This window comes from Arvicanthis niloticus, chromosome 2 (assembly GCF_011762505.2).
Source record: "Arvicanthis niloticus isolate mArvNil1 chromosome 2, mArvNil1.pat.X, whole genome shotgun sequence".
NCBI lineage: Eukaryota > Metazoa > Chordata > Mammalia > Rodentia > Muridae > Arvicanthis > Arvicanthis niloticus.
In genome coordinates this window covers 15,032,699-15,104,419 of record NC_047659.1, presented here as the reverse complement: position 1 = coordinate 15,104,419, position 71,721 = coordinate 15,032,699, and the positions used below count along the sequence as shown (strand labels likewise).

At 37.1% G+C, this 71,721-nt stretch overlaps 6 protein-coding genes, 1 non-coding gene and 2 pseudogenes across 12 annotated transcripts in view; 4 read left to right on the top strand and 5 right to left on the bottom strand.

Moving 5' to 3' along the window:
• The first annotated feature begins 3,418 nt into the window (after positions 1-3,418).
• Positions 3,419-4,766, top strand: LOC117704675 (olfactory receptor 1J2-like). Its single transcript, XM_034496914.2, has one exon. The coding sequence runs from the start codon at positions 3,419-3,421 to the stop codon at positions 4,403-4,405; it is 987 nt and encodes a 328-aa protein (XP_034352805.1). The 3' UTR covers positions 4,406-4,766.
• A 7,657-nt stretch (positions 4,767-12,423) lies between these two features.
• LOC117702588 (olfactory receptor 1f45-like) lies at positions 12,424-17,101 on the bottom strand. Its single transcript, XM_034493685.2, has 2 exons — positions 16,934-17,101; positions 12,424-13,663 (listed from the first exon to the last, which is right to left on the bottom strand). Exon 2 carries the CDS (start codon positions 13,614-13,616, stop codon positions 12,672-12,674), a length of 945 nt encoding a protein of 314 aa, XP_034349576.1. The 5' UTR covers positions 13,617-13,663; positions 16,934-17,101; the 3' UTR covers positions 12,424-12,671.
• A 3,821-nt stretch (positions 17,102-20,922) lies between these two features.
• Positions 20,923-25,759, top strand: LOC117704545 (olfactory receptor 1L8). The gene is made up of 2 exons (XM_076928234.1): positions 20,923-21,068; positions 21,155-25,759. The coding sequence occupies exon 2, from the start codon at positions 21,654-21,656 to the stop codon at positions 22,608-22,610; it is 957 nt and encodes a 318-aa protein (XP_076784349.1). The 5' UTR covers positions 20,923-21,068; positions 21,155-21,653; the 3' UTR covers positions 22,611-25,759.
• Positions 25,760-28,797: 3,038 nt separating this feature from the next.
• On the bottom strand, positions 28,798-37,162 carry LOC117704095 (olfactory receptor 1N2). 2 transcript variants are annotated; one of them, XR_013108549.1, is made up of 2 exons: positions 36,920-37,162; positions 28,798-29,644 (listed from the first exon to the last, which is right to left on the bottom strand). XR_013108549.1 is itself a non-coding variant. In XM_076928629.1 (2 exons), the coding sequence occupies exon 2, from the start codon at positions 35,849-35,851 to the stop codon at positions 34,898-34,900; it is 954 nt and encodes a 317-aa protein (XP_076784744.1). In that variant the 5' UTR covers positions 35,852-36,095; positions 36,920-37,162; the 3' UTR covers positions 33,059-34,897. The 2 variants fall into 2 exon arrangements, 1 of the variants encoding a protein (XP_076784744.1); XM_076928629.1 differs by lacking the exon at positions 28,798-29,644 and adding an exon at positions 33,059-36,095.
• LOC117704507 (transcription factor BTF3 homolog 4 pseudogene) lies at positions 33,069-33,633 on the bottom strand (annotated as a pseudogene).
• A 5,395-nt stretch (positions 37,163-42,557) lies between the features above and the next one.
• Positions 42,558-42,702, bottom strand: LOC117704761 (small nucleolar RNA SNORA48). The gene has a single exon (XR_004606293.1). It is a non-coding gene; the product is annotated as a small nucleolar RNA SNORA48 (small nucleolar RNA).
• Positions 42,703-45,672: 2,970 nt separating this feature from the next.
• LOC117704289 (olfactory receptor 1N1-like) lies at positions 45,673-52,355 on the top strand. Of its 2 annotated transcripts, none has more exons than XM_076928628.1 (2): positions 45,673-45,725; positions 47,737-52,355. In XM_076928628.1, the coding sequence occupies exon 2, from the start codon at positions 47,750-47,752 to the stop codon at positions 48,680-48,682; it is 933 nt and encodes a 310-aa protein (XP_076784743.1). In that variant the 5' UTR covers positions 45,673-45,725; positions 47,737-47,749; the 3' UTR covers positions 48,683-52,355. The 2 variants fall into 2 exon arrangements, with proteins under 2 accessions (XP_076784743.1, XP_076784742.1); XM_076928627.1 differs by lacking the exon at positions 45,673-45,725 and adding an exon at positions 45,732-46,296.
• Positions 52,356-60,226: 7,871 nt separating this feature from the next.
• LOC117704066 (olfactory receptor 1J21-like) lies at positions 60,227-61,386 on the bottom strand (annotated as a pseudogene).
• Positions 61,387-68,227: 6,841 nt separating this feature from the next.
• LOC117703615 (olfactory receptor 1N1-like) overlaps positions 68,228-71,721 on the top strand; it is a 3,612-nt gene continuing 118 nt past the window's right edge. Inside the window, exons 1-3 of one of the 4 annotated variants that reach the window (XM_076928625.1) lie at positions 68,228-69,008; positions 69,727-69,909; positions 70,308-71,721. The exon at positions 70,308-71,721 is cut by the window's right edge and continues 118 nt beyond it. In XM_076928625.1, the coding sequence (XP_076784740.1) occupies positions 70,321-71,256 (936 nt within the window). In that variant the 5' untranslated portion in view covers positions 68,228-69,008; positions 69,727-69,909; positions 70,308-70,320 and the 3' untranslated portion in view covers positions 71,257-71,721. Of the gene's footprint in view, positions 69,009-69,066; positions 69,910-70,307 lie in introns of those variants that run through there. The other 3 variants (XM_076928624.1, XM_034495356.2, XM_076928626.1) reach the window with 3 other exon arrangements.

The following is a 71,721-nucleotide window of genomic DNA, read 5'->3' as shown; positions in this document are numbered from 1 at the left end:
CACCAACCATTCCACATGCAGCCTTTATTTCAGTCCATCTTAAAACTCCATCTATATTTTAGCATTCTATTCCAATGAAAACTCTTCTCACAATAAGAAAGAGCTTGGCTGAGATATTCAATTGTGTATCAAAGAAAGTTGACACTTTTACTTTGGAAAAGTAGGATACAAGGAATCATTTCATAGGATATGATAACAAGCATGTCTATTGCTAAGACAGAGTAGTGTGAACTCATAAATGAAATGCATAGCATGAGAAATGGGGACTAGTGACCTTGAACCAGCAATATGAAGGCACTAAAATGGCAAAGCATAAACATCTAAGTCAAAAGATATATACTTACCTTTCTGGAATGAATCCTACACTTTACCATCCAATCATCCACTGACAGACATCTGGGCCAGATCCATGTCCTTGGTGCTGTGGATAATGCAGCAAAAATACTGATGTGTAGGTAGGATATAGAGTACTTTGGGTGCATACTCAGGAATTTCATAGCTAGATATGATAATGAAACCTAATGTATTTTCTAATTAAAATCCTAAAATTAAAAATTAAAATATAGGTACTTTCAGAAGTGTACTCACACTAAACTAGCATGAGCAGTAAAGAAAATAGTATGAGATGATGAGACAACATATGATTTTTAAGAACAAAATAAATATCAACTGTGAATTAAAAGAATATAATCTAGGACACAGAGATGAAAGACAGTGAGGTAGCAAATTTGAGGAACAAAAGTATTAATTAAAGAAGGTTAAAGGCCAAGTATAAGAGCTTAAGAATAAGTAGTCTAAGGAGAAAGTTTAAAAAATGTTTGTGAGAATGTTTCTCAGAATTAAACAGAAGTACACATCTTCAGATTAGAACTTCATAAATTTATTCTTCACACACTTACTGAAAACATCTATAATTAAAAAAATAAGTAGGATTGACATGGAAACTATTCAAATAAATTAAAACACCAAGAGACAGATATCTGACTAAAAGCAAATTGCTTTTTAAAAATAATTTTTCCTTTTTCAAGATGATAATATTATTTCCTACTCCCATCTCCTCCCTTGGGACTCATGTGTCCCTTGCTCTCTTTCAAGTTTACAGCTTCTTTTTCTTTTTTAAGATTTATTTTATATGAGTACACTGAATCTGTCTTATGATATACCAGAAGACGGCATCAGATCCCATTACAGATGGTTGTGAGCCATCGTGTGGTTGCTGGGAATTGAACTCAGAACCTCTGGAAGAGCAGTCAGTGCTCTTAACTACTGAGCCATCTCCCTAGCCCTCTTCTTCTTTTTAAAATATAAATAAATGTGTAATATAAGTGTAAATATATATTCCTAAATACATAAATTCAACATGCTCAGTCAATATAATGTTACTTGTATATATGTTTTCAAGGCTGATCATTTGGCATTGGAAAACCAGTTGGTGTGCTCTTTCTGGGGGAAAACTGTTTCTCTTGATTTCAGTATTCTTTAATTGTTTTTAGTTTAAAATTTTTACTTTAAAAGTGATATCACATAAGAAACGATTTTAAAATGTGTTCTGTGAAGAATACCATAGAGATTTCTATTTGGATTTCAGTGAATCTGTAAATTGTTTCTTGCAAAATCATCAATTTAAGTAATGATTTTCACAATATTAACGCTGCCAACCCATGAATATGGGAGATCCCATCCCCTTGACGGTTTTCCTCAATCTCTTTCTTTGTGAATTTAAATTTTCATGGTAGACTCTGAGTATGTTTATTCATAGATATTTTAATTTTGAGGGTATTGTTAATAAGCAGTGTATCCATGAACTCTTTTTTAGTGTGTTTGTTATTGGTGCATAGAATGGCTACTGATTTTTGTAATCTGACTTTGAGTTCATTGCTGAAATGGTTGGCAATTTCTAGAAGTTGTCTGGTGGAATTTTTGAGATCTCTTATGTATAGTACTATCTGCACATAAGGATAACTTGACTTCTTTATTTCCTATTTATAACCACTTAGTTTTCTTCACTTGTCTTATTGCTTTAGCTGATGCTTCAAGCAATATGTTGAAAAGGAGTTGAGATAGTGGAAATGCTGTTTTCTTCCTGATTTTAATGGGATCGCTTCAAGTGTTTTTACTATTTAAGATGATGATGGTTGTCATCTGTAGCCTCATTGTGGTTTTGAAATACATAGCTGTTATTATGGAGGGCTATGGTCTTTCTAGTTTTATTTTCTTTAGGACTTTTCCCATGAAGGCATGTTAGATTTTGACAAAGGCCTTTTGCATATATGAGATGATCACATAATTTTGTTTTAAATCCAATTATAGGATGTACTACATTTACTGACTCATGTAAAACCATCCCTGCACCACTAGAATAAAGTCAACCTGATCACAGCAGATGAACATTTAAAAGTACTTTTAAAGTCATCAGATGTGAATTTATATAAGATGAAAATGTTCCTGAAATTCAAAGTTCAAGAAAATTTGCTACCATTACTATACAACTGAGCATTTCAAGACTATAAATAGAAAAAAGTCTTTGAAAACCATGCTTCAAAGAAATAAAAAAAGGGAAAAGAGTAATGCCTAAGCACTAGGAATAGTAGATGCTCTTCCAGAGGACCCAGGTTCAATTCCACATTGCAGATTACACCTGTATGTAACTCCAGTTGTAGGGGATCTGATAGCCTTATACATACATATGTGTAGGCAAAACATCAATGCATGTGAACTAAAATAATTTTTAAAAGAACTGAAATAATTATCAAAAGTTGAGAAAAGGAAAATAAAGAGATTCTAATAAGACTACTATTTAATCCAAAGGGGTTACTTGTAGTAGTAGGCCAGAAGATATCTTTAATTAATAATTTAACACAAATGCATGTATAAACTCACAACATATTGTTCAGATGCATAGTAGGGAGACCTTGGAAAGGTTGAGATTAAACATGGAGGTAGGCAAGCATATGGTAAGGACATCTTTAATTATATGTTCTTCCAGTTATATTAATTCTACCATTAATATTTAGCCACATTGAGATATATTAGTTCAACAAAATGTCTTCATTTGTACAGAACCACAGAAAGTCATCATGCTTGTGTTACTTATAGTTCTACTTAGAGTGAAAACCTGACTTTTAAAAAGATGTAAGAATTCCACATTCTGGAGATTATATTTTCATGAAAATATAGCTATTTGTGAGGACAAAAACATTGCAGGTACTTTTAACTCTCAAACCTGGTTAGGATGGTTGTCGGAACACTATTACAAAAAGAACAAAGTAAGTTCTTTAATGCTGAAGGTTAAAGACAGATCCCTGTTCCAATGACTGACTCACTTAAGATGAAGAGTCTGAGATGTGCTTGAGCCTTGTCATTGTTCTGTTTTCCAACTCTGATCTTTCCTCTCTACAGATGATGTGAACTGTAACTTATGGCCACTAAAAACAAGACAGAAGTGACTGAATTTGTGTTGTTGGGATTGTCCAGTAGGCCAGAGATGCAGCCAGTTATTTTTGTGGTTGTCCTTGTCATGTACCTGACAGCAGTTTTGGGAAATACTTTACTAGTACTAGCTGCTTGCTCAGACCCCAAGCTTCAGACCCCCATGTACTTCCTTCTCAGTCAGCTTTCCTTGATTGACATATCTCTAACAACCATCACTGTTCCTCAGATGCTGGTGCACACACTCTCTGTGGATCGAAGCATTTCCTATGACTGTTGCATGACACAACTATTTTTCTTTATGGCAGTGGGCAGCATGGAAGTCTACTTGCTGGCTTCCATGGCATATGACCGCTATGTTGTCATCTGTGACCCTTTAAGATACTCTGCCATTGTCAGCCATAATCTCTGTTTGAGAATAACACTGACCTCATGGATAGTAGTCAGCCTTAATAGTGTCCTGTACACTGTGTTGGTCATTCGTCTAACCTTCTGTGGAAACCAGGTCACTCATTTCTTCTGTGACATCACCCCTCTGCTGAAGCTCTCCTGTACTCGACCAGTGGCCAATGAAATGTTAATCTTCACTGAGGGTGTAGCTGTGGTGGGCAGTCCCTTCTTCTTCATTTGGGGTTCTTATGTTCGAATAGGTATCGCCATAGCCCACATGCACTCCTTTGCTGCGCTGAGGAAAGCTCTGTCCACATGCAGCTCCCACATTCTGGTTGTGCTGCTTCTTTTTGGCTCTTTGGCTAGAATGTACCTTAAGCCCTCATCCAGCTATGACTTAGACCAGGATCGCCAGATTGCTGTCTTCTACACTCTCGTCTCCCCTATGTTAAATCCACTAATCTACAGCCTTAGGAACCAAGATGTTAAAGGAGCACTATGGCGACTTTTTAGGAAACTCCATACTTCAGACTGGCTCTCAGAGAAACAAAGAATGAGAAGCAAATTCATGAGAACCAAGGGTTAATCTGAAACCACTTCAAAGAGCTGAGGTGTACTCTCAATGAAGGATATGAATCATATCCCTGTAGAATAATCTTTGCTGTCAGCTTTCACATGGTTGGATTAGGAACAAAATAACTTTATAAATAAATTACTCTGGGCCTTTTGCTCATTGGAATTGTCAAGATATTTTAAGATCACTAAACCATAATGCCTTTTGTGTATATCATATGAACCAGGTAATAAGCAAAGTCATAGCATGGCAGGTTGGATTACAGATATTTGATTATTTTAGGGATATTGGGTCATATACTGCCTGATAGACAGAAGTCAATGTGACTTTCAAGCTATGATTCATAATAATGGATTTTAAAGTCATCAGAAAATTAAACCCCTAAAACTTCTAGTATATTTATAATCTCCAATTTCAATAATCTCTCAACTCCTAAGAATAATTGCAATGCTTACTGTGCCTGAAATGTTCCATTTTTAATCTTACAGTTGTACCATCCAATGAGTCACTAACAGAGATTGAATAATGAGTTTCATCATAGCTCCTATACTAAGAGTAGTGGTCAGGTTTGGGTTTTATGGTCAGTAAAATTGCCATAAATAAAAAAAAATTAGTTGAAAAAATTTAATTGGTGCTGGCTGACAGTTCAGAGGTTGAGTCTGTTATTGTCATAGATGGAAGCATGGCAACATGAAGGCAGACATGGTACTGAAGAGACAGATAAGAGTTTACATCTGGATCCATATGCAGCAGGAAATGACTGTGACACTCTGACCAGGTCTGAATTTCTGAGACCTCACCACTTTCCGTATAGTGATACCTCCTACAAGAATGACACAGCTACTCCAAGGCCATACCTCCTAATAGAGCCATTTTTTATACTATTTTTTATTGGATATTTTATTTACATTTCAGATGCCATCTCCTTTCCCCATCCTCCCCCCCGAAAACTCCTATCCCATGCCCCCTTTTTCTTTTGGCTTTTATACACTTTTTAAAAAATGTTATGCAAAGGCTTTATAAGTTTGGTAATGCTCAATCAGAAGTGTAACCTAATACCCAGCCTAGATATATCAACTATCTTTGACTGGTGGAGATATATGAACAACCGCCTCCATATCCACCCTCTCTTTCTCTCTCTTTATCTGTCTCATGACCTAGCTTCTCCTCTCCTTCTTCTCCTCCTCTCCTTACTCCTACTCTTCCTCTTGATACCCCTCTCATCTTAGCTCCTCCAAATATCACTGTTAAAATGAAACTTTTCTCTCAAAATACAATTAGAGCATAATTATGCCAATTTATACCAGTGAGGTACAAGATAGTCCTAATACCCAGTCCATCATTTTGTTGACTGACCAGAACCTCTGTCATCTCTCCTAACTAAAACACTTAGTTCTGGACCTGGCTTTTTTCTTGTCTTTAGAATGAATGTCAGATGACGACCATCCACTCAAATCTTTTCTCTCAAAGTAAATAGCCAGGATTGGCTATGAGACTATAAGTTTTCAACCCTGTCAAAAATCCAGAGTGACTGAGTTAACTAAAATTATGGGAAGCACAAAACATAGCTTCTAAAACTTATCCAATTTATAGAGACCCCCGAACACCTGGACACTCGTTCTACTTCAAAACGTTGGAGCATCTGATCTTCAGACTTCTGGCCCAGGATCATCTGACAGACCTAGTGATGCAGAATTATTAAGGGCTGATTACTCTGTCTAGGCAGATATAATCAGTCGACTATTCTGCAGTGTGCCCTTTTCTGGACAGTAATTTGTCTGTAGATGGAAAGAGGCAATTCTTGCCTAGTGGCTGTCTCACCACAACTGGAGTAGCTCCAAAGATGCTCAATTTCTTCTTAGAATCCAATACAGGAAGCTGCCAGTAGCAGACAAGTCTCTAATAAAAATGAACATTAATACAGAAATGTTTGTAACATCAATTCTGTGGACTCCTGGTGTTTTGAAAACCAACTATGCATGTAAGGTAATCTGGACTGTTGTCTGTTAACTCCACTCAGCTATTTCTAAATAAAATATAGAAAACACCATAACAATAAACTTCAAGCCATAAATTTGCTATAGGCCCTTAACTCACAGGCTAACCGTCTCAAATCAGTTGAAAAAGTTAAAGAAGGACTGTGTCTAGGCCTTGTATTCCTAAATGTGTTATACAGGCAAAATGCCTATGAGAGTATCAATATTCATCTCCATTTTATGTCAGTAATAAGCTCGTACCAGGGTGGTGGGGGGAATGCGGTAAGGGGATAAAATTTGAAATGTAAATATTATATCCAATAAAAGAGGGAAAAAAAAAGAAAAGCGGTTAGAATCAACATCTTTAATAAAATATCAACCCTCTTAAAAAAACTATCTTGATACTAAAATTTGTTTTGAGAATTGTATATTGCAGAATGATCAGCCTTGGTGTATCTACTCAACAAGCAAGCTGGGCAGACCTGCTCAAACCTCTGAGGTCTGGGAATTCCATCTGGAGGCAGTGAAGACACAGCATCAGAGGCTTGTCAATTTTCTCTCCCCCCCCCCACGCCTCTTCTAATATCTCAATGCCCATAATCAGCTTGAAGAAGCTAATGAAGAGCCAGCGCCCCTATTACCTGGGCTTGGGGACTAAGGTGGTAAATGTTGGGCTGTCTCTCTAGGGAAAAGTAGTGGTTTTGTGGGAATAGAGAGGATTAGCTAGGCGTTAATTGCATAGCCATAACCTATTAGTAGAAATCTGTATAATTAGTATCAAGATGAAGATATAAATTCTTAAATGGCACCAATTTACTTTGATTACAAATTTTAAGGTTTTCATTGGCATGAGCTTCTTATTGATATAAGAGTGAGATGAATATTGTTACTCTCACAGGCATTGTACCAGTATAACACACTTAGGAATACAAGGCTTAGACCCAGTCCTTCTTTAACTTTTTAAACTGATTTGTGATAGTCAGCCTGTGAGTTAAGGGACTATAGCAAATTCATGACTTGGAGTTTATTATAAGGGTGTTTTCTATGTTTTATTTAGAAATAGCTGAGTGGAGTTAACAGGCAACAGTCCAGATTACCTTACATGGATAGTTGGTTTTCAAAACATCAGAAATCCTTAGAATTGACATGACAAACATTTCTGTATTAATATTCATTTTTATTAGAGACCTGTCGGCTCCTGACAGCTTCCTGTATTGGATTCTAAGAAGAAATTGAGCATCCTTGGAGTTACTCCAGTTGTGGTGAGACAGCCACTAGTCAAGAATTGCCTCTTTCCATCTACAGACAAATTACTGTCCAGAAAAGGACACACTTGCAGAATAGTCAACTGATCATATCTGCCTAGACAGAGTAATCAGCCCTTAATAATTCTGCAGCACTAAGGTCTGTCAGATGATCCTGGGCCAGAAGGCAGAAGAACAGATGCTCCAATGTTTTGAAGTAGAACGAGTGTCCAGGTGTTCAGAGGTCTCTATAAATTGGCTAAGTTTTAGAAGCTATGCTTTGTGCTTCCCACAATTATAGTTAACTCAGTCATTCTGGATTTCTGACGGGGTTGAAAACTTATAGCTATTTACCTTGAGAGAAAAGATTTGAGTGGATGGTCGTCAGCTGACATTCATCCTAAAGCCAAGGAAAAAGCCAGGTTCAGAACTAAGTGTTTTAGTTAGGATAGATGACAGAGGTGCTGGTTAGTCAACAAAAGGATGGACTGGGTATTAGGACTATCTTGTACCTCACTGGTACAAATTGGCATAATTATGCTCTAATTGTATTTTGAGAGAAAAGTTTCCTTTTAACAGGAAGGGTGATGTGTAGGAGGAGCTAAGGTGGGAGGAGTACTGAGAGGAAGAAAAGGAGTAAGAAAAGGAGAAGAAGAAGGAGAGGAGAAGCTAGGTTATGAAAGAGAGATAGAGTGGGGAGACAGGGAGGCAGATGTTCATGTATCTCCACCAGTCAAAGATAGTTGATATATCTAGGTTGGGTAGTGGGTTACACCTCTGATTGAACAATACCAAACTTATAAAGCCTATGATTAACATTCTTTTAAAAAATGTATAAATGCAAAAAGGAAAAGGGGGCATGGGATAGGGGTTTTCTAAGGGGGGGGGGCATGGGGAAAGGTGATGGCATCTGAAGTGTAAATGAAAGATCTAATAAATGAAAAAAAAAAAAAGAACATCCTCTCTCACTGAGGCCAGACATGGCAGCCCTCTGCTACATATGTACTGGGAGTCTTGGATCAATCTATGTATGCTCTTTGTTGGTGGTTCAGCTTCTGGGAACTCCCAGGGGTCTAGGTTAGCTGACATTGTTGGTTTTCCTATGTGGTTACCATCCCCTTTATTTTCTTTAAATCCTTCCTTCCCCTAATTCTTCTATAGGGGTCCCCAACCTCGTTCCAGGGTTTGGTTGTGAGTATCTGCATCTGTCTCAATCAGGTATTGGGTAGATCCTCTCAAAGGACAAGCATGCTAGGCTCCTCTCTACACTCAGTACAAATATCAGAAGACTGAAGGAGCTGAAAGGGTTTGTGCCCTCATGAGGAGAGCAACAATACCAACCAACCAGAGCTCCCCAGTGTCTAAACCACCAGCCTGGGAGCAAATAGGGAGGAACCCATGACTCCAGCTGTATATGTAGGGAAGGATGGTCTTGTCAGGCATAGGTGGGAGAGGACATCCCTAGTCCCATGAAGGCTGGCTACCGAGTGTGGGGGAATTCGAGGGTGGGGAGGTGGGAGTGGAGTGGAGTAGGTGGAGTCACATTCTCAGAGAAGCAGGAGGAGGGGGGATGGGATACAGGGTTCCTGGGCAGGAGGGGGAATGGGGTAAGGGAATATCATCTAAAATGTAAATACAATATTCAATAAAAATAATATTGTAAAAAAGATGAATAGTAAGACTAATAATAATAAAAAAGAAATACTGGAAAATACCCTTAAACAGGTGAATTGAGTCCATTGATGTTGAGAGATATTAATGATCAGTAATTGTTATTTTCTGTTATTTTGATGTTGGTGGTGTTAATGTGTGTGTGTGTGTGTGTGTGCGCTCTCCTTGTTAATGCTGGTGTGGAATTACTTATTTCTTGTCTTTTCTTGGATGTAGTTGTCTTCTTTGTGTTGGAGTTTTTCTTCTATTCTTTTCTGTTGGTCAAGATTTGTGGATTGATACTATTTAAATTTGGACTTGTCTTGAAATATATTGTTTTCTCCATCTATGGTGATTGAGAGTTTTGCTGGGTATAGTGGTCTAGATTGGTATCTGTGGTTTCTTTTAGAGGTTACAAGATATCTGTCCAGGCCCTTCTAGCTTTTAAAGTCTCTGTTGAGAAGTCACATATAATTCTGGCAGATTTGCCTTTGTATGTTATCTTTATCCCTTGCTGCTTTTGATATTCTTTCTTTATTCTGTAGATTTTGTATTTTGATTATCATGTGGCTGGAGGGTTTTCTTTTCTGGTACAGACTAGTTGGTGTTCTATGAGCTTCTTGTATGTCTATAGGTATCACTTTTATTAGGTTGGAAATTTTCTTCTATAATTTTGTTGAGAATACTTTCTGGTCATTTTTGCTGGGACTCTTCACCTTCTTCTAGTCCTATTATTTTTAGGTTAGGTCTTCATGGTATTACAGCTTCCCTGGATGTTTGTGTCAGGATTTTTTTAGCTTTAACATTTTCTTTGACTGATGTATCATTTTTATTGTATTGTCTACACCTAAAATACTCTTTTCTGTTCCATGTGTTCTCTTGATGGTGCTTGCATCTGTTGTTTCTGTTCTCTTTCCTAGGTTTTCCACCTCCAGTGTTCTCTCAGTTTGTGTTTTCTCTTTTGTTTGTATTTCCATTTTCAGTTTTTGAACAGTTTTATTTCATTCACCTCTTTAATTGCATTTTCCTGTATTTCTTTAAGGGATTTATTTGTTTCCTTTTAAAATGCCTCTACCTGTTTGGTGCTATTTTCCTGTATTTTAATTTCTTCTTTAAAGTTCTCTATCAGCTTTATAAGATTGGATTATAGGTAATTTTTTTGTGATTCAGTTGTGTTAAGATATCCAGAGCTTGCTGTCATAGGGTAGTTATGCTCTGAAGTTGTCTTTTTGCCTTGAATTTTTTGATTCTGTTTTTTGAGGGCCTTTAGTGTTCTGGATGGTTTTGGTACTTGGATGTTCCTGTTGTAGGTATTGGGAGGGGTTAACTTTGATGGTCCTGTTATTACAGGCCTCTGATGGGTATCCTTTGTATGCTTTCAGATCAGAATGTCTGTGTGGTTCGGGATTCAAAGTCTAGTGAAGGTGGGTGGAGAAGTGGGTGGAGAATGGAGGTTATTTGGGGAGAGCAGACTGCTCAAGGCAGTGGGGGTGCCTCAGAGAACTCAGCAAGTAGGTAAGATGGGTGGAGGAATGGCAACCTAACATGTATGGTTTAAGATTCAACATACATGAAGGCAAGGTAAACAGAGGGGAGGTAGGAGAATGGAGGTCTTCTGAGGATAGCAGACTGCTCAAGGCAGTGGGGGTGCCTCAGAGAACTCAGCAAGTAGGTAAGATGGGTGGAGAAATGGCAACCTAACATGTATGGTTTAAGATTCATCATACATGAAGGCAAGGTAAACAGAGGGGAGGTAGGAGAATGGAGGTCTTCTGAGGATAGCAGTCTGCTTAGGGCAGCTGGAGGTACCCCAGAGGACTCAGAGAGTCAATGCTCATTGTTTTTAAGTGATTACATAGTTATCATATAGTCCCTTAAAACAAAGCCAATGCTGAAATGCAGGGCTTAAACCTCTGTCTTGGAGTACTCACTGCCTGATTAAGTGTAAAGCACTAGAATATTTATTTGTTTTTGTCTATCAGATAGAGTAAAACCTATCTTTTGCTCTTGGGTTAAAGATAGCTTCCTAGGTTGCTTTATGCTGGCAATAGGTAGTACCCTTGATTCTTCTACAATTTAAGCTAAGCAGAAAAATTAGCCTTTAATGCTTATTTCATAGGCAATCACTTCCTAATCCTTGCACTTCTGGGCAACTGACAAAAATGACACAAGCCATTTGAGTAACGAATAGAAAATTGCTCAGAGTATTTGAACTTCATCAGAGATTACTGTTACCACTAGTCTTCATCCTCTGGTGTAAATGTATTTAACAAGTGTAAACATTGCAACAAATACAGTTCAGGTTCAGGAAACTGCAGTAACTGGGTTCTCAAAAGTAATCTTCAACTGGTAGCTCTGAGATGGAGTCAGAACCCATCAAGCTCACAGAAGAAACAATTAATTTTATTTCTTCTCCTCATTGCTCAGGCTGTAAATTAGCATTTCTATACAGAGGTGATCTTTGTATATATTACTGTGTTCAATTTGAGCAGCATGAAGGAGGATGTTAAGATACCATTTTAAAATCTGGGCTCATAAGTGAGATCTCAATATACTGACAAATGTGTAGAGATCAAATAGACATCAAATGCAGGGCAAATCCAGAATTTCTCTTAAGTTATCTATAGGCTGTTAGCATAACCCTTTAGTAGAGTTCCCTAAGAGAGATGCAGTAAAAATGTGGCAAGCTATAGTTTACAGTAGATCTAAATAGACTGTAAACATTGTGCTGAGGAATTATTCAGGATAAAAAACTTTTGTCTTTGACCATATGCATTAGTTCTTAACTTAACCAGTATAGATAACTAGAGATCTATGCTCAAGCTCAGTATGTGTTCCCTTGAAGAAACACTTGAATCGTTAAATGTGCCAAGTGTATAGCTTCATGTTTGCCTTCCTCTATCACAGAATCATAAGGGTATTGAGAGACATGATTTATTGAACTGGTGCATGTTTACAGTGTGAGAAAACAGAGAAAAAGAACAGTGTTTGAGAGTAACATGTAGCAATCACAACTATTTAGGTGCATGTGTTCATATTATGCCTTTGGCACTAATTATCTTTATAATTTCAGACAAGTAATTTAACCTCCAGGAGCCTCTGTTTCTTTTCTGTATAATGATAAAGAAAGAAAATTAACTCAGAAGAACAGGTTGAATCTTGTTTATAATAATAGATATTTAAATACATGAAGTAAAGCAAGCAAATTCACATGTATGTGCACACACATAAATATAGAAACATTTACAATAGATATTATGTTTTATTACCTTTTATTAAGTGAGAGAATTATGGCTCAATGAACTTTTTAAAGACTACCTTGGACTGTAAAGCTAGCAAGTGCAAAACCCAAGATTTGAACTTTAGCATCAAACAAATTCTATAAGTTGATTTCCCCAAAGGATATTTTTAGCTTTGTGGCTGCAGCAAAATCCTCTTCAGGAATCTTCTCAAGGCACTTGTCATATCTTTGTTTCTCAGGCTATAGATGAATGGGTTCAGCATGGGAGTCACTACAGCATACATCACTGCTGCAATCCTATCCTTGCTAGCAGAATCAGCAGCAGATGGAATGAAATACACCCCAATAGCAGACGCATAAAACAGGCAGACTGCTGAGAGATGGGACCCACAGGTGGAGAAGGTCTTCCACTTTCCACTTGCTGATGGGACTCTCACAATGGTGGCCACAATGTGGATATATGAAGCAATAATTAACAAAGGAATCAAGACAGTTAATGCTCCTCCCCAGTAGAGCAGCACACATTGGTTGGCATAAGTGCTGGAACAAGAGAGCTTCAACATGGGAAGCAGTTCACAAAAGAAATGGGGAATGATGTTGTCCATGCAGAAGGATAACTGAGACAGGAGAATGATGTGGGTTAGAGCATAGGAATGGGCAAGGAATAGGGATATGGTTACCAGCAGGATGCAGCATCTGGGATTCATGACCATGGTGTAGTGAAGGGGATAACATATGGCCACAAGTCTGTCATAAGCCATCACTGCTAAGAGGAAAACATCTAGTCCAATGAACCACAGGAAAAAATAGATCTGAGACAGGCATCCAGCATAGGGAATGCTGTGACTCTGGGTTTCAATGTTTACTAGCATCCTGGGCACTGTGGTAGATGATAAACACAGGTCAGTGAGGGAGAGGTTGGCCAGGAAGAAGTACATGGGACTGTGGAGGTGTGGATCAGAGACAATTGCCAGGATGATTAACATATTCCCCATCACAGTGACCAGATATATGATCAAGAAAATGCCAAAGAGGAGAGGTTGCTGTTCCTGATGCTCTGAGAGGCCCAGGAGGAGAAATTCAGAAACACTACTGTGGTTTCTTGTCATCATAATTCAGTGGGAACAAAATGATAGAATGAAGAACAGCACACCAAGAACTTGATGGGAACAGAGAAAAAACAAGATGTCGTTAGAACATTGATGGCTATGTGTTCTCTCACTGAGACCTAAATTGACCCTCTGATCTGGTCAGAATCACATGTACTACATTAGTTCTAGTAGCACTAGAAGGAACAACCAAGACAATAAACTATAGAAAAGTGTTGGAGTTTTGGTCCATGCTTCCACTGTGTTTAGATATGTGGCATGGTAGCATGTCATATCAGGGAGTACATGTAAATACGTGTAGAGCAAAAATGCTCACTTCTTCATAGCTAGGGCCTCAGTTTATGACTGATTTATAGCTTTGACATGAAAGAGGGGAAAGGGAAGAGACAAGAATCCTACAGTCCCCTCTGAAGTCCCCACAACCATTGAGCTATGATTTTTAATGTCCACTATCTACCATAAGCACTAAACAGGCACCAAGCCTATAATACATGGGCTTTTGGAGAATGTTCTATATTCAGCAATAGCAATTCACTTATCAAAAAAGTAACGGAGTTTTCTGGAAAGCACAGATAAGTTAAAATCTTACAAATAAAGTTTGTACTCTTAGGTTTATTACTAATATATCACTAATGAGATTACCAGGACTAATTTATTCACTCCATTTTCATTGAATACTTATGCTATGTTACCTATAACCTGTGTTTCTTTTCTTTCATTGACAATATTTTTATCAGAGCTATGACAGACTCAACAAACATATCCATAAGAAAAGAAAGAAAGATGTCAAACTGACTGTCAGATCCCTTTAAGTTTAGGGATTAGGAAGTAACTCATTGTTGAAGGAAGAGATAAGACAAAGTTAGCTAGGTAAAGAATATACTGGAAGGTTACATATGCACCCTAAATAAAGAGGTAAAGAAGCATCACTATGGTAATGTGCACATCTATTTAGAGGAGACAGAAGGCAACCATAGTTCAAAGGAGGAGTTCAGAGAAGAGTAGCAGAGGAAAGGTGGAGAAAGAGGCAGAAATAGGGGGCACATGGTTCTTTAGTACATATTAGGGAATTTATATTTTATTCTCAGTAAGACACCTGTGAATATGTGTGAGTAATTAATTAGAAGGTGTTCAATTTATGGCATAAAAGATCATTCTCTTTCTATGTAGAGAAGAATCATATGGATCATACAAGCATACATGCAAGCCGAAGCTACATGTCATGACATGTGCTTGAACTTCTTGCATTCTGGAGACTTAGGCAAGATGATAACAGTGGCATATGCCTGTAATCCCCGAGGCAGGATGGTAGTAAGTTAGATGCCAAGCTAGGCTACATGGTGAGACACCATAGCCAACAATGGCAGCAATAGAAAGATTGCAAACAATGATGCTATAAAGAAACACATATAGAACCTTGAGTAAGGTGAAGTGATAGGGATGAGCTATACTTCAGCTCTCTTTTCTAAGGAACTGCTGTATTCAGAGTCTAGTATACAAATACCAAAATTTTCTAAAATAAATGTGAAATTATCAGCTGCCTTGTTGTGCAAACAGAGAAATGATCTATTTGAGTGTTTGTCAAATTGGGGAATACCTGCAATGTCTTAGACACCTAAGAAGTCTGTTATAAGGAGACATATGTGGCAAATCTAAGTAATTTTCAGAAGGAGAGAGATTGGAAAGGTTATAGGTCACAGAGACAATACACAGGAGTGGAGATATAAAGATCATGATATGTGAGTACTGTACCAGTGACATATTCTTTGATCCACACAAACTATATTTAATGTATCTTCCCCCATATTATCAGATAATCAAAAAGACAGAAAATTTCACTTCCAGAGACAGGTGGCCTTTAAGTTTTCTTAGATGCACTACAGATAGTTGTGAACTATTTGGGAAAAATAATTTTGTAAATAATAATTATATAAAAATATTTTTTTCTTACTGCATGTGTTTGTGTGTGTGTGTATGCATGTTCAGGTGTGTGGATGCAGGCACATTTATGCATATATTTGGGAGTCAGAGAGGAACCCTGGATGTGAGTTTTTTTCTCCTATCTCATTATGATAGGGTCCATTGTTCTTTGCTAAATAAGCTAGGTTAGCTTCCTGTGAGCTTCTGAGGATTATCTTATGTCTATCCCGATCTCACTGTAGGGGTACATGCTACTGTGTTTTTTTTAGCATGGGTTCTTGGCATCAAACTTAGCTTCTTACAGTTATCTATGCTTTATAGGTAACTCCCAAGCCCTAGATCTAGTCTTTAAAATCACTCCATTGTGGGTCTAGGGTACCACGTTTGTAACTTTTTCTGTACTTGTTTAGTCTTTATCTAATGCCAGAAATACCCAAGGGCACAAGACATTTAAGGAGAATCCCAGTGAGCACAGCCCCTGTGATTATATGGTAACTGGACACTGATAATAAACAAAACATGCAAATACAGTCAGAAGCTAGGGTGAGCATTGAAAGGAGAACTATGTTGATGACATTCAAAAGGAACATTTAGAACATCTATTTTGACTTCAGGTAAAGCTCTTTTGAAAAAATTAAATAAAATTTGAGACCTGAAGAAATAATTAGCTATCAAGAGCAGAAGCAACAAGACTAGGATTATAAACTGCCCACACCTTGCAAAAGTTCATAGTATGTGGAGACACTCATGGTCAGAGACAGTATGAACAATTTGATAAATTGTGTTCAAGTTGACCACAGGTGGCTGGACCACTTGAATCAAAATGTGTTGACTGGATTATGTCATCAGTGAGTTTAGCTCTAAAGGTGAAATCATGTAGACCAGCATTCTTATGGGCACATCTTTAAGATGGATCTACAGAGGAGGAGTCAAAACAAACTTGACAAAGGAGAAGTTAAGAAATGGCTATATTCTGTCATCCCAGAAAAACATGGGGTGAATGCCCTTTGATTTTCCACTTGACTTTTACTCTCAAAAGATTTTTCTCCTTAGTAACAAGACATGAAATCACTTTTATTTTAAGGGTGGAGACTCAGGATATAAGGCACACCTGAAGTAAATCCTGTGTTTCTGTCAAACATTAACTAACGTGACATTGACAGTACATCTGTATGACCACATCCATAGAAGAGAAATTACATGCTCTGACTGTTGGTGTCCTGCTTATCTGTGCTAAAAGTGTTTACATATTCCATCAGAATTTTAATATTTGAAGAGAAACTATTTCTTCCACTAAAGAAACCAAGATATGAAGAAGTGAAGTCATTTGTCTAAGTAAAACTCAGTGAAGTAGTAAAAAAGCACACACATGAACTGTGGTCATCTGATTTTACACTTACCCAACTGCTTTCAACCAATCTTTGTTGATATGAAGCTCTGGGGTTCTTTAGATACGGCTCCTTTCAGACAAATTCACATTATAATCCTTTTTAGAAACTCAAACTCTTACTCTTCTGGAGTGGAAACAAACCCAAGGTTTGTATGTATGTGTAGAATATATTTCTGGAGTTACAATATTTGAGCTGGAAAGCCTGGAGGTGGCACATATGGGAATATTTACCAGGTACTGATGCTTCAGAGTTCCCATTGGTGAGGAGAGAGACCAATTATCTCTGAATCTCCAGGGACAGGAAACATACTGCAGCTGTCAAGTGGGATTTCTGTTTCTCCTATAGACTTTTAGAGAAATTTCCTTGATGAGGGGTGTAGACTACACTTATCTGTGGGTATAAGAGCAAATGTTTAGGTTGGTGATAGAGATTATCCTGTTTTAGTAAATTAGTGCTTGTAGACTATCTCCAAAATCTATAACTTCACTAGCACTGAGTACTCAGCTAGGTTTCTAGCTGAGAGATGAAGAAATAGTATTGTCCAGAAGAGCAAATTGTCAGTCCTGAAAACATACGGACAAATAACATTATACAGACCAAGCAGGTTGTATTTAGGCACTGTGCTAATCATGTCTTGTGTTGTCTACTATGCTTTGTCACTGGTTAGTCACTGGTTATATAATGGTCTAAAAAAGATTGGCTTTGTTTAACAACTGATACATATCAGATCATTCTATATCTAGAGACTCAATATTAGGCACTGTGCTATGTATGTGTATATAAATACATGCATTCATACATACATATATACATATATACATATATACATATATACATATATACATATATACATATATACATATATACATATATACATATATACATATATACATATATACATATATACATATATACATATATACATATATACATATATACATATATACATATATACATATATACATATATACATATATACATATATACATATATACATATATACATATATACATATATACATATATACATATATACATATATACATATATACATATATACATATATACATATATACATATATGTATGTATGCATTAACAATTAATGAAAAAAGAGGCTGTGAATTTAAAAATACCAAGGAGGGCTATGTGAGAGAAGAGAGGAAATAGAGTGGAGAAATGTGTCAATTATATAACAGACTAAAAAAATGAAAGTATTGGTTAGGGAAAATAACTAATATTAAAGGCACCCCAAGAATTTTTACAATTTATGTTTCTATTTGTAATAAAAGTGAGTTTTGACAATGCCAAATACTCAGAAATACTTAGAATTTTAGACTTTTAAATTTTATTCATTTATTTTTTGTGGTGCTCAGGATGGAATTCAGGCATACTATGCAAACAGGCTGCCATTGTGCTATACCCAGCTCCTCATCCTCTGGGGATCTCTTGCTCTTTTAAATTAATATTCTTTTGCAATATATTGAATTTGAACATCTTATATGTCATAGGGCTAGTTAGATAGCTTCTTGTGTAAGTTAAATATTCAAATCATCTTGTTTTGTTGCATTTTCTTAATTTTCCATTAATTTGAAATGTGTTTATATATTCTGATATGATTTCTGAGATTTATGATAAGCAGACAGACACAAAGGCAGATAGATTGACATATATAAATGATTTCTAGATAGATTTTTGTGAGATGCCTTTTCACTATCTATATAGTTAGATGAATAATGATTCTTAAGTTTCTATCATTCCAGTTTTCTGTTTTCTATAAATTGTCTGCACACACTAAAATACTGTATGTATGTATTTATTCATTCACTTTACATTCTCTCTACCCCACTCTATCTACTTCTGATCCTTCACCCAATTCCCCTCCCATCCCCTCTCCCACCCAGTTTCTTCACTGCATACACCTCCAATATCTATTTTCCCTTCTGAGTAAGATTCAAGCACCCCACCTTGGGCCCTCCTTGTTATTAGTAGCTTTATTTGTAATAGCCAGAAACTGGTAACAACCCAGATGTCCCTCAACTGAAGAATGGCTAAAGAAAATGTGGTTCATTTACACAGTAGAATATTACTCAGCCATTAAAAACAAAAATATCATGAAATATGCAGGCAAATAGATGAAATTAGAAAATATTATCCTGAGTGAGGTAACTCAGACCCAAAAGGACATGCATAGTATGTACTCACTTATAAGTAGATATTAGCCAGAAATTACAGGATAAATATGCCACGATGCACATACCCAAAGAAGTGAAATAACAATAAGAACAAAAAAGACCCTTTATAAGGTCTTATTCAAAACAAAACAAAACAAAACAAGACAAACCAGTCCATATAAGACTGGCTCAAATAAGTACATATAAAACTGGTTCAAACTGGACAAAATTCCAGCATGGGAAAAGGGGAAGTTCACACAAAGTTCCAGCCCTTACCGAGAAGCTATTTGCAGCTGATACTTGTTAAAAAGGGAAAAATCAGTTTTTTTCCCAAATGGATTATCATTGGGTTTAACAACTGCACTCTAGGGTAGGCCCCAGTTGGCCAATATAACACAAACTCTATGCTTATTTTTGTTGTTTTAACTTGTTTTGTTAGTTTATTTTATGAGCTTGCTGTGTTGATTTAGCTTTTTAGTTTTTATTTTTCTTTGTTTGTTTTTCTGAGAGAAAGAAGGAGCATGAAGTTTAGTGGGTAGGGAGTTGGGAAGGGTCTGGAAGAAGTCAGGGGAGGGGAAAGACTATTCTAAATATATCACATGCAGGAGAATAGAAAGGAAAGGCCTGTCCAGACAAATATGGCTATGTTTCTCCTACATTTCTTCTGGAATTTTTGTATCTTCCCTTTGAGTTTTTGATATATTTTGAGATTTTTAAAATGAGAGATAAGTATCTAGTTTTTTCCTTCTGCTTATAGATATCCAACATTTTACTTTATAGACATCATCTCTCCCTAATATATGCTTCTTTTCTGTTTGTTGAGATGGATTATCATTCTGCATCTTAGACTGTCCTGGCACTCACAATCCCCCTGTGTCAGCCTCCTGGGCCTTGAAATTATAGATGTGTGTTATCATGCCTGGCTCATTGTGAAATAGAAAAACATCTTCACTATAAGCACATGTCTTTAATCCTAACTTCTCTGTTAAGTGGATCAGAAGGTCAAGGGTAAGATATGTAACTATAGAGCTCATAGAAGATGAAAGCAGTGCTGTGGACATGGTGGAGGAGTAATAGGACAATGTGACATGAATGTGGAAGGAAGACTCTGAGGGCTGGTAGAATATGAGGGGAATTAGGGACTGAAGAATTAACAAATTTTGATTGCAGACTAGCATAATGAAACCTAATATTCCATGAACTAATTAAAATATTATTTTTAATTTGTAAATGCTATCAAGAGAATAAAAACATAAGGCAAAGACTGAGGAGATATTTATATAAAATGTTATATAAGGCTATCGACCAAAATGTATAAAGAATTCTTAAAACTCAACAATGAGAAAGTAAACTGAGTTAAAACTGAGCCAAACATCTTGGCAGACATTTCACCAAAGATGAACTTAATAGTTAGTAAAAAAATATGAATAGATAGTCTAGTTTAGTTGTCACCAGAGAGATGCAAATTAGAGAAATAATCACACAACTAATCAGAAAGTTGATCCAGGAGAAGGGGTTGTGGTGATCAAAATACATTGTAGGATATTCTCAAAGGATCAATAAAAAATAAATAAATCCCTAAATATAAAATATTCACCCACATACATTTATATCATTGATTATCATTTTTTGGAAGTATGTCCTTGAATACTGAAATCAAGTTGAAATATTCTAAGATTAGCCTCAATATCTGAAGGAAGCCTCAGGGGTTTCCTGTCCTCTTGGAATCAGCTGTGCTAATTATGATGCAAACTTTTTTTTATAATTAGAGCAATCACAGAACAAATATCCCTGAGAGGTAATCACACTGCAACTGTTACCCTAAGAAGGATCCAAGAACTAGATTTAGCAAAGCTGAAAACCACAAGACACGAAAAAGACTTGTACAATCAAGAGCCCTTGCCACTGGAGTCAGGGCATCTTTGTCTTTGGAGATGAGAGCTGAGAAAGCAGGATCACCCTGGGACCCAGAGGTTAGTGGGGAAGCAGGGTGTTGAGGCCAGAGAAGAGAGATACATTACTCCCTTGAGCAGTTTGCTAATCCTGCCTTCAATCCCAGTTCCTCTTCTAGCTGACCAGCCTCAGTCATGGGAAGAGAGTGAAGCTGAATGCTGGTAAAGAGACTGACTTGAGGATAATTTGCAGATGTGGAGAATGTCAGCTTCTGGAGAAAGTTAGAAACTTTGGGTGTGGAGGTGAGCTAGAAGAAGCTTCTGGAGAAAGTTAGAAGCAAAGATTTTTACATCCAGAGGTGAGCTGGAAAAAGTTGCCTACCCACTTGGCCACTTCAGAGAGTCTTGTACTTCTTTCTTTTCTATTATAATTTCAAACATTTCTTGAATTAGAAACTCCCTAGATCCAACTGGAACCTGAATCTGACTTTTGATTTTAGGACCATCTACTTTGACCTTGTAGTCATCAACAACACATGTTTTAGAGAAAGCAAAATCACAAGCATTACAAAAGAACCACTGTATTCTCATCATCATACCCAAGAAATATGAACTAAAGCCTTGCTGGGTTCTCGTGAACTAGAATGTGTTAAGTAACAAATTTTCATGTGCATAACTGGATCCAAATCAATGGAAAGAGTTAACCAAACCAAGATTGTCTCTGAGTTCATCCTCCTGGGACTCTCCCCTCGGCCTGAGGACCAAAAGCCACTCTTTATCCTATTCCTTACCATTTACCTGGCTACTCTAGCAGGGAACCTGCTCATCATTCTGGTCATCCGCTCTGACCCTCATCTCCATACTCCCATGTATTTTTTCTTGAGTTTTCTGTCTTTAACTGACATTTGTTTCACTACAACTATTGTCCCTAAGATGCTAGTGAATTTTCTGTCAGAAAAGAAGACCATCTCCTATGCAGGGTGTCTGACACAAATGTATTTTCTCTATGCCTTGGGTAACAGTGATAGCTGTCTTCTGGCAGTAATGGCCTTTGACCGGTATGTAGCCATCTGCAACCCTTTCCACTATGTAACCATCATGAACCATCATCGATGTGTCCTACTGGTGACCTTCTCTTGCTCCTTTCCTCACCTCCATTCACTTCTGCACACACTTTTACTTAATCTTCTGACCTTTTGTGACTCCAATGTTATTCACCACTTTCTCTGTGACCTCAGTCCTCTGATAAAATTATCCTGCTCCTCCACATTTGTCAATGAGATTGTGATAGTGACAGAAGGAGCTCTTGTTTTGGTGACCCCTTTCCTATGCATCGCCTTCTCTTACATCAGAATCCTTATTACAGTTCTCAAGATTCCTTCTGCTGCTGGGAAACGCAAAGCCTTTTCCACTTGTGGGTCTCACCTCGTTGTGGTAACCCTCTTTTATGGAAGCATCTTCTATGTGTATTTACAGCCTGTGTCAACTTATACTGTCAAAGACCATATAGCAACAATTGTCTACACAGTTTTTTCATCTATGCTAAACCCTTTCATCTACAGCTTGAGAAACAAAGACTTGAAGCAGGGTCTGAGGAAACTCATAAGCAGAAGGAACATCTAAGTAGAATCTCTTGACAGACTCACAACTTTGCTCCACTTAGGCCTGGCTTGTTTCTGTTATTCTCAGTAAACAGTGTCAGAGCTTAACATTTTTTTTAAATGCATGTATGAAAAGGCTATGGGGGACATTTATATCCAGTGAGGTAATCCATGATGGGTATTAGTTATCCACGCACTTCTGTAGGTACGATGTTCTTATTCTCTATTTCTCCCCATTCTCATTATTTGTATTTTCATCTTCCAAAAACTTTTAAAATTAATCCTTTTACTCTAAAATATCTTCTGAATCAAATTCTCACTGTTTATAAACTGGTCCTCCAAAATTTTACACAATTCAAAATATCACTTAAAAATTACATAATTTGTAGCAGCTGAGTGCCTTTGAAAATTGAATATAAGGACAAGGAAAGAACAGGATAGAATGAAGAGAATGATGATTACATTTTAATTATTTTTTTTTGCATTGGGAAAAATTCATGTTTTGCCTCACCAAAATATTTCTTGCCAAAATTTTATTTTTGTCTGTAATTTATTTTTCTACTTTCTCAAAATTATATTATTTAGTTTTAGTTTCTTTTAATTTTTCTTATACATTACCATTTAATTAAAAATGCCAGTAGAACAAGAAACAGGAATAATAGCTTGAAAATTACTGTTCCACTTGGAGGATATAGGAAATATATGTAAAATATGTTGCTTATTTTTAAAAATTTTTACTCATAGGATTATATGTAGCATTATCATCAGAAATGTATACTGAAAAAATACTGTATATACTGAATACTAGGATGTTTAAATACATTCAGTGAACCTCAGTTTCAACAGGAAAATAGCAATTTAAAATTTGATTAATCAAGAAATAAAGATGTGGTTAATTCCACAGAATACTATCATATACTGCTAATTCAAATAATTGAATGTCTTTTTATTGCTGCCTTGAAAAACTATTGAGGAAGATCAATAAGCTTTTCAGATGTGGAACAAATCAGGTTGTGATGGTGCACACCTTTAATACTGGTACCCAGAAGACAGAGAGAGGTGGATCTTTGTGAGTTTGAGGCCAGCCTAAGGCACATAGTAAATTGCAAGCCAGCCAAAGATATACAGTGAGATCCTGCCTCAAAAAAGATAAAAAAAAAGATGTGGAACAAAATGGATATGTATGTGAGTGGTGCTTGGGAAAGTGAGGGGGCAGCAAAGTAGAGCACATATGCTTTCTTGTATCTGTTCATAATGTTTAAATGTGTTCAAATAATTCTGTTGTTTGTGCAATTTTAAATTATCAGTACATAAGATGGTCAATGCAATGGAGAGGGACTAAAACTAACTATTGAAAAGAAGTGTTTCAAGTGCTTGTTTATCTGAAAACATTATTTAACACACTAGCTTTAAGCAGATAACTTAATAACTCATCAAGATAGAATTATACATGTCAAAACTTGCCTTTGGAGCATTTATTTTAATTTTTATTAAAAAAAATTTAGTCCATTCCTTAGGAAGTTCACACACATATGCAATGTGTTTAAATCAAATTCATTCCCACTGCCCCAGTCCAAGTCTTCCCAGAGCCCACCATTTTCCAACTTCATTTCCTGTGTTTAGAACCCACTGAGTCCAATCAGTGATGCCTATACATGTAAGGTGTAGAGTCATTCTCTGGAACACAGATAACCTATCAGAAACCACATTCCTAATGAAAACAGACTCTCCATACTGCAGCCTTCAACTGCTAAAAGCTTCAAAGCTAGATATGGGGTTTTGTGAACCCCTAACTGTCTATACTGGAACTTGGACTGTTTGATTATACAGACAATAGCTACTGTGGGTTCATGAGTTCAGTGGCTTTTTCATGTCCGGAAGACGCCATTTTATATGAGTCTTCTCTTATAATCTTTCCATCATCTTCTCTGATGATTTCTCAGCCATGTGGAGAAGGAGTGTAACACAAATCTCCTGCTTAGGGCTGAGCAAACATAGTCACTCATGCTTTGCCCTCTGACTAGCTGTGAGGCTCTGTATGAATTAATTTCTGTCCACTGTAAATTAAAGCTTCTTTGATGAGGGATAAGAACTCCACCAATCTTGTCTACAAAGGTAAGTAGTTAGGAGGCAAGTTTATTTTAAATCATTATCGTGTGTGTGTGTGTGTGTGTGTGTGTGTGTGTAGCACAGTGCATGTGTGGAGGTCAGAGGACAACTTGCTGATGCTTTGAGTTTGATGTATACTTTTAGATACTAGTCCTCTTTCAAATATGTGGTCAGAAATATTTTAGCTTTTGTGGAATTGGTCATTTCTTTCATTCCACCATGTAGATTGTGGATATCCAACTTAAGTGTTAAGCTTGGTGACAAGAGTTACCCAATGAGTTACCTCAGTAACTAACTTTTGGGTATTTAAAATATACCTGTATCATTTTACTGCATAGGACAAGGAGGACGAGTCATTCTACTATATGTTCATTTTTAATGGTCCATCTTCTCTCTGTCCCAAACATGGATAGGCCTTGGGAGGCAGGTTCTGACTCTGTTTTACTCTACACCTGAGCTGGAAGCCTAGTTATTGCTCTTGACTCTGCCATTTTCCATGAGTGTCAATGTTTAATTAAGGGTCAGTGATACACTAGTGAAACAATTCTTAGATGTGTCAGCAAAAGAAAACTGCATGCTCTAGAAAATGAAATCCAGATCAAAAAAAGTTTTAAGTGTTTTTCTGTGGAGGATTCTGCTAAAAGGACAAAAGTGGGAACTACACAGTGGGTATGTGAATACAGGTGAGACCCTCAAAAGATAAGCACTATTAACTATCTGAGAAATACAAATTAAAACAATGAAATTTGACTATATATTCATAAGAATGGGCACAATTTTAAAAAATGTGACAATACCAAATGCTTATGAGGATTCAGAGCCACAGGCTATTCCTGGTTTGCCTGGAGGAATGACAAAGTAACACACCATACTGAAAACCAAAAAAGCCAAGCATACAATTACTCTACAGTTCACAACAGTTCACATATTACATTTATCACTACAGAATTTCAATTATATTCTCATACAAATATGCATTTTTCACATATTTAGGGACAAAACCTAGGGCCTTGTGTTTCCTAGACAAGTGTTCTACCATTGAATTCAGTTCCTAACTCAAAATATGCACATTTTCATTCATATTATTCACATTTCACTCATATATATATGTGTATGTACACATATATATGAATGAAATATATATATTGAAATATACAATATATATATATATATATGATTGTGACTAGGATATATAGATACTCTCTGACAGTTTAGAGAGAAGTCTGAGAAACCAAGGATCTAGTATATTTACATTTAAATGTCCAGGACAAGTATATTAGCTTCTTCTTTTGCTGATAGTATTAGTTGAATGTTTAAATAATTTTTCAATAAAAGTGGGTTCTCAAATGTTTGAAAGCATTATTCTCTACACAGTTTACTCCAAATGAAAGGTTTTCAGAAACATCTTTTTTTTGGTAAGAAATTAAGATATTACCCACACATACATGAAGGCAAAACAAATTTTAAAAATATAGACTTTAATTCATAACAAAGGTGTCTAGTTTATTTTAACAAGCAGGGATCTCTGAAATAAATGAACAAGTAAATATCTAGAAAGAACACTGTGGTAGAAGTGAACTGTGCCACCAGACAGAAGAACTAGTAAGGCTGAGTGAGCCCAAACCCTGTGAAACTCAAAATTTAGTATGATAGGCATGGGGCCAGTTCCCTGCCAAACTATGTGTTCTGGAACACATAACCATGACACCCCACTGAGAGGACCATGGCAACCAGTTACAAAGCTTAAAAACACAGAGTTCTCCATACTAAGAAGTTATGTAAATAGGCCCTGAGTGTTCAGAAACCTAAAGAGCAGAAAAAGGCCTCTCTTCCAGCACCCCATCCTCTCAGCACTCACTTGGAACCAAACCAGATTCTGCCTGTCCTGGGCTCTGTCTTCTTCCCATTTTTGCCTGGTGTGTGGGTACCTTGCCAGAAACTATGGACTGAGGACCCTGGTTTTTGAATACCAGCAGTACTTGGGTACACAGGAGACTGGGAACTACATCATCCCAGACTCTGCTGTTTTCCACCCAAGGAAACATGGACTGAGGACCCTCATTATGGATTGTGTTCTGACTCCCCTGACAAATGAATGGTTTCAAACTACCCAAATATTCAACTATAAAAAAGTGGTTTAAGACAGGGTGAACTGTTGATGTAAATAATCTAGCCAAATCTTTAGAGAATGACACTAAATGAAAAAAGTCAACCTTCTAAAGTGTACACACTACATAATTTTATTTATAGCACATTCTTGAAATTAGAAGATTACATAAGTGGGGGGTGTGTTTCAGTGATAAGGGTTGAAGAAGAGGATTGGGGATGAAAGCAAGAAAAAAATGGATATGGCTATAAGTGGGCAATGTAAGAGAACCAAAAGGCTGCATAAATATCCTGTATCTTGACTATGTAAATGTTAGAAAAATAGTTGTGATAACTATTTTGAAAGGTTATCTTTGGAGTAAAACTACCTAAACAGTAAATGAGACCTCTCTATATTATTTCTTACAATTGCATATATATATATATATATATATATATATATATATATGTAGTATTTTGTTAATTAAGCTTTCTGCCACCAGCACTTCATTTTCCCCTTCCTCATCCCTCCTTACTTGAACCTTTCCATTTTCAGTATCCTCCATGTCTAGTTTCATTTTACCTGATTTTTGTTTTCTGTTCCCTAAAAGCACCAGCAGTAGTCCATTTTTTAGTTTCTGAGTTTCACATATAGTACAGGTTACACATACAGAACAAAAATTCAGAGCTAGAATTCTCACATGAGAAAAAACACATAGTGTTTATGTTAGCCTGGGTGAACTTACACAGCTTAATTTTTTCCAGCTCTTCTCATTCACTTGTAGATTTTATTTTTTTCTTTATAGCTGAGTAATATTACATTGTGTATATGTAGCAAAATTTCTTATCCATTCATTAGTTGATGGATGTTTTGGTTGATTTCATTTCCTAATTATGCATTGAGTTTCAATGAACATAAATATCAATTATCTCTGTAGTATTTATATAAAAATCTCTTGTTTTATATGCCCAATAATGACATAGCTGAATCATAGGATGGTTCTACTTTTAGCTTTTTGAGAAACATCCAGAGGGATTTCCAAAGAGGCTTCATTAATCTACATTCCCACCAGCAGTATATGAGACCCTCCTTTTGCCACATGTGTGACAACATTTATGGTCATATGTATTCCTTATTTTGTCCTCTCTCACTAGGATGATATGGATGCATAAAAACATAAGTGGAAACTTATAATCTTCCAAGCCAAAAAAATTCAATTGGAGGGTACCCTAGAGTACAGGTGACAGGAAAAAATGAAGGATGTTGTGCTTGGTGTTGAAGGTTTAATTGGGAATAGGGAGCTTGAGAAGAGAAGAGGGTAGGAGGATTACAGAAACCAAGAAACACTACTGGTTTATAAACCAATTAAAAACATATATATATATATATATATATATATATATATATATATATAATATGCATATGCTTTGATGTATAAGTGGTCAAAGTAGTGAATATAAATATCTGAGTGTTCATATATATATTTGGGTTAACTTTATCAACTTCCCACTATCACAAGCTCAGGAAACTTCATGAAAAAATGTGGTAAAGAGTCAGTGAATGAAAGAAGAGCAGCAAAACACTGACCTCTTGACATGACAGAGCTGTTACATGCATCAACTCACAGCAGCCATGGGCAGTTGAACATGATCAAGCCAGTCAATATTACAATGTAGATGAAGGAGCCCCAAGCCTCTTGGTCTCTAAAGGAGATACTTTTGGTAGCTGATAGATGTTGAAGAAGAATCATTGTTCTTTGGGTTTATGAATACTGGTAGGCTGCTCATTCCCTAGTGGATGGCCAAACAATAAATGAAACTGGCAATACTAATTGAACTAATGGATTTACTCATAACAAAAAGTGAAAAGGACATGAATTTGGGAATGAGATGGGGACAGGCACTATGAGAAATTGGGGGAAGGTGATGGTGGGTGGATGTGCCAACATATATTGTATGAACTCATGGAATTTTCAAATAATAAAAACTACCACATTTTTATTAATGTTGCACTTTCATTTCCTCAATAAAATAGCACTAATAGTTACAAAATGTACATTAAGTTTTTAATAGCTGAATAGTATTTTATTGTTTAGATATACCACCTTTTCTTTATCCATTCTTTGGTTGAAGGACATCTAGGTTGTTTCTGTTTCTGGTTATCATGAATAAAGTTGCTATGAACATAGTTGAGCAAGTGTTTTTGAGCAATGTTGAAGCATCTTTTGGGAATATTCCCAGGAGTGGTATTATCTGGATCTTGAGGTAGAACTATTCCCAGTTTTCTGAGAAACCACCAAATTGATTTCCACAGTGGTTTTTTTTACAAGTTTTCACTCCCAAAAGCAATGAAGTATTCCTCTTGCTTCACATTCTTGCTTGCACATTCTATCTCTTGAGTTTTTGATCTTAGCCATTGTGATGGTTGCAAGGTAGAACCTTAAAGTAGTTATGATTTGCATTTTCCTGATGACTAAGGACTTTGAACATTTCTTTACACGCTTGGCCAATAGAGATTCCTCTGTTGAGAGCTCTCTGTTGAGCTCTGTATCCCATTTTTAAATTTAGTTATTTGGGTTGTTGGTATCTGACTTCTTGAGTTCTTTGTAAATGTTGGGTATTAGTCTCTGTCAGATGTAGGATTGATAAAGATCCTTTCTTAATCGGTATGCTGCTGCTGTGTCTTATTGATAGTCTCCTTTGTCTTACTGAAGCTTTGTAGTTCTATGTGGTCTTATTTATAAATTGTTGATCTTAGAGCCTGAGCCATTGGTGTTCTGTTCAGGAAATTGTCTCCTGCATCAATGGGTTCAAGGTTATTTACCATCTGAGATTTAGTGTTTCTGGTTTTATGTTGAAGTCCTTAATCCAAAACAAACACATCATGAATTTTACAGGCCAATCGATGGAATGTGAAATTATCATTGTGAGTAACATATCCCAGTGCCAAAATGATATACATAGTATGTTTTCACTTATAAGCAGATATTAGCCATAAAACACAGGTACCAGGCTATACTCCACAGACCCAAAGAAGCTAAACAAGAAGAAAGGCTCAAACAAGGAAGCTTGAATCTCACTTAGAAAGGGGAATAAAATAGTAACAAGAGGTAGATGGAGGAAGGGAACTCAGGGATGGTAAGGCAAATGGGGGAGTCAGGATAAGATCTGGGGAAGGACAGGAGTGATAGCTATATGGTCATGAAAATGAATGGAAATCTTCAATTGATGGGAATGAGGAGGTAGGGGGAATCTTCAGGATGAGATGGAGACCTGGGATAAAGGAGGCACCCAAGAATCAATGTGAATGACCTTAACTGTGACTCAAAACTTTGGGAATATGGCATTTGAAGAAGCCACCTCCTGTAACCAGGCAGGAAGCCTAGTGGAACAATATAGACAGCAACCCACCCACAAAGTGTTAAACTCAAATTTTAACCCAAAATTTATCCTGTCTTCAAGAAATGCAGGCATTGGTGATGAAGCAGAGACCGGGGAATGGCCAACCAATAACCAGCCCAACTTGAGACCTATCCCATGGGCAAGCACCAATTCCTGACACTATTAATGATACTCTGTTATGTTTGCAAACAGGAGGATATTGGCCTTTGAGAGGCTTCACCAAGCAGCTGACTCAGGTAGATTCAGACATCCACAGACAAACAGTGGATGGAGCTTGGGGACTCTTATAGAAGAATGGGATGAAGGATTGTGGGCCCCAAAGGGGATAGGAACTTCACAGGAAGACCAACAGAGTCAACTAACTTGGACCCATGGGGCTCTCAGAGTCTCAACCAACAACCGACTCCCATTCATATGTATGACTCCCATTCATATGTAGCACATGTGAAGCTTGATTTTCATGTGGGTCTTGAACAACTGGAGCAGAGGCTATCCCAAAAGCTGTAGCCTGTATGTAGGATATACTCTTCTAGCTAGGTTGCCTTGTCTGGCCTCACTGGGAGAGGAAATGCCTACCCGAGCAAAGACTTGAAGTGCCAGGGTTTGGAGATACCAAGGGGACCTCTCACCTGCTCAGAGGGGAAGGGGAGGTGGGATGAGGGAAGGATTGTGGGAGGGAGTGACTGGGAGGGGACAGTGAGCAGGATGTGCAGTAAATAAGTAAAAAAATTAAAATTAAATTAAAAATATGCACACTAAGGGGAAAACTTAAATGGGGAGAGAAAGAAACAAATGAAAAGAAAAAGGAAAATAAATATCAGGCATGCCATGTGGGGAGAAAGCCATGAAAAGGTTGAAACCAATGGTGAGTATGCCATGGATACAAAAGTCTTTAAAATTACAATAGAGAGACATCTTTATGAAGTTCAGATCTGCTGAACCAAAGCCAGACAATTTGGACTAATTTTCTGAATTAGGGTAAATAAAACATTGGAATGAAATACTTTACATATACTCTTGAGAGAAGTGCAATAATTAAGCAATGAGTGATTATAAATACTATGGAAAGTGCAAAATCAAAACGCAAGTCCAGATTTTGAAGCTACTTTAGCCAGGAAGGCATTTTTTAAACCTTGAAATATGAGCCTTTGGCTATTTAAGTAAAAACCCCAACTCCATCCAGATGAGTTAGAAAGAAGCACTTTTTGATGTTAAGCATACATTGAAAAATGTAAGTTCGATACACCAAGTTTTTACCTAAGAAAACTGGAGAAAAGAGAAAAATCAAATCTAGTGTAAGAGAAGTAGTAATTGAGCAGAAATCTATTAAACTGGACCAAGACATCACAAGAGGGCCAATGACACCATGACCTGACCCATTGTAAAGATCAGTAAACCTACATTTTTTTGGAGGGAGTGTTTTGTTATGCGAGACAGGCTATCTTTGACCTCAGGATTCTGCAGTTTCCACAGGTTTGGATTTTAGGTCTGAACCACTACAACTCAATCCAAATATCAATAAAACAATGCCTCTAGTAGGAGAAATGAACATAAAGAAGACAAATGAAGAAGAGAAGCAGAAAGAGGAAGGCCTAAGGGAAGGGGAGATAGAAACTGAAATCAGAAGTGATTAAGAGGGATTCAGTACAGAACCACAAATAATGAAACATTTAACAAAGGAATATTAAAGGAAACCTCATGCCCACAAGTTTGCTAGTTTAAAAGAACTAGACAAATTCCTTGTAAGTCACAGTCTGCTTAAACCCACACAAGAAGAATTTAACAAAATCAATAGATCTATACCTATTAACTAAATAATTAACAATTAATGACTTTTCCAAACAGGAGGCACCAGGCCGCAACAATTTCCCTTATATATACCAATTGTCTAGAATCTCTTCTAATAAACAGAAGCCAGGGGAGTGTAAAATTACCATCACAATACAAATTGCTTGAACAAGATGATATAAGAAAGGAAAACTGCTAACCAATATCTCTCATTAAATTTTGTGCAGTATCTTCCATAAAATAGTGAAAAATTAAATACAAGACCAAAACCAGAATTATACATCATGATCAAGTTGTATTCAATCTTAGCTATGCAAAGCTACTTAAAATTAGAAGAACAATTATTGTATATTATCACATCAACAGAGTAAAGAAGAAAAGGTAACAAAATATATATGAAAAGTCTTAGATAAAATTCAACTTTAATTCATATATCATCAATAAAAACTCAACAAATTGGAAACAGAGAGTAACTGCCTACATTGTATAAACAATATTTATGACAATCTTAAGAAAACATCATGTTTAGTGGCCAGCAACTAGCTGTGTTCCCATTAATACTAGAAACAGGCATAAAGGGCTTTTTTTTAAACCACAATTGTTCAATGCCATTTTGGAAATTTTAGCTAATGGACTATGATAAGAAAAGAAAATTAAACATGTATGGATTGAAAAAAAAACCACAAAACTGTCTTTGTTTGCGGGTAACATGGTAGTGCAGAAAACTGAAGTAACTGCAAAGAAGCCCTCATGGATTCAGTAAGAAATTACACCAAGGTTTATAAAAGGCAATACACAAAAGTTCAGTTTTTCCTTTTACTAGCTTTTTTTAACTAGGCAAAGAATTTTATTAATCTTTTCCAATTTTTTCCAAACTTTATTTCCAGGCTTCTTCAGCTTAATTTGCTGCAAAGAATGAATCAGATATAAGCAAAAACTGAAAAGAGCTGTAGTATCCAGGGGGATTGGGTTTAAAAATATTAGAGATCTAGATTTTATCAGATCCATAAACAAAAGAATTTTAAAAAGCAGCTATGATGTAAAATAGCAGCTCCTGTAACTTCTGCAAAGTCACCTTTTCAGAAGTTGCCTCCATTCAGTCTGCCTCATTCTTAAAAGCCTCATCACAATTCTCCACCATCTGGAACTTCATCATCATCATTCTCTCCTTAAACTAGTCAGGCTTCTGCACCAAGCTGGCTTAGCATGCTGAGAAGAATTTCAGTCAGCTGCTTTGTCTTAGCGTGGCTTATAATGGTGAAGGTGTTTGCTGCCAGAGATGCCTGAACTTTAGGGTTATTAAAATGGATCGCAGTTTCTTGATTTGTAAACATGTTTACCTCTTCAATACTAGAGACATTGTTTACCCATAACTTCTTTAAGGAGAACTGCAGTTTTTTATAGTCTGCTGTAGCTGTTCATAGAAATACATTTGTCTTTCTACAAGAGGTTCCTTTCCCACCAATATGCACTTGTGCCTGTGGTTGGGCAGGTCTTTCCTGGTTCATGATTGTTTTTTTCATCTTGTTGGGGTGGAAATGTGGACGTGCAGGGGACTGAGGTTCATGCTCAAGGCGTCTCTTGCAGACCAGCTGAGATAAGGCACATACATGCAGGGACACAGGATGGCAACTAGAGGCCCTTTTACTATTTTTTGACATTGTCTTATTGTGTATCTCAGGCTGGCTTTGAACTCATGATGTAGCTCATGCTAATTCTCCTTCCTCAGATTTCTGAGTGCTAGGATTACAAGCAGGTACTACCTTTCTCAGATCATTAATTTCTTTCTTATGTACCAGGGGTGAACAAATGTTATTCAAAATTAAAAACTCATTTGAATTTACACTTATAGCAACCCAAAGTGATATGTGTACATGTAACAAAATATATAAAGGCTCTTTATGAAAGTTTCACAATTGATAAATAAAAAACAAACATGGTTAAGCTTTGTGAATTTTTTTGATCTTAAGTTCCACCAGACTGATTTTGGTATCATTACTCTTCTCAAAACTTCTAACACTTGATTTTCTTCTAATATTAAGAAATGTTTATGGCCTGGCGGTGGTGGCGCACGCCTTTAATCCCAGCACTTGGGAGGCAGAGGCAGGTGGATTTCTGAGTTTGAGGCCAGCCTGGTCTACAGAGTGAGTTCCAGGACAGCCAAGGCTACACAGAGAAACCCTGTCTCCAAAAACCAAAAAAGAGAAATGTTTACTATAAAACTCCATAGATTGAACCATGTACTTCTAAATATAAAATTGGCACATTGTAGGCACTTAAGAAATGTTTTGTTTGAGAATATCCATTACAATAACAAAAGATAAAGAAATGAACAGAAAGGACATACCATAGCATATGTATTACTTTGAAATTTGTCACTTATGGTCATAGCTTGATAGTATGTGTATTCTTTTGAAGTCTTCCTTGCTATTGTCAGCACAGTGTGACAAAATAGAAGCCACAGGCACTGGACTCAAATCTACTTACATTTTGGCAAAACTTATTTACATTCTAGGATATAGTTTCACCTCTCTCTCTCTCTCTCTCTCTCTCTCTCTCTCTCTCTCTCTCTCTCTCTCTGTCTTTCTCTCAAAAGATCTGATGTGTTGAACAATGAGTGATTGTATAGATGGCCAGAAAATGTTGGTATCCTTGTCTCTTCATCTCATTGCATGGTTGCATTGATGGCTCCTGGATAGACAACATGCAACTTAGTTCATCCTGGTTGATATGCTGAGGACCAGGGATGAGATTCTGTTGTCAGCAATGGTAGTCAGACTAAGGTCAAGAAGAATGGAGGTATAAGATCTCATTTCACATCACAGCATGGAGGAGGTAAATAACCATTTTCTTTTGCTTTAACTCAGAATCACTGAAGTTATGGAAGGCGTGATTTGATCACAGCAAATGGATTAAGCATTAAAGTTACAGTAAGAAAACTGCTTTTCCACCACCAAAAAGTTTGCCCAAAGCTTCTTTCATGTCTCTATTCCTCAAGCTGTAGATGAATGGGTTCAGCATGGGAATCACAATCATGTAGAGAACAGCAGCCCTACTTTCCCTCTCTGTAGAGTGAGTTGATGGGGGAAGTAAATACACACCCATCAGAGATCCGTAGAAGAGAAGAACAACTGTAAGATGGGAGCCACAGGTAGAAAAGGCTTTCCATCGCCCTCTAGGAGAAGGGATGCCCAACACAGCCCAGGAAATACAGATATAGGAGAAGACAATCAACATAAGAGGAACAGTGAGAAACACCAAGCCCATGGTAATGATCATCAGCTCATTAATGTGGGTGTCAGAACAGGCAAGTTTCAGCAGAGCACTGGGATCACAGTAGAAATGGGGGATGGCTGTGTGGGCACAGAAAGCCACACGGGTCAACAGCAGTGTGTGCATCAGGGCAGGGCAGTTGGTCAGTACCCAGCATGTACACAGCATTAATGCACAGAGTTGAGGACTCATAGCTGTGCTGTAATGGAGTGGCTGGCAGATGGCTACATATCGGTCATATGCCATCACAGCCAGAAGGCAGTTGTCAAGGCCACCAAACATCAGGAGGAAATACAGCTGGGTAAGGCACCCAGAGTAGGAGATGGTCTGACTCTGCGTATAAATGTTGGCAAGCATTTTGGGAACTGAAGCAGAAGTGAAACAGGCATCAGTTAAGGAGAGATTCGCCAAGAAGAAGTACATAGGAGTGTGTAGGTGTGCATCAGAGCTGATGACAAAGATGATGAGTAGGTTCCCCACCATAGTGATCAGGTACATGCCCAGGAAGATGCCAAATAGAAGAGGCTGCTCCCCTGGCTGCTCAGAGAGTCCCAGAAGAAGGAAGTCTGAGGCAACAGATTGGTTTATTCTACTTGGTTTTCCCATGCTATGTAGCTCTTGTTGTCTGTGCAAATAAAATTTCTGTATACCTAAATTTAATCATTAGATCAGCTCATATATATGAATATATATTGCCAGAACTATGTGGTATGGAAAGGGAAAAATATGTGATCCTTGCCCATGAACATGTATGAGTATCACTGGAAATAAAAATACTCATGAAGATATTTTATAGAACAGTTAAAATAATAAGCAAATGCAAATGTTCCTTTCTGTGCTGCAGCAGGGTCTACACAAAAGAGATCAATTTGATTAGAGAAGTCAGCACTTATTACTTGAAGAAGCCAGGAATTAAGCATGACCTTGTTGGGAGTATTTGAAAAGTACTTTAGGTTGGTGCTTTAGAAAGGATAAATAGATCTTGTTCATCTGTCTCCCTCTTCTCCCAATGCATGCACACATACCTAAACATATTCACGTGCATCTGTGTATGTTAAGCTTTCTGTATGGACACTGAAAATGACTTTGAAGGAAAAAAATTAACTGCTTCCTAATCCTAGGACTTAGCCTCATCCATTCAAAGCAGTCCTGACATTTCCCCTAACTGTGAACACTAGACATGAGGGCTGAGGGCAACAACATACCACCACTGCAGCCACTGTTAGGGTGTCCTCAAAAAGGCTCTCCTTTATCTGTTTTCTCTCCCTCCTTTTTTATATCTCACTTTGGCAACTGGGGCTTGGAATTTAAGACCCTCTTTCTTCACTGCTGTGGTTTTACTATCTATCCATGTTACTTGGTTTTCAACGGAGAAGAGGAAAATAAAGGTTTTCAGTTCTTTGTTCTCTTTTCTGCAAAAAGCTTTGTCTGCAGTTCTTGGATTTAGAGTAGGCTGGCTTTTGTAAGGGCTATGCCTTAGAAGATTCATGATCACTCAGTTCTCTCTTTTCTCTGTGGCTTACAGAGAGACTTCTAATCTTAAGAAGAGACTCAGACTTCATATCCATAAAATGTTTATCTGTTTGTGGGGCAAGATGTGTGTGTGTGTGTGTGTGTGTGTGTGTGTGTGTTTAGGATGAATGAAGGTAAATATTATCCTTTATAGGTCCTCACCTGTCAGTGTGTATCAAACTCAAGCATCTTCAATTTCTCAAGTTTTATCCTCTAGCTGGAAACATTTCAGTGAAGACCTGACAGAGATCTCTGAGTTGATCAGTAAAGCTGACATCAATTGAGTCTAGTGCTCTTTGAGAACACTTAGGGTACATGACTCACTTTCTGCTTTTTTGGACCAAAAAGGACAGGGGTTTCTTAGAACTATAAAGACTCCTGTCAGATCATCTCCCAAAGTACTTGTTAAAGCCAACCCCAGTGTCACTGCAGAGCTTGTTCTTCAGCCAGTTCTTTCTGCTTCCTAGGAGACCTGGGGGCATTCCTTTCCTCAAGGGCTGTAAGGTACATGTCTCAGGAGTGCTATTCTGAATCGCTTGCTGGCATGTTCTTCAGCTAGACTAGCTATCCTGGTGGGACTCCCATTTCTGTGTTGGACAACACAGATTCTATCTTTACCCTCACTAAAATGTGATGGAAAAAGACCTTCAGAGTGTAATGGATATCATGACCATCTTGATTTCTCTAAAAAAAACCACGTGAATGTGAGACACTCCTTCAAAACATCTGAAAGTTTTAAGTGAGGTAGCCTACATAAAGCATATCAGCCATACCATTTCATGGACAGCAACTGCTAGAAAAAATGGGCCTTTCTTCCATGTTTCTGTTAAAAAGTCAATTCTTCCTGAACAGTTCAGTATATGATCCCAAGTAAGAAAATAAGCTACATTATTACCCTTGCAGATGAGAAGATAGGTGCCCAGTGAGGATCATGATCTGAGGATAATTCCTCCTAGTGTCTATTCATAGAGACCATCTTCTTAACCACTGTACATCATAACACTATATTACTACTGGGCAATTAGGATTATGTTGGAGTCATTCACAACTTCATAAGTACAAAAGAACCAAAGTATCTAAATTTGTATGTATCTCCCTTTACGAGGAACATTAAACATCTCACCTCCATTTCTTTTGCAATGCTAGGAAACAAACCCAGGCTTTCATACACGCCAGGCAAGCACTCTGCCCTTGAGATCTACCCACACCTTGTTTCTCTTGATTTTTAGATAATAATTATTTCTCTTAATTTTTTTGTTACTATTTGTCCTTTTTTGAAATGAAGTATATGTATCTTTTAAAATAGGTATTAGCAATAGTAAGATGAATAAGATATTTTATCTTATTCTCCTAATCCTCACTTTACATATAGACTTTTCAAAACTAGTTTTCTCCCCAATTATCTTTATATCAAAAAATCCTATCCAATCAACTGAATGGGGGTAATTCTGCATAATTATTTCTTCCAAATTTTATTATTTTATTTTTGTTCATTATTGTGTGTACATAGGTGTTTTGTTTTCATGTAGATCTGTGTGTCAACATGTATGTGTGTTAGCTGCAGAATCCAGATGAAGACACCAGATACCATGTTGTATATGGATTGTTGTAAGCTGCCATGTGGGTGTTGAGAACTGAACCCAGGTCCTCTGGAGTAGTATCCAGTGCTCTAAACCACTAAGTCATCTCTCCAGCTTTTCTTTCTATCTATCTATCTATCTATCTATCTATCTATCTATCTATCTATCTATCTATCATCTATCTATCTATCTATCTATCTATCTATCTATCTATCTATTATTCTTTCATGCAATACTTCCCAACCACAGCCTCCATTCCCTCTACTCCTCATAGTCCCCTCCACCTTCTGTTTCCTCTAGATTCACTGCTCCTCAACCTCACTTCAGAAAAGATCAGGCCTCCAGGAGATATCAACCAAACACAGCATAACAAGATGCAAATAAGACTAGACACAAACTTCTATTGAGGCTGGACAAGGCAACCATATAGAAGAAAAGGGTCCCAAGACCAGGCAAATGAATCAGGGACACTCTTACTCCCACTGTTAGGAGTCCCACAGAAACAGTCTTGTTTATGAAATAAAAAAGGAGGAGAGGCAGAGAGATTTTGGGGCTGCCTGGCAAGAATCTGACATGGGCCAAGGACAAGGAAATGGGCTGCTTGCAGAAATATGACATTGTCCAAGGACAAGAAGTGGGCTTCAGGCAGGAATCTGACATTAGGCTAAAACAAAGAAGTAATTTCAGGCAGGAATCTAAATATTAGGCTAGAACAAGGAATTAGGCTTCAGACATGAAAATGACTTTGAGCTAGGACAGGGAAGTTGGCTCAGATATTTTGGTCATCCTGACAAGCCTTTAGAATAGTGATTATGAGAGCATTCATGGAATTTTGTTTAGTCTCTTGCTTGTTCCTTGACTATATTGCATCTATTGTATTCCTCATTCCTCGACCTAGAACTGACCTTAATACTTGCATGTAATTAAAAAGCAAAGAGGAGGGATGATGGGATAAGGGTTTCTAGGGAGGGGAAATGGGGAAAGGGAAGGCATCTGAAATGTAAACATAAAATATCTAAATTTAAAAAAAGGAAAAAAAGAAAGAAAAAATAAGGAGTCCCACAGAAACCTAAACAACCACAGCATATATGCAGAGGACCTAGAAATTGTTTTTTGTAGTCCAATTAAGGACCCTGCTTAATTGATTCTGTGAGTTTGTTTTATAAAGAGACAAGAATAAAACTCAGCTCAATCCAATTTTATTATAACTGTTGCTGGACTAAGACTTATAGAGTCTTGCCCAGAACTTTTTCTCTAGCAACATTTAAGCACAGTATAATTTTGGAAAAAGTATGCAGATAGCAATTATCTCAGTCTCAAATGTACAACAATTTAAGACATGCTTACATTGTGAGTCTTTACAAAGTACATTTGGCTCCTTTCAAAAGAATGGGTGCTATTGACTCAGAGATAATGTCCAAGATTTAGGGTCTAGGGATCTTGACTGAGGTCATGACACCCTGACAGACATGTGGGTATCAGGATTGTCCTGGCACTGAGATAACACAGAAGTAACTTAGGCTATAGAAAAAGCATAAGTGAATTCACTCACAAGAATAGGTTTATGGTCAAAAAGCAATGCTCAAGGTTCAGGGGAAAATGTCTAGGAAAAGTAAATAACATGAATTCTTGGATATATGTGTAAACACTGCTTCATCAGACAGCAATGGATTACCAGGTTGTAAAATTACATAATTCCTGGCATTCCATAAAGACCAGCTATGTACCTCATTACACTGAAGAAGTAATCTGTTTGTTTAACTTTACTGGCTTTTCCAGTGCTCATCTGTATGCCCAAATCTTTTTTGTCCTCTACAAAATAGTTAAAGGAGTTATTAACTATTAACTCTATTTTGAAAGTCTGGTAGAATTATTTGCTAAAACTGTCTGGCCTTGTTTTTGTTGTTATTGCTTTTTTTGGTTGTTTGTGGTTTTGTTTTGGTTGGAAGACTTCTTTTATTTTTTTTATTTATTTCCTTGGGGGTTAAAGGTCTATTTAAGTTGTATATGTGATCTTGATTTAAATTTGGTAAGTGATATCTATTGAGAAAATTATTCACTTCTTTTAGATTTTCCAGTTCTGTGGGATACAGCATTTTAAAATATGACCAGATGAATCTTTGGATTTGCTGTGTCTGTTGTTATGTCTGCCCTTTCATATGTGATTTTTATTAGTTTGGACATTCTTTCTCATCTTTTAATTAGTTTGGATAAGTGTGTATATATGTTGTTGACATTCTCAAAGACAAACTTTCTGTTTCATTGATTCTTTGTATTGTTATCTTTGTTTTTATATTATTGATTTCTGCTCTCATTTTGATTATTTACTGCACGTACTCCTCTTGAGCATGTTTGTAATAGAGCTTTCAGGTGTGCTGTTAAGTTGCTCGTATGAGATTTCCACAATAAATAATTCTACCAGACAGAGGTGAGGTGGGAGTGGATGAGTAGGTGGATGAGTTCCCTCATTGAATTAAAGGGCAAGGGGAGAGTAGGGATGGGTTAAGGGGATTGTGAAGGGGTAACCAGGAAGGGGATATCATTTGAAATGTAAATAAATAAAATGATTAATAAAAAACAATTCATAGAACCCCCCCACCCCCAGTATATCCCTCACATACATCTTCTCTTGTGAATATTCATTGCAATGAGTTACTGGTCTTTGAGTCCACCAATACTGGATTCTCTCTGGGATTTCTCCCAGTCATACAGTTGCTGCCCTGAGTCATGGAAATCCTGCAGCTGTTTGAAGATTATGTAGATTTGGGGTGGGCCAACTGAAAGCCCTCTGGATCTTTCTTGTCCAAACCACCAGGGTGAGCTTTTCAGTACTGCTTCAGCTAGGCTACTCTACTCCACCATTGGTGGGAGGCAGGATCAATTCTCAAGCTCCCATGCTTCCAGGCCAGCTCACCCCTACTTTCACCATCAGGGCCAGCTCCACTATGCTGCTCAGGTGAGGTGCAAAGCCTGCTATCCCCTGAGTGCTACAGCCAGTGAGGTGGCATGGGCAGTTCTCTTGCTCTTGTGCCCTCAGGGCCAGCTCCCTGACTACTAGAGGTAGCAAAGAATGAGGCGGGGAAAGGGTATCATTCCTGTACTGATGACATCTCATGTCAGATGAGTGGCAGGGCCAGCTCTCTGATGGTCTTTCCCTTGGGATTGACTCATCCCTGCCCCCTTGACCAGAACCAGCCCTACTGTGCTACCCAGGCAAGGTACAGGACCTGCTTTTCCAAGTTCTGTAGCTGGTGAGGCACAGGGCTAGCTCTCCCACACACATGGCCCAGGGTGCAGCTTTCCCAGTTGCCAGATGTGGCAAGGGATGGGGATGGGGTGGCATCATTTATATACCCATGTCACCCCACAGCAGATGAGTGGCAGAGTCAGCTTTTCCACACTTATGCCCTTTGACTCAGCTCACCCACAACGCTGCCGTCAGGGCCAGCTCTACTGTGCTGCCCAGGCAATGTGCAGGAGCTGCTCTCTAGAGTGCTACCACAGATGAAAAAATGAAGCTAGCTCTCCAGAGTGTGGCAGCTTGTGAGGGGTGGGACCAGATCTTCACTGACCCTTAACATCCACAAGGTTACTGGAGGTTACCCTGACCAGGGACATCCCATGTTCTCTAGTGGTAATATGGAGCACAGACAACTATACTGACCCCACTCTTGCATAGACACAGACCCAGACATGACTCTCAGCCTCAGTTCAGGTTGAGACCTCACCATGTCCTTAGGTCACTTAAAAGAGGTATTCCTCTCTAGTCTGAAGTCTCCAATTTCATCTCTCTTCATAATGCTCAAGCTGCTTTTCCTCTTTTTTTTCCTCATATGACCACCACATTCTTGCACAATATGATGGCTCCCACTGAAGGCTGGCCAAGTATATGGCAGACTCCTGGGTGACATTCTCCAACTGTATTGTGTGGCATGTCATCAAGTGGGTTTGTATGGCCTTCCTGTGCCATGTGCTGAAAGGGAGGCATGTAGGTGTCATGGAGGTCTACATGTTTCTCTCTGTCTTCATCCTCTAATGCTGCAGGTAGGCAGGACTCTATGTGTCTACAGTCTACCCTTGGCATGTGGCAGGGGAGGAAGGCAGGAAGTCTATGGAGTGTCTTTCTTTGCTATCACTATGGTGGGAGTGATATGGCTGAACACAGATCTCTGACTTCCTCTACCTGTGCTAAGCTGCCTGGATTTGATTTGATTTGAGTTTTGTGTATTCTAAGCATAAAACAGCTTTGGTCACCAAGCCAGATATTAAGCTAAGATGAACAAAGGACTGTGAACTGTTCTGCCTCTGACTGTTGTGAGAGCAACACCACCAACAAGGTGTCTCTTTTGCCCATTGCCAAGGGGATTTCCCCATCTCCTTTCATTAATTTTAGTTCGAAGTCTATTTCTTCCATATTAAAATAGTTACATCAGCTTGCCTCTTAGGTCCATTTGCTCAGAAAAACTTTCTAAACCTTTACTCTGAGATAATGTCTTACTTTGGTGCTAAGGTGTGTTTCTTGCATGCAGCAGAAGGATAGATCCTGTTTTTGCATAAATTCTATTAGCCTGTATATTTATTGTGAGTATTGAGTCCATTGGAATTGAAAGATATCAATAACTATTGATTGTTAATTCATGCTATTTTGTTGTGGTTGTTGTTGTTGGTAGTAGTAGTAGTAGTCATCGTAGTAGTTGTGTGTGTGTGTGTGTGTGTGTGTGTGTGTGTGTGTGTGTGTGTGCGTATACTTCACCTTTATTGGTTTTGCTCATGTGAGATTATTTCCTGTGTTTTCATGGGTATAATTAATCTGCTTGGGTGGAAGTTTTCTTTCTAGTATTTTCTGTAGGGCTGGATTTATAGATGGATATTGTTTAAATTTGACTTTATCATGGAATATCTTGTCTCTCCATCTATGTTGACTAAAAGTTTCATGTTTTTAGTAATGTGGGCTGATTTCTATGGTTTCTTAGAGTCTTCAGGACAAGGTGCCCAGGCCCTTCTGGCTTTTAACGTTTCTGTTGAGAAGTCAGGTGCAATTCTAAAAGGTCTCCATTTATATGTTACTTGGCTGTTTTCCATTGGAGCTTTTTATAGTCTTTTTTTTTTTTTGTTCTGTATGTTTAGTGTTTTGATTATTATGTGGTTACCAGACTTTCTTTTCTGGTTTATCTATTTGGTGTTGTCTATGGTTCTTGTACTTTTATAGGCATCTTCTTCTTTAGGTTGAGAAATTCTTCTGATTGTGATGAAAATAATTTCTGTGTCTTTGAGCTGGAAATCTTTTTCTTCTTCTATCCCTACTATTCTTAGGTTTGGTCTTTTTATAGAGTCCCAGATTTTCTGGATATTTTGAGTCAGGAACTTTTAAAATTTAACAGTGTCTTTGATTGATGTATCTATTTCTTCTATCATATCTTCAGTCATATATCCAAGATTATGTCCTTTATCTCTTCTATTCTGTTGCTGATTCTTGCATCTGTAGTTGCTCTTTGTTTACATAAATTTTTCTTTTTCAGAATTCCCTCATTTTGTGTTTTATTTATTGCTTTTATTTTTATTTTCAGGTCTTGATCAGCTTTTTTTCATTTCTTTCAACTGTTAGGTTCTTTCCTTGACTTTCTTTAGAGGATTTATTGATATTTTCCAATTTTTTAGTTTCTTGTTTCCTTTAAGTAATTTATTTGCTTCTTCTTTAAGTTCCTCTCATATATTTATAAATTTGGATTTAAGGTCTTTTTGTTTGTGTCTCAGCATGGTTGAAATATTTTGGGCTTACTGTAGTAGAATAGATGTATTCTGGGGTGGACATATTTCCCTGGCTGTGGTTGATTGTGTTCTTATGCTGACATTTTAGCACCTGTGTTTGGGATGATTATAGGTCTAGGTGACAATTTCTATGTTTGTCTTTATTAGATGATTTTTTAAATTTTGTTTTGCTTCTTCTGTTCTGGTCTTCTAGTCTGAGAGGTCTGTGGTTGAGTAGAATGTTTCCACCAGACTTGGGGTCTAGACTTCTGGTGGCAGATATGGTCTCTTGTTGAGCAGGAGATCTCCATCCACATTGTGGGATAGGATCAGGGAAGAGAAAGGAGGGGGATTTGTGGATAGCATCAAAGAGAGGGGACACTGAAAGAGAGATGGAGAGAGACATAGAGAAAGGCAGAGAGAGAGAGAGGAAGAGAGAAAGAAAAGGAGGTCCTTGGGAAGACAGTATATCTGCTGTTTTTGCAAGCATGGCTTATGTTTGAACAACGGGTGTCTTTCTGAGAGAACAGAAAGAGTGGGAAAGTTCTGCAGGTTCCTGGCCTACTTTTTATTCTTGCAGGTATGGCACATTGTCCTTAAATGTTTAAAGACTACATTTAAATATTTAGTTTTAAGCGTTAAACCTGAAAGTCTGTTGTGAGAGAGTGGGAGAAAAAAATCTACCTGTAAAAATAGCAGTTTGCATAGATATTTTTCACTAATTTAATGTCCTCTACATTTGTTAGATATGAACATCAGTTGCTGGTGTTATGACAACCCTGAGGCAGTTAAGAGTTGGACATCAGGGCTCTGAAAGCACATAGCTTGGGAGAAAGTATTCTAAAAGGCATGTTGGAAGCTCAATGATTTTTAAGCCTCAAATCATAGTTTATGTAAATCTAAGAATCATGCTTTCACTGCCTTTTTTGATGAAGTGAGAACATAATTTACAGTTATGATATTTGTAAAGTAAATGTACACAGAAAGGAGTTGAGGATCCTAAATTTGGAGATCTTCCAAAAGTCAGTCAAATTGAGAGCTACATTCAGGCTTACTGTTTTATCTGGATTCCAACTTCCAAATTCTTGTTATTATTTATTGTCATTGTTTCTCTTGTCTTTGTGACCTTTGTGTCTTTGAAAAGAGCTTCCCCTATAGTAATTGTGATTGAGTCAGATGCATGAGCTTCATATAACATCTTTAATAATAATCATGAAAATTCTTCAAGAAATGCATTCCCTATTAAACTGTGTACAGAGGTGGACACTGGTAGATTTGGTATTGCTTTGGTAAGAGCTTAGGAAGAGGGACCTTGTTCCACCGACATAGATTTACTTTCCTACAAAGCACATTTTTACAGTAACTGCCTTTATAATTCAATGAGAATAAAAAATTCTTTAATATTACTACAAAGGAGAAGAAATAGACCACCACTTTTAGTGACACCAGTGCTATACTAACTTGGTCAGTTACAGAACACAGGAGAGACATAAGATAATTATGAGTGCTTACATGAGCAAAGCTCATGGGAACTCTGTCCCTTGACTCTTTCCTTGTATGTGTAGATGTCCAATGTGAAGTCTGCTCAGGCACTTCCAGGAATCATTTTGATGAACTAACATCTCTCTTTCTTTATAAGTGTAGGTTTGAAGCGAAAGATATACATTGCTTTAACATTCCTGAATATCTGTTTCAGATGGGATCTGAGCACCATGTGTCCATGGGCATCTTCAGGGCTCAGCTTGTACCCTCTCTTCTCTTGCTTTCTTACTTCCAGCCAGTGAACGTAGCTGTGGCTGCTTTGAACTTCCATTCAGATGTGACCTTTATTTGTCTTTGTATTCCTTTACTAACCCTGTGACTCCTTATCTGGAACCTTAATATACTTTGCTCCTGCCATATATTATACAAATATAATTAAATTATATTTTAATCTAAGTTTAGCTATGTGATTTCTGGTCACTTGCTTTTTTTAATTAATCGTGATTCTGACTCCTAATTCCAATTAATATCTCAAAAAGTTTGTCAGAAAGAATCTCAGCTTTTTACTTAGAGTTAAGCAAGCATTTGCATTGCTTTCTTTTCATTGACCAGTGTAGAAGTGAGCCAAGGAACTGGAATTAAATAGCTCATGCTAGTGCTACTCTGTATATCATCTTTGAGCCAACTTTTATCTAATTTGATTAACACAGTAAGAATGAAACTGTAGTGGTAAGTAAAATTACTTAACATTGGATGTCAGAGAGTCTTCCCCAAGTCTTTGGAAGCATCTCATTGGTGTTTCAAAAATCTATATAGTTTTCTGAGGCCACAAGTAGTAAAATGACAACAAACATTTTTAGAGAAAGGATGAAGCAAAGGATACTAGTAACAAGTGCTTGAGTAGAATAACAAAAAGAGAAAGTAAAAGTTTGGATGTAGGTGTACCTAAATAATTTGAGGGGTGGGTACTATTTCATGCCATAGACTAAAGCACCTCCATATAGCAACGGCTCATGAATGCTTTGCATGTTGGCACAATTAATATAAGACTCATTATTCATATCTAAAATGACTTAATATTTATTTTAAAAGTCTCAGTGGAAGTTAATGGACCTTCCAGGTAAACAAAAGGTATTTTCTAGCTTACACCCTATCATCTTGTGGTTACAAGCCATTGGGTCTTAAGAGAGTCTTTCTCATTTTGGTGCATGATTCTGTGTTAAATACAAGATTTTAGTCTTTATGTGGCATGTTACTTCTCATCATGAGATCTTGTAGGGAAAGGAACAATTTTCAACTCTTTCTGGTCTCTCAAGAAGGTTGTATAGTTCTGAAATGTTACTAAGTTCAGTGTTTTCAGCTATCTTTCTTGCTAATAGAGGAAATATTGGCTTAAAATGAGTAATACTTAAGTATATCTCTATTGATTTGTAGGTAAATTTTCTTTTTAGGTCTACAGTATTACTAAGGAAAATGGAAGCAATTGTGACTTAGTAGAACACTAATTTGAGAGCACAATACAATACAACATGTACTTAGTCCATATATTCTTCTAATGCCTAATAAAAATTTTTCTTTTTTTAATTAAAAATTTGCAATTAATCACTTTATGTTTTAGGCCAAACTTATTTATCCATGACTAAGACACATATGTTGAACTAAATAAATATAATTTAACATGGTTGAGCATCAGAATACTTCAAAAAGATTTAGTTTTCAAGGACAGTACAGTTTTGCAAACTATCTTAGAGAGTATAAATTAATAGTTCTCAAAGGAGGAAATTTTTTATACTTTTATCAAGCTCTTAATGTGGTTTTGTTAAACTAGTCTACTGTCAAAGACTGCAAATCTTTGTGCCAGCTGATCTTTTAGGTTTTACTCAGCTCTTGAACTTCATCTTTGTTCTACTAAATCAAAGAGAGAAAATAGCAAGAAGTATTGACACATAATATGTTAAGCTAGAAATCATGGTAGATTAAATAGAACTGTGGTAATGAATAGAGTGTTTGTAAGAGTTCTCAGAAGGACATCAACATGAAATAAAGTAGTGTCATGTTGGAAGTAAAGAAAGTAAATTTGCATACAGATGTAGGTGCTGATGGCTCAGAAGCCAGTACCTGCATCTTGAGAATCAACTCTACATTCTGACTATCTTTTCTGACCTACAGATGCTCTAGACCTATGGAAAACCAGTCCAGTGTCTCTGAATTCTTTCTACGAGGAATATCAGGGTTTCCAGAGCAACAGCAGCTACTCTATGGACTTTTCCTGTGTATGTATCTTGTCAGCTTGACTGGGAATGTGCTCATCATCTTGGCCATTGTCACTGACCCACACCTTCACACTCCTATGTACTTCTTTTTGGCTAACCTGTCCTTTGCTGACATGGGTTTAATATCATCTGCAGTGACCAAGATGTTGTTTAATGTTCAGACTCAGTGCCATACCATCTCCTATACTGGTTGTCTCACCCAGATGTACTTATTCATGATGTTTGGTGATCTGGACAGCTTCTTCCTGGCTGTGATGGCCTATGACCGGTATGTGGCCATCTGTCACCCTCTCCACTATTCCACAATCATGAGTGCCCAAGTCTGTGCCCTGATGCTTGCCCTGTGCTGGATCCTCACCAACATAGTTGCCCTGACTCACACTCTCCTCATGGCTCGGCTGTCCTTCTGTGTTGTTGGGGAAATAGCTCACTTTTTCTGTGATATTACTTCTGTCATGAAGCTTTCATGCTCAGACACACATGTCAATGAGTTAGTGCTTTCTGGCTTCGGAGGTACAGTACTCATGGTCCCCTTTGTAAGCATTGTCATCTCCTATGTCCACATTGTATTTGCTGTTCTTAGGGTCCAGACTTCTGGTGGGAGTTCAAAGGCCTTTTCTACCTGTAGTTCCCACCTTTGTGTGGTCTGTGTTTTCTATGGAACACTCTTCAGTGTCTATCTGTTCCCTTCCTCTGGAGAGACCACAGAGAAGGATGTTGCAGCTGCTGCAATGTATACAGTGGTGACTCCTATGTTGAACCCCTTCATCTATAGCCTAAGGAACAAGGACATGAAAGGAGCCCTAAAGAAACTTATCTGTCATAGAAGAATTTTATCTTAGAGATAACAAGAGAAATGTTTAATAAAAAGAAAAGGGTTGAGACAGATAAGTCACATTCAACTTAGGAATGATTACTTGTTTTCCAAGAGATTATTTTCCTGTTAATCTTTAATCTTTTAACACATAAAATTAAGACCACAAAAATATTGAGATTCCTTATAAGTTGTATTTTTTTCTTTTCTTTTCTTTTGTTTTTTTTTTTTTTTGTATACTATGTAGCTCACAGTAGCCTGAAACTCAGAATTTTCTGGCTTCCTAAGTTTTAAGATTACAGAAAGGTAGTATTCAATTTAACTCAATATTTTCTATTTAATCAGTTGCAGGGTCAATTAAAAACACATTGTAAAAGGTATTTATTAGTAATAAAGTTGCAAATAGGAAATAGTGGGTATTCAAAACCAATGATGTTGCTGTTGTCACTCCTAATGTCTCCCTCAACTCAGTAGCAATAATCTCTCTCAAATTCATTTATTCAGCAAGTATTCACAGAGTAGTTTCTATATGTCTGGAGCTAAGCTCTGGCTCTCAGGTAGCACTGAATAGGTAAAATCCATGCTTTCTTGACATTTAATTTTAGGTTATCAATCCATAGATTAATCAAAATTAAGAAGTACCCATCATGTCCATAGGAGTAAGTGCAGGTTATAAAGGATGTTAGTTACATTCCAGGAGATGCAGAATAGATGAAGGATTACCCAATAAAAGAAATTCAATATTTAACTTTCTGGGCTGGTTGTCCAGCTTCCCATGATCTACTAAGGATTCAGCAAGGATGATATTGGAACTTTTCCCCTGCTAAACAAAACTGTTCAATGCTACAGCTTCCTTGGACACTGGGTAAGCAAAGGACATTCCTGTGTTTGTTTAGGGATTTGTCTCTATGTGTAGAGTGTATGCCAGTAGTTTGAAATAATTTACAAATAGAAAAATATATGACATTTAAAGATAATGAAGCTGGTATTTCTGTCTCTGAGGATCTCAGAAATATTAAGTTTTAGAAATATAGACCAAATAATTTTCATTGTTACATTTGGTGTGACCACTATTCACTGTATACCAATGCTTCCCTTCTTATTACTATATCTAAGTTCAAATTTGTATTTTTAAATGAAGAGCTTTGGGTCAGGAGATGTTAAATTTGTTTAGTTACTTTTTTTAACTGTACACAGAAAATGTAATAACAATACAGTTATACACAACTTGGTTATCCTCTTTCAAGGTATTCCCCTGGTCTTTAATATAATTCAGAAAATAAAGAACTAGCTATGTTATTTAGCAATCCTTTTTCTATAGACACTTAAGTAAATTTTCTTTTCATCTTTTGGAGTCTACTAAAAGCAAAGAGTATAAAACACTGCACTTAAATTAGAGGATTTATTTAAGGGCTTACTCTCTGACTAGGGTGTAAAATGTTTCAGCAACTCTGAAGAAGATTTAGGTGTTTTGGGGGAGATCAAGGCAACCCAGGGATTTGCCACCACTGCATCTGACTAGGTTCATTCCAAGAGGGAAAAACAATGCCAGGATGGCCCTTGTTGAAAATTATGATGAAAATTCTCTGAATGTGTTATTACTTTGCTCAACACTGAGCAACCTATATTTACATATGGGCTTCCCAAATGAAAAGTAAAAAATAAATCTCAAACTTTAGCATTCTTAGAGAGCTTTCTTTATACTGAGTCCTAACATTTATAATAACAGAGACTGAATCTGTAATGGAGTCCTAACTCTTTGGATCTCCCAAAGTGCCCCAGGACCCTGAAGAATTTTGATGCTTCAGAACAGTGCTCTTTCTCCAGGCTGACTCTAGCCCACCAATAGTGTAATATATATCTTAAATCATTTGTGATTGAACTTATTTCCCACAAACTCCAAACCAAGTTGGAGGGCTAAAAGTGTTTTGATTTTCATTCTCCCCAATATAACTGGCAGTAAAGGGCTGTGGCAGTTCAGAACATATAGAGGACCACCAAGAGATGCTGGTGATCATCACTATTCATTAATATAACCCTTTAAATTCACCTGGGTCAAAATAACTATCACTGCATTTGGAGTTCTAAATTCCTCCTTTGATATTGTAGAAAAAGCCATTCTACCCAAAGCAATCTACATATTCAGTGTAGTGCTACAAAAGGTTAAAGGGTAACAATGGAAAAGGAAATCTTAAATGGGGTGGGGATAGGAAAGCAGGCGTAGAAGAGAAGATACACTGAGGGATAACTAACATTAAAATGGTTCAAAAATCATATGAAAACTTGCTATTATGTAAACTTACAAAATACAATGATATTTATGTATAAAAATAATTTAAATGAAGTTACTCTGTAACCAGGTAATAATACCTAGACATTGCAGACATTGCAGACACTGCAGTATTGTGAGTAAAAAGCTCAGTACCAGGGATAGATTGCCTCTTTTAGTGCTGTTCAGCGAGGTTTCATGGACCTCTAAACATTATAGGCCACAACCAATGCTCTTGTTTACTCTATAGAACTTCACAATAGGATCTTATTGCTCAAGATATTAAATACTCAGAGTCATGGAAAAATCAAGATAGCATTCACTTTGAAGCTTCATTTCTACTGGCTCACTTTCATAGTGCTGGGAAGTTCTGTGCATACTACCAGAGGACAAAAATAATCATTTAATATTATATAGCTATGAACATTGTGAGCTACAATTAGTGAACTGGGAAGACATGTCCATTGTGGCGATGGTGACAGGAATGTCATGGGAATAGCCAATTACTTTTTAAAATTGGGTTTAAGTTCTGTTCCACAAGTTGAAAGCCATCATACCTGATGTGAATATCATGGCCAAGGCTCTAAGGGAAAACCTACTTATTATTAGTTTGTTAAATGGGCACAGTATTAATCTAACAACTTAATGAGTTATTATTATACCCATAAATTAATGCACCTCTAAGACCATATCAGAGTATCTTGCTTTTGAAGTAGTTGGTGATGATTACAGAGACCCACAGTTGGTCAAGGTATAAAAAATAAAATGTAGAATGCTTAGCAAAAATATGGGATGTGTGTGTGTGTTTGTGTTTGTGTGTGTGTGTGTGTAACTGATACATTAACATCTCTGATGAAAAGACGTTCATTCTGACAATTGTGACAATTAATGTCACAATTACATTGCCACATTGGCCATACTGTTTGTTACATTTAAAATAGCAACTCTATCATCTTAGTACAGAGAGGAATAACAAGTAATGAAACATCCATAGCAAGTTGTGTGTATTTGTGCATCCCTGATCAGGGTTTGGTGATGCATGCCTTTAACAAAGCACTCTGAAGGAGAAAGGAGGGAGATTTCTATGTTTTATTTGCATGGTGAGTTCCAAATCAGCTTTATTTACATAGTGAGATGCTCCTGCTGAAAAAATTCTACTCTGCTATCTCTCTGCCTTTTTCCTGATGTTACATCCCTTCCCCATTACATAGAAAACAGAATGACCAGATAGTTGAAAGTTTTGAAATAATTTTCTAGAAATATCCTATTAGAATCATGTACAGTAATCATAAGTAAATACATCAATAATTTAAGCTTATAAAATTAAGCTTAAATTAGACATGTGACTTAAAGTTAGGTATTAATAGTAACAAAATAAGTCTTCAAATAATGGAGCCATTTTACATATACAAAATAAATTAAGCAGAAGTGATCTGTGTGCTCTTCCATGAAATTTATTGTTAGGCTCTGTCTCTGTCTGCCTCCCAAAGAGGTTGTGTTGGCATGAGGAATATCCAGCCAACACCAGGAACAACCAGATGGCTAAAGGCCAGCGTAGGAACACAATCAAGAAGATCCAGGGCAATATGGCACCAATAGAGCCCAATTATCTTACTATAGAAACTCCTTGATATACTGACATTGTTGGACCACATGAAGTTGACCTTAAATTCAATCTTATAAGGATGATAAAAAACCTTTTGAAAGGAAATGAATAAATGCCTTAAAGAGATAAAGAAAATATAATCAAACAGGTAAAGGAAATGAATAAAACTGTTCAAGATCTGAAAATGGCAATAAAATCAAAAAAGAAAACATAAACTAAGTGAATCCTGGAGATGCAAAACCTAGGGAAGAGAACAAGAACTAGAGACTACATAAGAGATAGAAGAATGAATCTCAGGCATAGAAGATATGATTGTAGAAATCAATATATCAGTCAAAGAAAGTGTTAAATCTAAAATCTTTCTGATACAAAATAGCCAAGAAATCTGAGACACAATGAAATGACCAAACCTAAGAATAATAAGTATTCAATAGGAAGATCCCACAGCCCCATGGTGCAGAAAATATTTTCAACAAAATCATAGAAGAAAATTTCCACAACATACAACCTAAAGAAAGAGATGCCTATAAATGTATAAGAAGATTACAGAACACAAATATATTGAAACATAAAAGAAAATTCTGCCACATATACTCAATGAACAATAAAAAATTAGTACAAGCAGTATGGGAAAAGGGCAGGTAACAAAAAGGCACTTATCAGAATTACACCTGGCTTTTTAGTGGAGACCCTAACAGCCAACAGAGACTGGGAAGATATCTTGGAGATTCTAATAGACCAGATGTTAGCCAAGAGGACTATACCCAGCAAAGCTTTCAATTACCATAGATGGAGAAAACAAGATATTTCAAGAAAAACCTGAATTTGAACAATATCTATCCACAAATCCAGCCATATACAAGATACTAGAAAGAAAGCTCCAGCTCAATGGGATTGACTACACTCAAGAAAACACACGAAATAAATAATATAAAACCATTAGAACAAGAAGAAGTGCTCTCTCTCTTTCTTTCTCCCACCACTAATATTAAAATGACAAGAATTAACAATCATTGATCATTAATATCTCAACATCAGTGGACTCAGTTCTCCAATAAAAAGGCACAGGCTAACAGAATGGATGTGAAAATAAGATCCATCATCTGGTTGCATACAAGAAACACATCCCAGCAACAAAGATAGACATTACTTCAGAGACGGGCTAGAGAAGAATTTTCTAATCAACTGGATCTAATAAACAAGTTGATGTAGCTGTTTTAATATCTACTAAAATAGACTTCCAACCAAAATTAATCAAAAGAGATTCGGGAAGGATACTTCAACAACAACAAAATAACAGAAAGCCTACAAAATCAGGAAAATGGAACAACTCTTTACTCAATGATCACTTGGTCAAGGAAGAAATAATAAAATTAAAATCTTCCTAGTATTCAATGAAAACAAAGTACAACATACCAAAGCTTATGGGACACAGTGAAAGCAGTTCTAGAGGAAAGTTCATAGCAAAAATTGCCTTTATAAAGAAATTGGAGTAATGTCATACTAAGAGATTTTAAAACACACCTAAAAACTCCAGAATAAAAAGAAGAAAACACACTCAAGAAATAATCAAACTCAGGGATGAAATCAATAAATGAGAAACAAAGAATAATACAAAGAATAAAGGAAACCAAGAACTGTTTTTTTTTTTTTTAAAAATCAACAAAATTTCCCCTTAGCCAAACTAACTAAAAGGGAAAGCAACGGTATTTAAATGAATGAAATCATAAATGCAAAGGGGGCCATAACAGCAGACATTGAGGAAGTCCAAGGAATCATTAGGTCTTACTTCAAAAGCCTGCAATCCACAAAATTGAAAAATCTAAATAAAATACGTGATTTTCTTATGAAAATGGAATTCCAATTAAAAAATTAGATACAGAGCTAAACAGAATTCTCAGCAGAGGAATTGCTAATGGCTAAGAAGGATTTTGAAAAATGTTCAAAATCCTTAGTCATCAAAAAGATATGCAAACCAAAACAAATCTGAGATTCCGTCTTATAGTACTCAGAATGTCTGAATAAATAGAAAATCTAAATAAAATGGGTGATTTTCTTATGAAAATGAAATTCCAATTAAAAACATGGCTACAGAGCTAAATAGAATTCTCAACAGGGGAATTGCTGATGGCTGAGAAAGACTTTGAAATATGTTCAATGTCCTTAGTCATCAGAGAAATGCAAATCAAAATGACTCTGAGATTCTATCTTAAATGACTCAGAAGATCAAGAACTCAAATGAAAGTACATGCTAGCAAAGATGTGGAGGAAGGAGAACACTCCTCTTCTGGTGGGTGTGCAAATGTGTACAATCTCTCTGGAAATGTATTTGTCAGTTTCTCAGAAAATTGGGAATAGTTTTAAGACCCAGCTATATCACCCTGGGCATATACCCAAAATATGACCCATTCCACCACAAGAGCTATTGCTCCATTATGTTCATAGTAGTTTTTTTCATAATATTCAGAACCTGGAAACAATCTAGATATTCCTCAACTGAAGAACAGACAAGAAAATGTGGCATATTTATACAATGAAATACTACCTATTAAAAACAAGAACATCATGAAATTTGTGGGCAAATGGATAGAACTAGAAAATATTGTCCTGAGTGAAGTAACCCTAATCCAGAAAGATATGAATGGTATGCACTCACTTATCAGTAGATACTAACCTTAAAGTACAGGATAACCATGCTACCATTCAGAGAAACAAAGAAGTTAAGTAATGAGGAATGCCCAAGGTAGAATGCATGAGTCTCACTCAGAAGAGGAAATAACATAGACATTGGAAGTGGATGGAGAGAAAGAAATGTTTGGGAAAGGAGATAGGAAGGGGAAGAGGAGTGGGAGTAGTAGGAGTGGGGTGAGAAGGCTGGGAGACAAGGGAAATCAGTGGGAACACATCTCTGAGACAAGCTGGGGACTTAGGATGGGGGAAGCTCTGTGGAGAATATGGGCCTGACCCTTGCTGAGACCCCTAGCAGCTGAGAATATAGAGCCTGTATAGTCATCTCCTGTCACCAGGTAGGACTTCCAGTTGAGGGAGGGGAACATCAACCCTGCCCCAAAACCTTTGACCTCAAATTTGCCCTGCCAACAAAATATGTAGAGTTAAAGATGGAGTAGAGTTTGAGGGAGTAAACAACCAATGACTGGCCCAACTTGAGACCTACCCCATGAGACAGAACTAACCACTGACATTACTAATTAATTATATCTTCTATGTTTGTAGATGTGAGGCCAGCATATTGTGAGAGAACTGAGAAAAAAGACAACAGCATTACCAAAGGCCATGGTCATGTATGTCATAAAAATAGATTCTGTAGCAAGAAGGGTTGTAATAGGGGGTTGCTTAAGGCCAGTTGTATTCTCACTATGGCTTTCATTACATGGTAATTCAGTTATCTGGAATAACTTTCTCCAAAGAAGCATATAATTTGATCCTAGTTATGGAAGAGATCAGTGTTTCCTTGAAATTTTGACAATAGCCAGACATGGTTGCACAATCCTGCAATCCCAGTACTTGGGAGACTAAGGCAGAAGGATTATCCCAAGTCAGCCTTAGCTACATAGTAAGAAGCAGTTTTCCATGGTTATACAGCATGGCCCTAATTCTAAAAATATAAAATAAACAAAATACTTATCAGGAAATAACATCCACTTCTTACCAGGTCATGACACTTAGATAATGGTCAACTGTTAGAAGATATTGCAGGTGAATCCTGAGGCCATCTGACATCATGCCATGTGGGGTGAGAGCCAGTCATTTCTAACACTGATAAAATTGGAATTTTCAGAGAGTTTTACTCACAGGCTTTGTACTAAGAAGAAATAAACATGGGCTAAAATGTTTTCCTTTATTAATCAGCAGGCAGGGAAATTTAAAGTAAAATCATAATAAGATACAATTTGTGGTTCATTTCACTTGCAAATACTTAAGTTCTTTAATTATCAAGCGCTGTGTTACAGATACAATAATACACATGAGCATATATTGAGAAGCTAAAATTAGCATGTGAATATCTCATCAAAATTCTTAAACTGTGTTTTTAGTAAAGTTTTGGACTAATTGAAAATGTTGGGCAGAAAGTGTGCATACATACCTTTCTTTCCACCCCTGGCCATCATTCTAAGTTTAGTTAGTTTTAATCACTCAAGTCTAGGGATTGTTACATGAATATACTACTCAATTATGGTGCTTAAAGTGTGGTCACTAGTAAAAAATATAAATGTACTAATAGTGGGACAATCTAATATCCATAAACGCATGTGCTATGTGTATTATATTCTTTCTAAGTTATTTTCCATAAAGATAAAAGTAAAAGTTTTGGTAAGATGAGTAATTGGGGCAATTTTGAAAATATTCATAAACTGAGATTTAACTTCATACATACAATGGTTTGAATTGCACTCCTACCACATATTGTTAGTGTAGCAGGATGGGGCTGGTTAGAAACCTCTGAGTTTTTTTTGAATATTATATTTACATTTCAGATGCCATCCCCTTTCCCCAATTCCCCTCCCTAGAAAACCCCTATCCCATGCCACCTTCTCTTTTTTGCTTTTATACAATTTTTTAAAAATGTTAATCAAAGGCTTTATAAGTTTGGTAATGCTCAATCAGAAGTGTAACCCAATACCCAACCTAGATATATCAACTATCTTTGACTGGTGGAGACACATAAATATCTGCCTCTCTCTCTCTCTCTCTCTCTCTCTCTCTCTCTCTCTCTCTCTCTCTCTCTCTCTCTCTCATCACCTAGCTTCTCCTCTCCTTCTTCTTCTCCTCTTCTTACTCCTACTCTTCCTCTTGTCTTAGCTCCTCCTACATATCACCCTTCCTGTTAAAATAAAACTTCTCTCAAAATGCAATTAGAGCATAATTATGCCAATTTGTACCAGTAAGGTGTAAGATAGACCTAATACCCAGTCCATCATTTTGTTGACTAACCAGAACCTCTGTCATCTATCCTAACTAAAACACTTAGTTCTGAACCTGGCTTTTTTCTTGGCTTTAGAATGAATGTCAGCTGAAAACCATCCACTCAAATCTTTTCTCTCAAAGTAAATAGCCAGGATTGGCTATGAGTCTATATGTTTTCAACCCTGTCAGAAATCCAGAATGCCTGAGTTAACTGAAATTATGGAAAACACTAAGTATAGCTTCTAAAACTTAGCCAATTTATAGAGACCCCTGAACATCTAAACAGTCCCTATACTACAAAAAATTGGAGCATCTGATCTTCAGCCTTCTGGCCCAGGATCATCTGACAGACATTAGTGATGCAGAATTATTAAGGGCTGATTACTCTGTCTAGGCAGATATAATCAGTCGAATATTCTGCAAGTGTGTCCTTTTTTGGACAGTAATTTGTCTGTAGATGGAAAGAGGCAATTCTTGCCTAGTGGCTGTCTCACCGCAACTGGAGTGACTACAAAGATGCTCAATTTCTTCTTAGAATCCAAGACAGGAAGCTGTCAGGAGCAGACAGGTCTCTAATCAAAATGAGTATTAATACAGAAATGTTTGTAACGTCAATTCTATGGACTTCTGACATTTTGAAAAGCAACTATACATGTAAGGTAACCTGGACTGTTATCTGTTAATTCCTCTCAGCTATTTCTAAATAAAATATGGAAAACACCCTAACAATAAACTCAAAGCCCTGAATTTGCCATAGTCCCTTAACTCGCAGGCTAACCATCCCAAATAAGTTAAAAAAGTTAAAGAAGGATTGGGTCTAAGCCTTGTATTCCTAAATGTGTTATACAGGCGCAATGCCTATGAGAGTAACAATATTCATCTCACTTTTATATCAATAAGAAGCTCGTACCAATGGAAACCTTAAATTTGAAATCAAAGTAAATTTTGTACCATTTAAGAAATTATAACTTCATCTTGATAACAATTATACAGATTTCTACCATTAGGTTATGGCTATGAAATAAATCCTAGTTAATCCTTCCTGTTCCAACAGAACCACTACTTTTCACCTAGAAAAACAGCCCAATATTAACCACCTTAGTTCCCAAGCCCAGGGCATAGGGGTGCTGACTCCTCATTAACTTCTTCAAGCTGATTACGGGCGATGAGATATTAGAAGAGGGGTTAGGGGAAGAGTAGATTGATAAGCCTCTGATGCTGTGTCTTCACTGCATCCAGATGGAATTCCAGGACATCAGAGGTTTAGGCAGGTCTGCTCAGCTTGCCTGATGTGTAGATACACCGAGGTTGTGTATTCTGCAATATACAATTCTCAAAACAAATTTTAGTATCAAGATAATTTTTTAAGAGGGCTGACATTTTATTAAAGATGTTGGTTCTAACAACTTTTCCTTTTTTTCTTCTTTTTTATTGGATATTATATTTACATTTCAAATTTTATCCCCTTACCCCATTCTCCCCACCACCCAGGAACCCCCTATTCCATCCCCCCTCCTCCTGCTTCTATGAAGAAACCTCTCAGTTTTAATGTCTTGTACTATAGACACTTCTAGAACTAGATAAAATAATAGAGATGGGAAGTCTGTCATTGAACTTTCTAACAGCAATGAATTTAAAAACTTTTTCTTCCACAGAGAGATTTTCTAAAAAATTTGAGACATTTTTCTCCTTTTTTGATGAAAAAAAAGCAACTACATTATAGTGCCTAAGCATAGAAATAAATTTACTTTACTGCCTAATAAAATATAGTTGGACTAAACCACACCCAAGTCCTGCTTAAATTTTTTTCCAGGTTGTCTAGGCTCTTGCATCCTGCACAGCCTTATTCAGTGTCACCACTTGGAACCTTATCTTGGCCTTTTTATCAACTCTTTTTTGACCAGGATAATTAAATTTGAGGAAGAGAAAGTTGTGCCTTTCCATAATCCTTAGACTATAGTGAAAGGATTTAGTATAGACATTACAAATATGCATGGAATAATGTTTTTTGTAATAAGCAAAAACAATTTGAACAACTTGGGAGCACATAAGGCATAGGAATAGGAAAATCTTGGTGAATGGATACTAGTCATGGAGGGAATATACTCCTTTGTTATACTGTTTAATAATGTGACAGAGAGTGATATCATACTATATATTTTAAGAGAAAGGGAAATTTTGGCTATTTTCATCTCAAAGTAATATTAAGTATTTGAGGAACTACACTTTCCCCAGTTTGAGAATCGCAAAGTGTGTGTACTTATGTAAACAACATGTGGAACCCTGCAAATGGATACTATTGTTTTATGTGTTAATAGAAATGAAAAATAAAATTAGAAAATAACAGAGGAATTAAAAAGCAAAAAAATGGGGCTAGAGAGATGGCTGAGTAGTTAAGAGCAATGGCTGTTCTTCCAGGGGACCCAAGTTGAATTTCCAGCACACAGATGGTGGCTCACAACCAATCAGTTCTAGGGGATCCAATGCATCTTCTGACCAGGCATGTATGTCCATACATACAGACAGGCATACAAAGCATTCATAAACATAACCTAAACTAAATAAATCTACAAAAACTAAACTTCCATCTCTAAGTTTATTATAAAAATAAATACAAACTCAAACTGTGAACCTCTCAGAGTACACTTTTTGTTATCTTGAGAAAAAAAATTTTGTTTTAAGATATTATAAACTCTTCAAGAAAAAAATGAACAAAAGTTGGGATCACATGAGGAGTTTTAAATGTCTATACAACATGAATACTAGGCAAAGGAAAAAATAATGTATTTGTATGTTTAGAAAAATTTCCTCAAAGACTTTAAAAACTGACAGCAATTATATAGGAAGAAAACTATTCTGGAAAACACAGACTCCAAAAATAAAACCTCATGAAAAAACACTTGCCACAGCAATTCAGATGGGGAAAGACACATGAATGTGTATGAGAGGCCTTATGTCAGTCAGTAAGAGAGATCACACCCATCACTGTGAACTTGCTCTTTTGGTGAGCATATTTCTCAGTGCTCCTTTTATATCTCGATTCCTCAGACTGTAGATAAAGGGATTCAACATGGGTGTGACCACTGTATACATCACAGCCACAATTACATCCTTGTTATTACTGTAATTAGGTGAAGGAAAAGAGTATAGCCCAATAATGGCTCCATAGTACAGAGAAACCACAGAGAGGTGAGAGCCACATGTGGACAAGGCTTTGCAGATTCCCTTGGTGGAGGGAGTTCTTAGGATGGTAGACCCAATGTAGCCATAAGAAACCAGAATACATATCAATGGCACAGTTATGATTACCACTCCTACAGTGAAGATAACCAGTTCATTGATGGTGGTGTCTGAGCTAGACAGCTTAAGCAGAGCAGAGAGGTCACAGAAGAAGTGGGGCAGAGTATTGTCCCTGCAGAAAGAGAGACGTGCAAGCAGAAGGGTATGTAAAATGGCACTGGTGAAGGACAAGACCCAGGACACAATTAACAGTAGGACACAGAGACTCTGACTCATGATGGTGGTATAGTGCAGAGGGTGGCAGATGGCCACATATCTGTCATAGGCCATGGAGGTCAGAAGAAAGCTGTCAAGATCTGCAAAAAATAGGAAAAAAATACACCTGGGAAATGCACCCAGCATATGAGATGGACTGACTGTGTGTCAGCATATTCATGAGCATCTTTGGAGCTGTGACTGATGAGAAAGAGATGTCAGTGAAGGCCAAGTGGCTGAGGAAGAAGTACATGGGGGTGTGGAGGTGAGAGTCCAGCCTGATAAGCAGGATGATGAGCAGGTTCCCCAGCACTGTGGTCAGGTACATGGCCAGGAACAGGGCAGAGTACATGCCATTCAGTTCTGGGTTGATAGGGAGCCCCAGAAGAATGAACTCAGATGTGATACTATGATTGTTCCTTCTGATACAGTTCATTTTTTCCTTTTCTGGAAATAAATGAAATAGAAATATGAAAAAAAGTGACTGTGGCTGTTACATAACACACTCCTTCCTCATCATTTTAAAACCAGTCTGTTCATTTTACCCAAGCTCAACAGCATCTGGCAATACTAGCAAGGTAGTGATCACCTGGTCAAGGCACATCAACCCCACGGCTTTTGGAGAAGTACTGTTTTGGGAGTCCATGATGGAAACCCGAGATTAGGTTATTAGGATGTAAAGGGAAGAGAATCACTACTGTCTGGAGACAGTGGAATTAGAGCACAATGAAGAACAGGCAGTTTGAGCCCATGTTCAGCCTGGAAAGGTATAAAGTTAAAGGATTACTGAGAAGCTAGATTATGAAAGTCCTTTTTAGTTTAGAACATTCTAATTCTAGTCTCAGAGAAGTAGAAAGTATTGGTGCACCCAAGAAAATGTTTAACAAAAGAAGTAACCACATTTCTAAATAACTTGCTGTCTGCTGATGTGGAGAGAAAATTGTAGAACAGTGTTGTCCATAAGAACCTATAGTTGCCTCAATAATTTAGACATAACTCGCCTGCTTATGGTTGGATTGTGGCAGCACAAAAAGTAAATAAAAGTAAATAAAATGGAAGGGATGTGTAGTAAATTTGGAAGAAAACCCCCCAACTTCTTCTGAGAAATAAAGTTAAGCAAAATGTAATATTTTCCACTCATTTCTCAGGAAGTAAGTATGACTCATTTTCAGTAAAACTGTTATATGTACATTTATTTTAATGGTATCATCTCAAAATTTAGAAGCCAGTTCAAGACAAATTCCCAACTGAGGTTACTGGCATACTATATTAAACACAGAAATTATAGTTAGTAACACACTGTGAATATACACCGAAACACACAGATACTTTGAGCATTACTCAACATATATTTCTATACCTGCTTCCATATGATCTCTTAGGTGATGTGAATAGATACCTCCAGCTAAAAATAAAATAATGGTAAAATTCTTCCATTTATTTCAAGATGACATGGTGGTTGTTAAAACAGATGGAATCTCTAAGGATGTCCATATCACACTTCAGTAGGCAAAAGAATTATAAACTAAAACTCAAGCAAGATATATATGTTAACATACTTTTGTTTAGAACTGCTGAAAAATTGGCATGAGTCATAAGCTTTTAAACTTCCAAGAGAACCCAAGGGGCAATGTGCCCATACTAAGCTACAATTAGAGAGAGTGAAATATAATTGCTTTATTCCTTGAGGACCCTTCTAAGAATGGAGCTACTTGTTGCAGCAGACATAAGGATAAACCCTTGGAGAATGCATGCTGTTAATGACAAAATAACCAGTAGGAACTGACAAAGATTTTTACTTTTCTGGGCCCCTTGAGGAAAATGTGATTTAGAGTTCATAATGAACCAAACTGAATGTTAAGAGTAATAAGCAAGATTTCTTGCTTCTGAACTCTATGACACTTTTTAGGAGTCTGTGTGTGTACATGTGTATGTGTGTGTATGTGTGTGTGTATGTGTGTGTTTACATATGTGTGTGAGTAGGTATACATGTGTATGAGTGGGTACACATGATATACACATATGTGTATGAGGGTCAGAGTTCAATGTAAGTGTGTCTTTATCCTCAGCTATTTTCCCACTTTCTTTTAAATTTATTTTTAAAAATTATTCACTTTACATTGCACTCACTGACTCTCCCAATCCTTTCTCCATCCCACAACCCTTTCTGTTCTGAACCTGTAGGTTTCCCCTGAGTATTTCACCCTGGCACTTCAAGTCTCTGTGAGGCTAGGCACTTCCTCTCACACTGATGCCAGACTAGGCAATCCAACTAGAAGAACATATCCCACATACAGGGTCTCTCATTGAAACTGGAGATCAGTGATTGGCTAGATTTTCTGCTAGCCCAAAAGATACTCTTTCCCCACCTTCCCCATTCTAAGATTATAGGCAAACCATGCCATGCTCAATAGTTTTAAAAACGGTATTAATTCTTTGATACTTTCATATATGGTACATTCAATTATCTCTCCATTTCATCCCAGATCCACATTTCTCATTATATACTCAAATAACTTGTGTCCTCAATTATTTTCATTCACTCTTTAATTTATTTATTTTACATCCAGATCCCAGGGTCCCCTCCCTCTTCTCCTCCCTTCCTTTCTTTCTTATATCCCCTTCCCTCATCTTCCCATGTCTTTCTTCTCAGACTAAGGGAGGCCTCTCATGTATATAAACTGCCATTGGCATGTCAAGATACACTAGGGCTAGGTGTATCTTCTATTGAGGTTAGACAAGGAAGACCAGTTAGGAGAAGGGGATCCAAAAACAGAAAACACAGTCAGAGACAGTTGAGACAGTTCCGGCTCTTGATGTTAGTTGCTCAACATGAAGACCAAGCTGCACATCTGTTCAATATGTGTAGAGGGCTTAGGTCTGTCCCATGCATGCTCTCTGGCTGGTGGTTCAGTTTCAGTTATCCCTTTTGGGCCCAGGTTACTTGATTTTTTTTATATTTTCTTGTGGTGTCCTTGACCTTTCTGGCTTCTCCAATACTTTATCCCCTTCTTCCACAAGATTCCCCAAGTTCTGCCTAATGTTTGGCTGTGGGTCTTTGCATCTTTTCTCATCAACTGATGGGTGATTCCTCTCAGATGATAGTTATGCTATGATCCTGTCTTTAAGTATAACATAATATTACTAATAGTGTCAGGGGTGGGCTCTCTCTTATGGCATGGATATCAAGGTGGACCAGTCATTGGTTGGCCATTCTCTCAATTTCTGTTCCATCTTCATCTACCCATACATTTTTCTATTTATTGATTTATTTATTGATTGACAGTTCAATTTTAGCCATGATTCTCCTCCCAGTACCCCCTCATGTATCCCTTCTCCCAACCCTCCTCCCTTTCTTCTCTGACAAGAGTAATGCCCCCTTAGGTACCAACCCATTTTGGTACATCAAGTCACTGCAGCACTAGGCACATCTCCCTAGTTAGTGGAACAGGATCCACAGGCAAGCAACAAAGTCAAGGACAGCCCTGGTCCTGTTGTTTGTGGACTCACATAAAGACCAAGATGCACATCTGCTACATATGTGTTTGTGTGTGTATGTGTGTATGCGTGTGCAGGGGTCTAAATCTAGCCCATTTAGTTGGTGATTCAGTCTCTGGGAGCCTCCAAGGGTCCAGATTAATTGACTTTGTTGCTCTTCTTGTAGAGTCCCTATCCCCTTGGGTCACTCAATACTTCCTCCAACTCTTTCACAAGACTCCCTGAACTCTATTTAATATTTGGCTTTGGGTCTCTGCATCTGTCTTTGTTAGTTGCTGGGTGAAGGCTTTAAAAGTACAGGTATTCTAGCTGACTGCAAGCATAACAGTATTATTTGTAGTGTCAGAGATTGGTTCTTACCCATGGGGTAGGTCTCAAGTTGTGCCAGCCATTGGAGTGCTTCATCTTTGTTCCTGTAGTTTTTGTAGGCAGGGCAAATTTTAGCTTGAAGATTTTATGGTTGGGTTGTGTTCCCTATCCTCCCATTGGAAATCTTGCCTGGTTATAGGAGGTGGCCATTTCAGGTTCTATAACTTCTATTTCTATGAGTCTTAAGTGGGTTCACCCTCATAGATTCCTGGGAGTTTCCATTGTTCTAGGTTTTTAGCTCATCCCAGAGATGATCCCAAACTTATTCCAGTTCTCTCTCCCTCAGTTCCTCCAACACTTGGTCCAGTCTATTACCCTCTGAATCCCCTCCTCCACTCAGTTTTCTCTCTCTCTCTCTCTCTCTCTCTCTCTCAACCTCTAATGTCTATTTTATTTCCCCTTCTCAGACTCAAGCATTTTTACTTGGTTCCTCCTTATTACTTGGCTTCTTTGGGTGTGTGAATTGTAGCATGCTTATATTGTACTTTATGACTATTATCCACTTATAAATGAGTATATATCGTATTTGCCTTTCTGTGTCTGGATTACCTCACTCAGGATTTATCTTTAATAGTTTTATCCATTTGCTGAAAATTTCATGATGTCTTTGTTTTTAATAGCTGAGTAATATTCCATTGTGTAAATGTACTACATTTTCTTTATCTATTCTTCAGCTGAGGGACATCTATATTATTTCCACTTTCTAGCTTTAATAACTAAAGCTTCTATGAATATAGTTGAACAAGTGTCCTTGTAGTATTGTTCAACATCAGTTGAGCATATGCCCAGGAGTTACTACTTTGTCTTGAGGTAGAACTAATTCTCATTTTTTTGAGAAAGTGCAGTTTTCCCTTTTCCTTGGGGGTTGTTGGCCAATGGGAACAGAGTCAAAGAACCAGGTTGTGACAACCTGTGAATAACAAATTACAGGAATCAGCTTCAACAAGGCAGCTCAATTTTCTTTCAGGGTAAGGAGAACATATAGGTAGAGGGCAACAGCTAGGTGCTGATAGGTGTTCATAGGTAAACACAGTATGCCTCATTTGCATTAGGCAGCACCTTCCTATTATCTGTGTGGAAGCACAATACCCCATTATCATATGAGCAGCATGGGGGATGCTCTTGCATGGAACTATATTGATAATCCCTGCAACAATGCCTAAAGACGTAACAAATAAGGTCAGGCAGAGAGTAGGAAGCCCCACTGGAGTAAAGAAGTCCTACATTTTATGCAGAACTCAGAGAGCTGTCCAGACATGATGGACTGCAACCTTCAGCAATAGGACCCTCCAACAAGAAATCATCAAATTATTTTTCAAAGTGGCTATACAAGTTTGCACTCTTACCAAAAGGAGGAGTGTTTACCTTGCTCCACATTTTCACCAGCATGAGCTGTCATTGGAGATTTTGATCTTATTCATTCTGACATGGGTGAAAGATGGAATCTCAGGGTAATTATGATTTGCATTTTCCTGATGACTAAGAAAATTAAACATTTCCTTAAATGCTTCCCAGAGATAAGAGAGTCCTCTGTCAGGATTTCTCTGTTTAGTTTTGTACCCCAGTTACTAACTGAATTGTTTGGCTTATTGATGTTTAATGTCTTGAGTTCTTTACGTATTTTAGATATCAGCTCTTTGATGCATGTAGGGTTGCTGAAGATCAGAAAAACAATGTAAATAGACCCATAACCCCCTAAGAGACAGAAGCAATCATTGAAAGTCTCCCAATCAAAAACAAAACAAACAAAAAAACCATAAAAAACAACCCTCCAAAAGAAAACAAACAAACAAAAAAGCTCAGGACCAGTTGGTTTTAGTGCAGAATTCTACCATATTTTCAAAGAAGAGCTAATATCATTAGCCCTCAAACTATTCCACAAAATAAAAACAGAAGGAACATTGCCAAACTTATTCTATGAGGCCACAGTCACTCTGATACCTAAACCTGACAAAGACTCAACAACAAAAGACAATTTCAATGTCTGCATTTTAAAAAACACATCAAGTTTCAGTGCTGCTTATATACTCTTAGATTTTTTTACTATTCACTGCCATGTGTTGAATCTGCCCTTGAAGAAAAAAAGAAATCTCTTCCTCTTTTAGAACCTGTCATTTCCCAGCAGTTCCAAATGAGACTTCATGTCCCTACCCACCCCTAAAGCAGAGATTTGGTATAGCTTAAGTTTACATAAGTCCTGTGCATATCTCAGTCACTGTCGATTTATATGTATTTTCCCTATTGTATTCATAAAGAACTAGAGACTATGGTTGACAGCAAACAAGTTAACTTTTATAGTTGTACTTATATGTATATATATATTTTATATAATATATATGTATATATATATGTATACACACACACACACACACACACACACACACACACACACACACACATATATATATATATATATATATATATATATATATATATATATATATTTACAGAAATAAGTGGGGTTCAGAAGAAGATATTGGATGTCCTGGAGTCAGAGTTAAAGGAGGTTTTGAGACATCACATGGGTATTGTAAACTGAAGCTAAGTCCTCTTTAAGAGAACCAAATGCTCCTAACCACTAAGCCATCTCCCCAGTCCCAAATTACATTTCCCAAATTGCTTAAAGTTTTTCAAGTATCCTAAAGTAAACAGAGAGGAGTTCAAAAGTCTATAGCTGGGGAAAGCATCTAAAATTTAGAACTGATGATGGAAATATTCTGTTTCACAGGTCCATCTGACTTCCAACTTCAAACATTTTGTTATTATTATTACTTTTCTCCTTGTGAGTTTTGTCCCTTAAAAATCTCTTATAAAACATAATTGGGTGAGATAAATTAAATAGATGTTTTTATCTTTACTCAAAAGCATGAGAAACTTTCAAGAAATATGGTAGAAGGTTTCAAATTTCATTTATGAAGTAGCTTATATGCAAAGGGAACTTATGCAAAAAATCAAGATGTATCTTCCTAGAAAGCACATTTAACTATAGATCAGTGGTTCTCAACTTTCCCAATGCTGGCACTTTAAGACAGTTCTTCATGTTGTGATGACCTCAGCCATAAAATTATTTTGTTGTTACTTTATAACTATAATTATGCTAGTTATGAATTGTAATATAATTACCTTATATGTGACACACAGTTTGGGAACTGCTACTATTGTTATTAAATTGTTATTATCAAACAATATAGTGGTAAAAGTGGTTAATTCTATGTATAAAGAAAACAGTAAAACACTCAACTTTAACAGAAGCCAGTGCTGCACTAATTTTGTCTGTTCTAATAGAGACAGGGGAATCAGGTATCAAAACCATTCACTAATGAGGCTCTGGGGAACTCTGTTCCCTGACTTCTTGTATCTATAGGCGTTGAAATTAGAGTTTGTCCAACATTTTTCTAGGGATTGTTAGCCTGATGAAACAGCAGCTCTGTGTCTGTCAGGCTTCAAACTTAAAACATAAAATACTGCAAAATTTCTCAAAACCTTGCCCAAGTGGAATCAGAAGTTCTTTCTCAAATCATTAAGACTTTTCAACTAAGAAACTCATTTTTCTGGATTTTCCTCTTCAAGCAGATGAATGAAACTGCCTGTTGTAGCTTTGCATTCAACTATGACCTTGACTTCTCTTTGTGATTTTTTTTCTTTACTTTGTGGATCCAGCTTCATCTAGAACCCCGAGATTCTTTCCTTCAAGCTTCTAATCCTTCTACATAGTATATCATCTACATTGAATAATTTGAATTTTGCTTCAGTCTATTTGCCGTTTGGATTTAATATTCTTTCTTCAGAACTCTGCTTCCAGTCAATCCTGTTAAAAAATCTTGTTAGGACGATTATGAGACTTCCTTCCTATATAAATACTGTCGTGTGGCTTTCTTCTCAGTGAACAGGGTAGCATTGAACATGGGAACTTGACTAAAACTGTTACAGGACACCAGATCCATGTCCTGAAGTTCTCTTACCACAAAGCTCACACTTGCTGACTGACACAGTAGACAAAGAAGTAGTGATAAAGAGGGAGGTGATAATCCAAAGTATTGAGCAGAATAACAATAAGACAGAATGTAAGAAATGCGGCCTGTGGGTAAGGGCACCTGCTGCCAAGCTTGTTAATATGAGTTGGATCCTTAGAATTCACATAGTGGAAGGAGAGAAAAGACAGCTGTAAGTTGTCCTCTGACCTCTACACAGGTACAGGCAAAAGTAGACATGTGTGGTCCTGTGCATGCACGCATTCCCCTCCCCTCTCTCCCTCCCTCCCTCTCTCTCTCTCTCACATACAATCTCTCTTGAATGAATGAATGAATGAATGAATGAATAAATAAATAAATAGTTTAAATGTCCCTTTAAAAAATAGATTATTTTATTTATTTACATTCCAAATGTTGCTTCCCCTCTTCCTGGAGTCTCCTACTCTTTTATATAGTGATAGAATGATGGATAAATTTTATGTTCTTTTCTAAATGTAATGTGCAAGCTCTTTTAAATAAAGAGAGGAAAAATATTGATGTGGAAATAAAGAGAGGACCTGGAAGTCAAGGATTCATGGAATTATCAGACAATCTGCACCCTTCTTTGTCTTGAACAAATTTAAAATGCATTGGGTTTTAGGAGAGTTTTTCCCTCTGAGAATATGGTTAGTTGAATGTGCTCAGTCACTCTAGTCTAAGCTTTGTGAGGCATCACATTTCTGTCATGATTAATTAATTAAGCCAGGAACAAAATTAGTGGTTTCTCCTTTTTATCTCTCATGAAAGTTGTGAAATTTTGAGATGTGTCAGTCAATTCAGTTCGTGTAAGTTTCAGAGGTTCACAGGCATGTAATCATTCTCAGATTCTCCTCTTGGAAAAGTTTGAAATTTTGACTTAGAAATCTAAACACTACTTCATGGAATTCTTTGGTTTGCAGATAGATTTCTCCTTAGGTGTGAACTCTGATTGATCAAAAACATTTAAGGAATATGGTGATGTTGTTTGTGAAAAGCCCCAAGGCATTAGTATTTTCTATCTGAAGAAGTGATCAAAGATTGAGAGAATGAATCACTCAACTGCCATTTATTATAAAATGAGTTATCATGAAGGTTTGTTAAAGGTGATGTTTTGCATGTTTTCAGAAAATCTCCAGAAATAGTATGTAACTTGGCTCACTGTAGCATATCTGTAGGGATGTTCTAGTGTGATATAAGAACTGATGGGACCTGATAAAGCTACAAATAAAGCAGGGTAGTAACAGAGATTACCATGTCTCTGGAAGGTGACCTCCACTGGAAGAATGCTTCTTGTATCATAGACTACACTGGAGAAGAGAGGGGGAGGGTAGAAAGTAGGGAATTCTTCAGGAGAGAATCAAAGGAATTAAAACCCAATGGTAGGAACATTAGCACCAGGAGTAGTGAATTTAAATATAGATGTAGGTGCTGATGGCTCAGAAGCCAGAGCCTGCATCTTAAGAATCAACTCTACATTCTGACTATCTTTTCTGACCTACAGATGCTCTAGACCCATGGAAAACCAGTCCAGTGTCTCTGAATTTTTTCTACAAGGAATATCAGGTTTTTCAGAGCAACAGCAGCTACTCTATGGACTTTTCCTCTGTATGTATCTTGTCAGCTTGACTGGGAATATACTTATCATCGTGGCTATTGTCTCTGACCCACACCTTCACACTCCTATGTACTTCTTTTTGGCCAACCTGTCCTTTGCTGACATGGGTTTAATATCATCTACAGTGACCAAGATGTTGTTTAATGTTCAGACTCAGTGCCATACCATCTCCTATACTGGTTGTCTTACCCAGATGTATTTCTTCCTGATGTTTGGTGATTTGGATAGTTTCTTCCTGGCTGTGATGGCCTATGATCGGTATGTGGCCATCTGTCACCCTCTCCACTATTTCACAATCATGAGTGCCCGAGTCTGTGCCCTGATGCTTGCCCTGTGCTGGATCCTCACCAACATAGTTGCCCTGACTCACACTCTCCTCATGGCTCAACTATCCTTCTGTGTTGTTGGGGAAATAGCTCACTTTTTCTGTGACATTACTCCTGTTCTGAAGCTCTCATGCTCTGACACTCATGTCAATGAACTAGTGGTTTTTGCCTTAGGAGGCACAGTACTCATGGTCCCTTTCGTATGCATTGTTATCTCCTATATCCACATTGTGTTTGCCATCCTGAGGGTTCGAACCCCTGGTGGGGGTACAAAGGCCTTTTCGACCTGTAGCTCCCACCTTTGTGTGGTCTGTGTTTTCTATGGAACACTCTTCAGTGCCTACTTGTGCCCTTCCTCTGTAGTCTCTATGGAAAAGGATGTTGCAGCTGCTGCAATGTATACAGTGGTGACTCCCATGTTGAACCCCTTCATCTATAGCCTAAGAAACAAGGACATGAAAGGGGCCCTAAAGAGGCTTCTCTGTCATAGGAGAATTTTATCTTCTTAAATGTAAGAGTAATGCTCAATCAAGAAACATAGTCTATGTCAAACAAGTTTCTTCTCATTTCAGGTTACATATATATTAGGTACAAGATTGATGTTAAGTCACTTACCATTATTGAACTTTAGTCTTCCCTTGTATAAAGATTATAGAAAATAATATTTATTCATTTATTGTCTTGTTTATTCTCTTCTACATTCTGTCATTTTTGTTTAATATACGGCCTTGATGTACAACCCAGGCTAAGTTTACACTCACTGTAGCCTGAGTTGGCCTTTAACTCGCAGTTCTCTGTCTCAATCTTTTGAGTGCTAGATTCACAGACTGAATATCAACACTCAGTTCAGTGGCTTCTGTTTAATAAGATGAGTGGAAGATTGAACATGATAAGTTGTAAAATGCATCAGATGAATAGGTAATGTAGTAGATGCTCAACAAGTGATAGCTATTGTTGCTATGGATGTCATTCTT

Bases quoted from the DNA above. Each gene is read 5' to 3' on its own strand.
- LOC117704675 (XM_034496914.2), top strand. From the start codon at position 3,419: ATGGCCACTAAAAACAAGACAGAAGTGACTGAATTTGTGTTGTTGGGA.
- LOC117702588 (XM_034493685.2), bottom strand. From the start codon at position 13,616: ATGATGACAAGAAACCACAGTAGTGTTTCTGAATTTCTCCTCCTGGGC.
- LOC117704545 (XM_076928234.1), top strand. From the start codon at position 21,654: ATGTGCATAACTGGATCCAAATCAATGGAAAGAGTTAACCAAACCAAG.
- LOC117704095 (XM_076928629.1), bottom strand. From the start codon at position 35,851: ATGGGAAAACCAAGTAGAATAAACCAATCTGTTGCCTCAGACTTCCTT.
- LOC117704289 (XM_076928628.1), top strand. From the start codon at position 47,750: ATGGAAAACCAGTCCAGTGTCTCTGAATTCTTTCTACGAGGAATATCA.